General features: G+C 44.2%; 1 protein-coding gene and 2 long non-coding RNA genes across 5 annotated transcripts; 1 reads left to right on the plus strand and 2 right to left on the minus strand.

Annotated features, from left to right (window-relative positions):
• Nucleotides 1-7,246: 7,246 nt before the first annotated feature.
• On the minus strand, nt 7,247-10,329 carry LOC124293628. The gene is made up of 3 exons (XR_006903502.1): nt 10,216-10,329; nt 9,696-9,810; nt 7,247-8,859 (listed from the first exon to the last, which is right to left on the minus strand). It is a non-coding gene; the product is annotated as an uncharacterized LOC124293628 (long non-coding RNA).
• On the plus strand, nt 9,604-39,197 carry LOC107217998 (mitochondrial pyruvate carrier 1). 3 transcript variants are annotated; one of them, XM_046735120.1, is made up of 4 exons: nt 9,604-9,936; nt 10,249-10,349; nt 19,863-20,001; nt 38,506-39,197. In XM_046735120.1, coding segments are annotated over exons 1-4 (303 nt in total). In that variant the 5' UTR covers nt 9,604-9,874; the 3' UTR covers nt 38,507-39,197. The 3 variants fall into 3 exon arrangements, with proteins under 3 accessions (XP_046591076.1, XP_046591075.1, XP_015511216.1); XM_046735119.1 differs by lacking the exon at nt 38,506-39,197 and having other exon boundaries at nt 19,863-20,177; XM_015655730.2 differs by lacking the exons at nt 19,863-20,001; nt 38,506-39,197 and adding an exon at nt 10,798-11,139 and having other exon boundaries at nt 9,622-9,936.
• Nucleotides 39,198-49,511: 10,314 nt separating this feature from the next.
• Nucleotides 49,512-53,240, minus strand: LOC124293257. The gene is made up of 2 exons (XR_006903169.1): nt 52,641-53,240; nt 49,512-52,273 (listed from the first exon to the last, which is right to left on the minus strand). It is a non-coding gene; the product is annotated as an uncharacterized LOC124293257 (long non-coding RNA).
• Nucleotides 53,241-60,948: the final 7,708 nt, after the last annotated feature.

Consider the following 60,948-nt stretch of genomic DNA (forward strand, 5'->3'; position numbering starts at 1 on the left):
CGGTATTCCTCACCCCTATACTTTCGTATACACATGCTCGCAGCACATGCACATTGGGAAATGACGTAGGGTCACACTTGCGCACGGGAAGCAGAGCAGGCGTCGGAAGGGCGGTCGGACGGACGTGTATACCAGTGACTGAGAGGATGCTTTATGACCCGTAACGTCGCAACCCGCGCCTCCGCCCTGACCACCTCTATAAACTGGATCCAATATATTAGGGTTAGCTTCAGCTCGGAAGTAACGGCCATTTTGAACGCGATTCGAGAACTCCAACTAGGAAAAGGATGAGTGTGTATTTATATCATACATGCAGGGAAAGAATATACGAAGAGATGAGAGAAATTCGTCGAGAAAAATAGTGCAAGCATTAGGCGAGTTGAACGAGAAATTCTGAAACTAGGATGTGGATGAAATAAGAATATTTAAAAGTACCGTACTTTACGTTGAGGCTATAGCATCCGATGCCGAAACCAAGTTAGGGTGTGGTTGCACTTCTCGCCGACAAATGTCTAATCAGAGAAACCGCCCGAAAGTGAAGGGTTTCCCTGGTCCAGTGTCGCTGGCCCTGCATCATCGTGCCGCGCCAAACTTCCATCAATCACCCGCAGTGACAGTTGTAGCATACCGATATCCCCGACAACCTCTTGTGGGACCTCACTGCATATCTCTCGCGAGGCTCTACACTCAACATTTGAGAAATTGCTTCTAGTAGCTCCATCTTTAATCATTTGGAACTGATTTCTGCGAAATACTTGATGAAATACGCCGACAATATAGTGACAGAATAACCGGCATCAGCGCAACTGGACTTGTTCGATGTTTTTTAGAATTTGTTCTTCATCTCTGGTACAGATAGTGGAACGAAGACTTGAGTTTTTCAAGGTGAGCTAAGGATACGTAGGTATATAACCCATGGACGTCAGTACGTCGGTCGTTTTATCTCCATTTCTTCTTCCAGCAAGACAACGGGGATCATTAGAACGAGCGAGTTTAATAATTTCCAAGACCTCGACAACAAGGTTCGTTGGTTCACTCTGGATGCTGTATACGTTCGCCAGCTCACTCCTGTCAGCGTCTGGCCGAGTTTTCCGCAATCATCTTTCCTCGTTCTTCTTTGTATCTTTCTTACTGACTTCTATTTTGTGCTACCTCGTCCAATTTAATCGGCGAACGATTGCTAGTTTGCTGTTCAATTCCGCGTTACGAATGCTTTTCGCCTATCCATATAAGGTATCGCCAATAATGCGCATGCATCATAATGTACACGAATCATAAGTATACTCATATGCGTTAGTTAGGGGAAAACTGATGTATTCTGCGCGTAGCTACATTCCTACACTTACCATGAAAAACGATGGGAAGCGACTGTTTTTCTCGCTCTGGTTCCGTATCCCTCGTCGAGGATTACGGAACCGTCATCCTGTCACGAGGAATGTCACATCCAAAAATCCTCTATCCGTAAGGGTGCAACCCTGGCCTCTTTCAGGGCTGATCTCAGAACATGGACGGTCTAGATTTTCTAGCATGCTCCATGTGCACCTATCGGTTAAGCTCGATAATTCGATATGATTCGCACGAGGAACAGTTCATTTCAAGATAAAGAAGTTACTCATCAGACTATTACCCGCGTCTTCCAAAGCTCTATTATCGAGTTCCGCTTATCGGTCGGCAAATATCGAGTATCACCGAATTTTGGGAATGAGAAAAACTGAAGCTGGTAAAAAATTTAGCTGTTCGTCCCTTCCAGCAGAGAGACGGGGGTAGGATAACGGCACTCACCGTGAAAAAGCTCGACATTAAAAAATCATAAGGGAGATAACTGTCGCGTCATTCCTGCACCCTACCGACTTTTTTATTCGCTTAAGGTTTGCACGTGGTGCCACAGCGGGAGGTTTCGGATCTATTGGTCTGATCAACAGGCCGATGTATTCTTCTGCGGTGGTGGAGGGCTGTCATACTATCCTATAGCCATCCCCTGCTACAGACACGATTTATACTCATTCTCGTCGTCTCACCTATTGACGAAAAAATACTGATTTGCTCATTTTCGACGAAGTCATTTTTTGATATTTCACAGTCAACGAACTCTGTCAACGTGATCTGTAAACAAAACTTTGATAAGAAACTATGCAGAGGCACATATATGGCATTCCGGACTGAAGGCTAGAAATGATTCACGTTAGAGTTACATGTACGCGTGATGTGAGGATTGGCGACTGTACTGCCGGTACGTTTGGTAGCGGAGTTAGACTTTCCATTGGAACGATAAATGGCACCGAGAAATTCCCTTGGGAGGCTGCGAGCGTTTCTAAAGTAGTAGGAATCATCTTTTTTTCCGAATAATCAAAATGTATGTGCGCCTGGGGTGACGAAGCCAGTGGGGCCAGCGCTCCCCTCCAATCTGCCTCCGGTTTCTCATATTTTCTTTTTCCCTTACGACGTAGGTATACATCTGTGCGAGATTTGTTTACACAAAAACTGAAAACCGGAACAAATCGTTGAACTGAAACAACATTTACTCAATTTTGTAAGCACTGCGCCTCTTGTCAGCTCTTTACTATAAGAAATTTGATCCAACCTAGTTACAGGTACCATTTTGAGGACCTATATAAGAGCAAGTACTTGGCGCTATATGTTTCAAATGTTTTTGCTTACCGTCACATATCATTTCACTACGAATGGGAATTGAAGAATGGGAATTTCCATTTTTCAATTGCTACGCCACAGTCTATTTTGGCTTTCCTTTTGAAAATCATATTGATGCTCGCAGATTGAACACAACTTGTAATACCGGGGTGTAATTTCGTTTAAAATATCTCGTGAAGTTTATCAAGCAAGTTCATTGGGCGGGTTTGAAATGGGTGCGTTTCAGAAGGGTGACACCCTTCGCTGACCTTTGCGAACCTTCTTGGGGTATGTGTGCAGTGGGTCCTTCTCCGCTCCCCTAAAAAATGGACTACGCAAGTTTAAATTACGTCCAGGGCTCGTGATGCCCGTGTAAAGTGCTCGTGTGAATTCTACCCTAGGCCCGAATAGCGATGAATGTAATGCATACGATACAAAACTAGCACCAGTCTCTCTTGAGTGAACCGATACACCCACGGCCTCAAGTGTTGCAAAAATCCGTAGCAAATCCCGCTACGAATCGATATTCGTTCACGCGAATTGAAGGGTGTGAAAACCTGGAATTTTCACGCCACTACGCCATCATCTAGCTTAAAAATATATCATCCTTTAGTCGTGAACAAACTGTAGATAGTGTTAGATTTTTTGTAAATTTAGGAAGTACCGGAATTCAGTAACATATTATTCATAAATTAGATTAAATTCACTTTTCCATACATAAATATATGTATACATAATGAATGGTGTGTTTTGCGACTGATGTGATTCGGAAAGTGCGCCACAAACGCGCATATACATATATAACCTGCAGTAGCGAACATACACAAGAAAGTTGGGAGCTCAGTCGTAGACCGATATATGAGCGTCATAGGTTCGTGTTCGTTCAATTTGGAATTCAAACGCATCGATCCATCTTAGCACCCCAGAATTCAATCACTGCCATTTGTTTGGGAAATCAGTCCCACAGGAGTAGTATCCCGGACAAGCTGCAGTGCCGGTAAACACTCATATTATGCATGAGTTCTTTGTGTTTGCCCGGCTTCGTGCTGCAGCTTAATGCAATTTTTGCAACATGCGACGAGATTAAAAGGAAGGAGAATATCGATTATACTAAATGTAGCGATAAATTTCTTGTAAGTGAATATTTGGTCGCTTGTAATTTGAATCCCTTATTGAAGTGAGGTGTACCTACATGGTCAGACCTTGAGTCAGAAGCCAGACTCGGGTTACTATTCATCTCGCGCGTTATCGTGCTTTTCGACTCTAAATGCAATTGCAATTAGTTTGAGAAGATTTTCCTTCATGCTGCGATAGTTAACGTCGTGCCTATTATTGAATAGTCAAAGAAGAAAAGAATAAAAATAAAGAAAAGAAGGCGGTGACACATTTTTAGCGACGATGTATACTACATGTACTGCACGCGCGCGTTGACACGCTGACACGTTATAAAAATACGAGGATAGTCGAGACTCGGATATAGTGAGTATCAGGGGGGTAGAGCGACCGTAATCCCCCATACAATAATATTTCTCTTTTCCGTTTTGTACTTTGTGAGTCAATTTGAAACATGAATCGTATAATAATTCGGTAAACCCGAGGAAAATACGACACAGACGTCGCGCATTCGGAAAAGCGCGTTAACGGCCTCCTTCCCTCTTTTCTACCATCAAGGTCTCACACCGTTAGACGTTACATATTCGCGTATATCGTTCTGCATAATGATTACAGCTAAAGAACCTGAGAAAATCATAATCAGCGTTATCCTGACGTTAAATTCAGTGCGAAAGCATTCGTAATTTGGCTTATTTTCACATAGTAAATACATTCCATAAATAATAAAAATTTAAAAGCTGACCATTATACTCACGTATTGGATATCCTTTTTTCATTTCATAATACAGCGCGAGCTTATACAACGGGTGGTTAAATTTATTCATGCGGGTAAGTCCACCCTGAGCCTAAATCTCGCGTAGCAGAGCCATGGCGGAGCTCCCTGGTTGAGAACGGAGACAGAACTCGTTGCAATTCCGATGAGTCCCGCCTGATCCGTGCTTCATACATATTGTGATTGCCATTACTTTCCGGTGAGAGCTCTGTACCTGTATATTCGTGCACATCGTAGCTATGCTTCGTGGACTTACACACGCGATATTTATATTTAGTCGGTACTTGGGTACACACCTACATACATATGCACGGGTATATGTACGTCGGAGTCCATATTATATTTTACTTACACGAACGAATACGCGATGCGATGGAGAATAGATGAATTACCGTTCAAACAGTTAACTTTTCGATTTCGGTCGGTCATACTTGATGGAAATATATTTTTTTTATTGAAGTAAAGATCGGATACGCGACTGACGAACAAAATGTATGTGGAATATTCCTTTGATTACGGTAATAATATTTTCCCTGACTTTCGAGCAATACCGTAAAACCCAACTCGGAATTTTCAGCTTCTGCTTCAATCGTGTGACGAACTGTCCCGTGATCGGTACGGCGGGGGGTTTATCCGGACAATATTAATTATGCACATACCATGTGCGGATCTGGTCCCGACGCGGCTGCCGTAGGGCGTTTGTCACAGGGCGCCTTGGAGTGCCGCAAGCGTGTCCGATACATGCTAAGTAGAATATAAGAATGAATCGCTTTATCGAGTGGAATAATGTCAGAGTGGAGCCTGGCTCGCTTTATTCCTTCCGTCCTATTAGATTTTCAGACGATCCTGGTCCGACTCCCACTCCCTGAAACTGCAGCTGCTCATTGTACATTTGGATATTTGTCTGTGCGCATGTAATTTTGCGAATTGCTTTGATGTTGTGATGCAAAGCTCCGAGAAAGCGACGTTATCCGGGTAAGGATTTTCGCGGAGTGAAATTCTGCAGCTCGTATACAGGCCGAGGGGCGAGAATCCATGGATGTATCCGTCTCGACTGTATCTCATCCACCCCCGGTCCGCATGCCACAACCGAGAGCAACCCCTTGTCCCGACGCTTCTTTATGCCTGGGTCCGGGAGAGTAGCACTCTCAAAGTGTTATTTTATTTCATATATTTTGAAAGGGCGAGCGGAAAGTGCTCGGAAATTGAGTGTGCCTCCAGAATGGCGGCGTCGGGACCTACGTACGTTGCTGGTTCTTCGAGAGAAGAAGAATGACCCGGAAGCTGGCTGCAGGCCGATGAAAACGGTGGGAAGAGTAAAGGGGGTGAAACAGCAGGGGATAAAATTACCCCCTCTTTCCACCGCTGCTTGAAAGAAATTTGAGAGAGAAACAGAGAGTTCAAGATCTAACGCTCGATCGCCTCTGTAAATCCACCTTTTTTCCTAATTCCCTCCACACGACGCACCCACGTCCTCTCCACCAACGTGCGTCGTTCTATGTATGCCGATACGAATTCCACCGTTCGCGGCCGACGAATGCGGGGGACCAGTGAGAGGAGAAAAGAAAACAGATCGAGGAGCTCCGAGGAGGCTTGGTAGGTATAAAGAGAAGCTGCGCTACAGCGACAGATCCTTCTTGGCGGCAGGCATCAAGGGGGTCCGTCTTGTCTCTCGTCCCAGCAGCGAACAATTACTCGAGCGTGAGTGCATAAATAAGGCCCCCCTTTCCCCTCCTGCCCCGGAGAAACTGGATTTGCATTTGCGTGAGGTCAAGGAACGCGTGGGGCCTCTCAGGCGTGGTGGAGGTGGTGGAGGTGAGGGAGGGGCATAAGGGGGGAGCTGGTGAGGAGAATAGCGGCGTTATCAACGCGTCTGAACGAAGCGAAGCATTCGCCGATGGTTCTACATGTATCTGCGTGCAGGGTAGAGGTACGTCTTTGATGTTGCAGAAGGAACTGAACGACTGATAGAGTGGAAGCCGGGAAGACGAGAAGTCGGATCGAGCTCGATGCAGGGGAGTCTTCTTTCGTCGAGCCGAACCCCAAAGAACCAAGCTGATCTGAATGCAACGCGCGTATTTCACTCCCCTCAGCCGAAGAGCGACCCGTCAATAAGGCAGCAACGCAACAAGCCCCGAAATAAAAAGTCACGCGTTTGCAAAAACTCGATTCGCTTGAGGGACCAGCGGGGACCCGGGTCCACCCGCCCTATAACCACCCGACGATATACGTGCCTTTGAGAACAAGATGAATGAAATTGTAAACCCGGGACCTTGCGACCTTTCTTTTTTCTGCTTCTATTCCCTTCTCTTCTTCTTTATCACTAACATTTTTTTCCTTTTCTGTTTCATTTTTATCCTCGTGTTGGTTTTCATCATCATCCTTACCCTCGTCCTCGTCCTCATCCTCATCCTCATCCTCACCGTCACCTTCATCGTTACCGTCATTTTTATCATCATCTTCATCTTCCTCTTCTTCTTCTTCTTTTAGATTTGGCCCCTTAAGTTACAGCCATCTTCTTGCATGGTGGTCACTATTAAAAGTGGAAAAAATTTTCTGACGTTTCTCTGACTATTCGAGCGTGAACTGTTAGTGCCAATTCGATCATCTAATAAATGAAGCTGCGAATCGAAGGGTATTCAAAAACGTGTTGACTATTCATTCAATGGTCACTGGATCAAACATGCGACGAAAAAATTAGACATAGAGGTTTGCTTCTTCATGGGTAAAGCTTTAATCTCTCTCGGTCTCCCCCGCCAAAAAATTCCATGACTAATTAAAAGATGATTTTTCCAAGTCCTTACAGTCCGTCTCTAAATTCCCGGTTTTTCATAACCAGTGGTAACCGTATCTTAAACATATATGGCTTACAAGTGACTATATACATTGAAAACCCTCAAAGACATTTCCCAGTAATTTTTATTGCCGTATTTAAGTAAACACGTGTAAATTGCTTTTGCAATTACCCGCTCTTACACCGGGATGATTCCTTGAGGGTTAACGATGGGAATGATGGCTCGCTGGCAGATAGGCAACTTAACTTACACATAACATGCAGTAAGTACGCCAGATATAATTTCAGTTGCCGACCCGCCGGGAGAGCGTCGTTCATATCGTTAACCTTTAAGGAATCCTCCCAGTATACAACAAGATGGCAGAAAAAATTGTCGTGTTCCTGCACGCAGGTGGAAAGAACAGAGTCGCAAAGGACCGTGGTCGGCGAGAGTGAAATGCTCGACGCCAAGTCCCTGGCGACGAGAGTCGAAATAGAAAACAGTGGCAATACCCTTGAGTGGTCCGTCGGGGGTGCGAAGGGTATTTGGTTTCTGAAGGGGACAACGCCTCGCTCTAGTCGCGAATGCATATTCAGGGGCCGGTCGGCCATCCACCCAACCAATGGTACCGTTCCTTTTTCTCCTGCCGCTGCCACCGCTGCTGCATCTTTGCCAGGAGCGTAGGAGGTAAAGATTGCCGAACGATGTTTGCAATCATCTTTACTTTCACCAATTATATTAATTTTCACACTCGTTGTGCTTGACTTCTCCATTATCAATCTTACTCATTGCAGGACTTTTGGCATATTTGTTCATGACGTTTTTACTTTCGCGCATTACAACTGTGTTTGTTAATTAACGCGTCATGTAAACGATATGTACCACGATTATTTCAATCATTCGTCGGTAACAAATATACCATTGCCATGCAGACGATTTTGAAATGGAACAACGATCATATCTTCGTCCATCTCGGATTACCGAAATGTTCACCAAATAAACACGGGCGGAGTGTGAAATGTGACTTTCTCATGCTGAGGTACCTTACATCAGTATAGGTGAGAATAATATGCGTCTTTGCTGACTTTTGCACGAAGTATGTCATAGTTCTCAAAGAGTCGACGGAAGAGTCGCTGCTCGTAGAGTTCCACGGCAAAGTTGAGACTGGTGATTATCGGATCACCGACCGTGTTGGCTGTCTCAATTTTGAAGTGAGCGCAGGCAGATCAGAGAAAAGTTCTGTATTTCCTCGAGTCCATTGGCACGGCCCTGAATTCTGAGCGGGGTCCACGACAGTGGAAGGGCTCGCTGGATCAATAACAGAGAGCAGCTTTCGCGCATGCACCCCCAGGCACCCGCAGGCATCCTCGAAGCCCCGTGTTCGTCTTGCTACCCTCACCACCTCCCCCGCTGCTCTCCTTTCCATCTCCTTGGGACGCCTCGTACCCCCATGCAACATTCATGACGCCATCAATATTACACGCGCGAAATAATAACCCATGCATTTATTACGTACGGGGACAGTCGTCAGAAGAGGAAAAATAAGGAGAAGATCGCCGCTTCCCAGACAATCTATAATAAGGGCAAGTTATCCTTTAAATTTGATTCATTTTTACTGTTATATGTTCTACGGACAATAATTGATTCACAATGACCATGAAAATTGATTTACTAGGAACGAAACGTATCCTTGGTGATCCTTTTCGGACTATAATTTATTGCAAATCGCGATGACTATTCTAGTCGCCTCCTCTGAAAAGTTATTCATTCTGACATTCGTTGAAAAACTTTGTTAATTGTTAACGTAAATAGTTTCGAATACCATTGAAATAATATAAAAATTCCGGTATATGGAGTTTCTATTCTGAGTTTATAGTCTTGTCTGGATTTTGCTTTATCTTAGACTTACTAATCATTGAGATCGGATGGCATAAAAAAAAAAAAACTGCATTAGTTTTTGATTGCCTCGTAGATTTTAATAACTACCGAAACTATTTTCTTGAAACAAAGATTGATTTTTAGGATTGAAAAATTAGTTTGTGATGCCACGACGATGCCGAGGATAGACGCGGTAGTTTACTGCCGTCTGTTGCAATACGGTTTACAGCTTGTGATAGCATCGACTGATATCGAGTGAGTGAAGAACACCGAAACGGTTTACTGGTTTGCCATAACAAACTCCTAGTTGGCAATGACCTCTTCGCGATACGAGCTGACCGACACAATCTCGCGATTATCTCGTAGCGCGTTAAATCCACTAGTCTATATTATCGCGAATGTATCTAAACAGCTGATAATGTGAAATACACATTGCGCAGTATTGCAATACACAGTTGAAATTCACCAATAAACGACTCGGGCAAGGCTTAAGACAATTGCAGAAAGATACCTACACTTGAATTACTCACCGTAGTGAATAAGTATAGCGACAGTGTGGTTGATTTACTCTCAGTGTTGATGTCACATCACGAGATATAACTGCTCTTGGTTCACGATTCTGTTATTGACGCACGAATGACGGAGCTGTGAATAGAATCAAAGATATAAAAATAAAATTTTAGGTCGATAGTAGGTTACTTCTGCCACCATGTCAAGATACCGTATCAAGATTCCAATTTTCAACGAGGAATGGCGCAATTATTTTCTCAGGTTCGTAGTCCTAATTCTATAATCACGATCAATGCTTTTGAGAACAGTTCTTATGAGACCTTTACTTTAGTTATTTCACACCGTTTCCGATAGTTGCAAATAACTGTCAAATAATAACGGAACAATGACAAGTGATGGATTTGTGTAACGTCATCCGTTGAACGATTCTGATTCATATCAACCTGATTACGACATTTGTAACTTAAATTTCAATTATTCAAATAGGAACGTCAAGTCTTATTGGTTATATAGGGAAATCGGTGATCGATGAAATATTACCAATGGGATTAAATTCACTCGTTTACGTTGCAGCACACATTTCTTGGCTCCAGCGTTAAATTGGGCCATACCGATTTCTTCAATTCTTGACATGACAAAGGATCCAAAATACATTAGCGGTAATATGACAGTAGGTAAGTAACGGTTCTGAATGCAACTGGTTTTCACATAATTTCCATCACACTTATACCGTCGTTGCTCATTGAATGATAGAATGAATACACTTCTCATTGCCTGAATAGTGAATACACTTACCATTTGACTGCGATGTGCGGAATGACATACGTTATTCCGTTGCTTATCATCAGCTCTGCTTATCACTAATGTCAAGTTAATTAGAATTGATGCTGTAACTAACCTCGATCAAATGGTTCGCAAGCTTCGTTTCCTGTCCTCTTGGCTCTTACTGCGTATCAGAACACTATCGTCGCTAGTTATTAGATAACGTTGACTGCACTTACTACTACTTGTAGGTGAACCAATTTACGTTCAAAATCCCCCCGAATGTCACAGTACTTAAATCTGAAATTTCCTGTTTGTGTATTCGAATTTTGTCGATAATTTGTAAACTAACAATTTCAGCATTGAGTTTCTATTCGTTGATGTCGATGAGGTTTGCACTGAGAGTGAATCCGCGTAACATGTTGTTGTTCGCCTGTCACATTGTAAATATGAACGCTCAGCTGGTGCAGGGCTTTCGTTACCTGCGGTATCACAATAAACTCAGCTTTCTTCCGGGCCCAATGATTGACCAGAATATCCAATCCAACAGCGAGGACAACGCCAACTGTCAAAGAAAGTAAAGGGAGTGCAGAAGAGAAGAAAGAAAGAATGAAATAATAGTGAAATTCGAAAGTTAAGGGTGTATTCAACATTTACTTTGTAGAAATTATGTCCTGATATAAATTATTATTATAATTGTTATACTTTGTAATGTACACGTAATTAATTCATAGCACACATTTACTAAATTACCTACGAAAGGAATATCAGTCATTGGGCATATCTTGCAATATATAATATCCATAATCCATGTCTACGACAGAAACTTATTATTTTTCGGTAGCTGATCGCGGTTACCATTTAACACTACTGTTGGCGACGAATGGCTGTAAATAATACTCCAGGTGTGAAAAAAGCAAAGCTTTAGCTTTTCCTCCACTTGAGGTATAAGTAGTGAAGTACGGCCGGTTCTAGATACAGATTCCAGTACCTACATTTTACCGACATTTTGAACCGCTTCACAGCTCGGATAAAAATCCTTTTTTCTTGGTTGGGGGTTATCCCTACTCTGGTTAACCATCCCACCCCGGAAAAAAGATGCTGCGGGTTTTTTTCGATGAACAAGAAATTTAACCGGAGTGAGGATAACCCCCAACCGTAAAAAAAGGATTTGTGTCTGAGATGTGAAGCGGTCAAAAATGTTAGTAAAATATCGATATCGGGTTCTGCGTCCAGAACTAGTCTTACTTTTCTATTGATATAATCTAATATTATACCGATAAAAATGTATGCTCAAAAAATTTATTCCACTTCCGAGTTTTGCTCATAAAGTATCGAAAGAAACTAAATGTTATTTTGTTTTTTTTTTTTAATTTGTCCTAGACCATTTCAAGTCTTACAAGCTGCATTTATAGTGGTGAGACATTTTTCAAAGCAGACATGAGATACCGTTTAACTAGCCGAACGTTGCCTAGTAATACACCTATAGGTATAACGACTGTCAGGAATCGAGGAAATTGCAGTGGGAATGACGTCACGCATGACGGTCACCTCGATCAGATGCAAGTATGCTAGAGCGAAAAAAAGTCGATTTACGAGAAATGGCAGGAGTAGAAAAGGAAAAAAAAAGTAACGAAAAAAACGGGGCAAAAACGCTAATACGGTCATATATATTTATTCTCGGAGAGAGGCTGGTGAAGTTTTCGTTATACACCCCTACGCATACTTGCGCTTAACGCGTATACGTGTATGATAAAGGCAGGCACGCAATTTATATATATGCGGCGGCCGGGCAATGATGGCTGCGACACCAGAGTGGCTTAGCATTTGTTATATAGCCAGAGTCCCCATAAAATGTGACCCCAAACGGACTAGCATCGGGGAAAAATAAGTTATTACTTCGTTCATATATTCACGTAGTCGAGGATCGGGGGTGGCGAATAATTTAGCTATCGGCGCTGGCATAGCAGCCTCGAACTCCCACCCCCACCCCCGTCACTAGTTACGACGTACGTAGAGGGTGATTCAGGTAGAGCCGATCTAATTCTAATGGAAGTTCCTGTGACTCAAATTTCTTCGAAGAAACTTCCAAGGGCTGACTAGAGGTAATTCGAGACGTGGAATCTTAGAGACGAATGTAAAAGGTCGCTTCAGGTGTGTGAATCGTCAAACGATCCCAACAGATTACACAAGTTTAATATTCTTATTGTTCTGCATTCATTAAAAAGAAAACTGAATTTCCCGACTATAAAACTGGTCATGAAAAACGATCGTGTAGCTGGTTTCGAAAAAAGACGTAATCAATCAGCGAGTTACGTTGTCTGTCAGCTTTCTAATTTCACCGCCATTATCTTGGGAGATATTAATCAAAACAATCCGTTTACAAGGGGCTTCGACAAGTTGGCTGTAAATGCAGGCTGGACAGCCGTTACCGGTAGTGTCGATCGTCGATTTATATTACAGCAACAAGATCCGCGCGTTTCAAGATCGGCTCTCCAATTCCTAGATGTCGGCAACTGATCAGGCATTCCGGGGATGCGGGGATGGAGGATAGAGGATCGCTGGGGCAGGCGAGGGATGACGAGGGGGAGACGGAGGACGAGCTAGCGCCCGTCTTTGAGCCGAAGTAGGTATAAGGCGCTATCTCCGTAGCGCAGGCTCCCCGCGAACCCTCGCGTGGGTCCCGAGGAGGAGCTCGGTACGGCGGAGGCAACCGCACGCTTCGCAGATCACAGGGAATACATGCGAGATCAGTCGCTGCTCCGGCTGATCGGCTTCCCGAAACAAACGAATCGCCCCGTTCCGTAGAACCAATAAAAATACCCGGCATTCCCCAGGGCGAACGGGCGCTCCCTCGGTCTGCGTCTCCGTCTCCGTCTTCCTGTCCGCCTGCAGCTCCGATCCCCGCTGACGTATCCGCCGCGTCTTCGTCCTCGTCCACCGCTTGCCCATCAAAGACTAACTAAATATTTGCCGAGGTCTTCGCCAAGACTTCCACCCTCCTCATACTACTGCACCGATCCTTATATCCCTTCGCTCTTCTCATCGGCCCGCGAAGAGATTTGGACTCCAGCCAACCGGACTAGGACCACCCGGAAGTTTAAACTCTACTCACCCCGACTCCAATCTTCGGTCCTTAGAATTTCTGGGATATCACCCTGGGTTGATAAGGGGACCTCGCGCTATACCCGCTAAGGTTGATTGGCGAATGGACGGTGGTGGCAGCATCGCCAATTTGGCTTATTTCATTTACGACCATTGGCGTGTTATTGGGACAACCGCAACGCAAAGAGTCTCTTAGCTAGGTTTGACCCTTCAAGGGATGTCACAGCTTGGAAAAAAGTCTCTTCTTTCCGTTTGGCTGCCAGTATTTTTGGAGATGCATTCTTACCTCGATAGATTCCAGGAGATCCTCTCGTCGCGTCGCAGGGATTCTGCATTAGCATGACTTCTATATGCAAAGTGTTATGTCACCCCATCGCCCCTCACCCAGACGAACCTTTCTATTTCCTTTGTCCTTGGCCGAATAACGTTTTTTTGTACATCATATGTTGCTCCTCTGCTTCTTCTTGTGTCTCGTTCTTTTCTTTTTTTTTTCATCATCCCACGGCGGACAAACGACATTCTTATTCCACGCATTCTCGGTATTCTCGTGGGCGAGTGTTCTCCCATCGGTCCGTCCGTCCCACCCGCTCGCCTGTCCATTCGCCCGTCCGTGCAACTTGGCGAAGGTCCGGCTCGGCCCTCCATCCCTTTAATTAACAAGGAATCAATCAACGGTAAGAAGAAGCTGAAGAATCACAAAGAAAATGGCAAAGTCCGCCGTGATTCGCAACAAGTTTCGAACGAGAAGGGATGACGATCCTCTGCTTCACCGCTTCTGTACGTCTGCCTTGTAATTCAATTTGTGTGTCTTCGATTTCACCAATTTCTGCATATCGTACGTTTCACCCATTTAAAATCAGTGTAAAGTGAGAAGCCTTGGGATGACTGACAATCCGACATAGTTTACAAATCTCGTAGAGATTTATCCGCGCCGGGACTTTTGGTCAACATTCAAATTTTACCATCGGATAAAAGATATGGATTTGCGAAGCCGGTAGTGACGGCAGATTCGCCAATTTCTTTATTTGCCTGTACGGATGCCTACGCAGAGAAATAAAAATACGACAGATTTTTAACCACTTCGTTGCTGCGAAGAAGCGGGTGCTAATTTTTTGCATACAAATAAATGCCTGCATAGGACGCAAGGTACGTGAGCATACGCGAAGCGAGTACAATAAGGTGGTAGAAGCGTCGAGGCACGTCGGCATATCTTCGCGTAAGCGGCGTATCTGCGGCGGCGAATACTTCAGTGATTTGATCACGTCAAGAAGACGCGTTTCGTTTCGATCGGAGGAGCCAGCCAGCGCGCTGATAAATAAATCAATTAAAATTTAAATTCTCTCCAAGAGTTAAATCGCTAATTGCACTCGGACAAATACGTGGTCAGATTTGCAATGCAATCGCAGTCCTACGGTTCTATTGGCGTTCGCTCCAAAGAACCGCGAGAGTTCCATGGAGGGGGGGCAGAAGGAAGCCCGCGGACGAACACCGATAACGCGAGTCGAATATTAATTAATCCCTTCATGCGCGGTGGTCACTGCCGCGTACAGCCAATAATTATTCTCCTTGTATTCTTCATTTCCTACTCTACACTCGGATACAATAAGCATGCGGTAATCTTGACGCAGCATTTTAATCAATGAAGTGATATTTAGACAGGTCCGCATGGGAGGTCTCTTTCGAAAACCGTCATCCGAAGATCATTTTTCGGACGGGTCTGTAATGGCAATACTCGTGTCTGGGAATAACATCCGCGAACGTTGAATCAAGTCGTTTCTGCCTGTTACGAATCAATTTCGCTTCTGACAATGAGTTGGAATTAGATTTCGTACAAGTATAAACTGACAAGTAACGCGGCATAGCAGCCGCCGGCGTCCGGGATTGTGGGAGGCCTCGAAACTGTTATTCATCTGCCCGGTCGACAAACCGCAGTGACGAGGAAGGAGGTAATTAAAACTAACAACGATCGCAATCACCTCGACCTTACCTTGAGCACTTTATTCGTTGGACATCACTCACAAGGAATTAATTATTCATCTTTTCACCGGACTATTAGTCCATTAAAAATCATTATCAAGCATGTGTGACGTTGAACACATACCGCTCCGTTTTAGCCAGGGTCAAACCCCCGACTCCATTTCCTATTGCGGTTCTACTTTTTTTAATTCTATTCAGACGCCATCTGAAGAGATGCTATCACATTTATTTCGACCCGTTCACCTGTGACCAGAATGTAATTTTAATCGAATATCTTTACATTGATTGCAGAACGGAATTGGACACATGAGTGTATAATATATTCGAGATTTTGGGCCATTTAAAAGCAAGCATCCACGAATACGACGATCGCCAGTCTTACGTGGAAATTCTGTAGCTTGAAAAAAAAAAAAAAAAAACAAACGAAGAGAAATCTCATTTCGCAGGTTAGTTCCGGGCACATATGTATTGATCTGGATCTGCAATTGTAAACCGGGTTCTACAACCTACCGTTTATAATTCTCGTAACAACGTTACGCATAACATGTAGTGTATGGGCATACCAACCGTTGCTTATCTTTCTATTTTGGGAGTGATTGAATCATCTTCCCCTGAAATATGTATCCGAAGAGGCGGGCCGGTCCTGTGGATTTGTCCTGTACCCGATTCCGGGGTTAACTGATTTTCCCTTTACGCAGTTTATCCGTAACAACATTTTCAACCGCTTTTAGATAATCCCAGTTTCTGAGCCAGCCAGCCGGGGCTTTTGCTTTTAAAAGAGTCCTCCCCTCATTCCATTCAATCTTCAATTCCTTACAATTCACCCGACTACCACCCTGCCCCCGCGTCCTTCCGTCCGTCCGTCCGTTCGGCATCGACTTCCACCTATACGTATACGTGTTTTGCACACAGAGTCGAATAGAAACGTAATTTCTGTCGTTTTTCGTCCTTTCCGCTTTCCACCGTCACGTTCAGCTTCAGATTCATTCCCCTTCCTCGCAGGCACCGTTCTATGGCAGGCTTGAGGAAAAGCTAATTGTGGATCACGGAATTACTTCAAAAGATTTCATTCTTGTCTAATTACAGTTTGTCTATTCGACTCAGGTGTCCCGTGTCACCATGGTTTTAATGTTTCTCAAGTAAATATCTTCAGAGTAAACAAACGAGACACATCTGGCTGAAATTCGGGTGAATCATTCGTGTCGAAATTAGCATCAACTTCCAATGATTGGCAATACCACGATGTCTTGGATTACCGAGATACCGAATGAGCTTCCGTTTGAAATTGTAGAAGCTCGGTTAAACGTGCCGCCAACAGATGAGCACCTCGCGATCGAAATATCGCATCGCTGATTCGCCTAGCAACCTAGTTTTAAATTCAGAACGAGGAACAACCGCGGGTCCGGGCGTTGCAGGATTCGCAGATGACCGCGTCTTGTGAAAAGTGTGCCGGCGTCTTGCGCATGGTCAACTCGTCCGAGTATAAATACGTAGGTTGGTATATGGAGGAACGTGCGCGATCCGGCTAAATTACGGGTCTCCGATAATGAGGCTAGGGCGATGGGGAGAGATCAGCCACCCAACGCTCGGCTAATCACGGAAGCTCGTTAGCCAATTGAATGCGCCCACAACGAGGGATCTGAACCTTCCGTCTGACCAACGGCTAAGGGCCACCGTATCGGTGTCTGGTTAGCCGGCCACCATGCATCCACGACGACCGGCACGCAAAAATTAAGACAATGGGTCGTTTGATTATAAAAGGAAGAACCGAGATTCGCTCAAGCGGCAACAGCCGTTCGAGTCTCCAATCTTTACTCTCTTGCAACAATCGTCGCGTCAGAGCATAACAACTGCAGTTTCGGACCTTCCGTTCGTTTTAGGATTAGCGCAGCTACAGCTATAATCAAGGGAGCGATTATAGCGGCAGCACTTTGATGGCAATTTGTGGAAGTTCGACAAGTTAACATTTGCTTGTTGCTTACTTTTCAAAGATCAGTTGTACCCCGATTAAGGTCCTACCCCCCGAGAATATCGATGTGTTTCGCTGTCGATTAAATCAATCCATCCATCCATTTCAATCCAAGCCAGTCGACTCAGGCACTGGCCATTACGAAAATGTATATTTCGCATTGATTTTTATATTGATGTAGTTTATGTACCACTGAAAATTGGAAAATCGTTATTTGTCTAGAAATGAGGAACGTGGAAGAGCGTAAGAAATTTCTATAAATAATTCAACTTCTACGACATTATGAATTGAAATTCCCGTGCGCCTACTATGGGTAATTTTTCGTTGTGTAATACAACGGTTTGCATATACGCATACGGTTATACTTATTTTCGTGCATAGTTTGCTATTTCTTAACTATTGTATAAGACGATTCTCGTTGTTAGTTACCCGAGCGAGTGGTGTGGAGTGGAAAACTGAAAACCATCGCGTTTGTTCCTTATCGCCTACTTTACCCGCTTCTATTCTAGACGCCCGTGACGCGGAATGCGTGTAAACCCTACAGAAATACGGAAACAGTGTTACGTGCTGAAGGTTTTATAGTACAAGTATAATATCGTAGACTAGACGACAGCCAGAACCTCGCGATAGTACGGCAAATTCGGAAAACCGACATGCGGCGAACGGCGGGACGAGGGGGAAGAAGGGGACGCGTGATATCGCGCAAGCAGAGCAACGGTTAGGCTTAAGGTATAACGTGTATAAGGAAAGGTATACGACGCTAGCCTTTCGCGTTATCTCCGACGTCTCAACGTAATTTCCAATTTCCTTTAATATCGTATCTGTTCGAATTGGCATTACGATGTCAATATCAAGTTTAGCCGAGGAATCGAGCAGCTCGACGTCTTGTGGGTGAAAGCGGTGAGGGAAAGAGAAGGAAGGACCAGCCCTGGCGGGCACTGATAACGCGTGGCCGCCGGCGTTGTTACGTCTCGACGGGTCACCACCCCCCTCGCCCGCCTGAGGGGGTGGAGACAGAGAAGGATGCATGCGGCCAAGGGCGTAGTAGAGTTCCAGAATAGAGGAAAAAAGCGAGAAGGCTACAGCGAGCACTCGCGAGGGTTGCGTTGTACCTATAGCGAGCCGAGCCACGGGGGTGGGGGACAGTTTAATTAAAAGAAACCTCGTTTACGGTAGTGGCAACGGGTGGGGGATGGGCCGCTTTTATGACAGAGCCCGCACACACGGCCCGTTCCTTTCCTTGCCCAACCGCCCCTCGTCCTCCATCCACACACTGCGCGAAATAGAGAGGTACGTACATCTGTGTTCGCGAGATAGGCCTAAAAGCTTGGGCATTATTAAACAGCTTTGGACAGCCAGACGACCCGATCCACCGCGTGCCCTCCGCATTTCGGCTCATCCAAATTATGAATCACCACCGGACAAACGCGAACCAACTTTCGTACGAAGATTCCACACACCCTCGGCTCTCGTGTCGCTGCTGGGCTGAGGGCTTGAAACGTGAGATACCAAGACGAGATTAATTGACGCCCCTTATTCCTGGCTCTGCACCTCCCCTCGACCTCCTCCCGTCATTCACGCTGAAACTTTAAGCGTTGGAACATTATCCGGGGGTCGTGCGGAAGGTAATTGTTTAAAGAGATTATATTATATATAAAACGTGGAATAATTTGTTCATAGAGGTGAGGGTGAGGTTATAAAAATATACTTCTTGAATGTTACTCGGCTAGGTATACTGATGAAATACTAATCGCAAAATAAAATCTGAAAATATTCAAGGTGAATCTGATTTTCGATCAGACATTACGTTTCATTTTTCTTTTTTTTCGGCCATAGAAAGTTTGCTCGAATACTTTTTTCCATCCTCCGTATAATTAAGGGTACCAGCTGTGCTTGACCGTATATGTTACAGTGTTTGCCGAGCATGGTGTAAGAATCACCCATAATTAATGTATTATTGCTGCTCGCGCGCAAGACCCGCAACCTTGCGTGCGCGGGAAACTACATAGAAAAGCTCTGTAAACTGTAAACTACGTAGAAAAGCCAGTAAACCTGACTGGGCTCCGAAAAGTAAATTCCGGGGAAATAGTTTCTCTCAATCATTTCCAGATCATAAAATTTGGCAAAAAGCAGAATAAAGAAAGAAAAAAGAACAACCATTCGGGAAAAATATGTATAATGTATAAGTATAACATGTAGTAAAATAGAATTAGCGAGATACCATCTCGTATCTCCTTGGTAATTGCTGGATAGTTTTACATCCCTGAGACGATATAAGAAGCGATTCAAAAGCGTGCAAGAGATATATACGAAAAGATTGGAAAAGTTTTCCTGAAACTGTCGTCAATATATGATTTTTCTATTGTTTGCGCAGGCGGCCGGCCCCCTAGCTGCTCCACGGATGATGGGCTCCTATTATGGATTCCGAAGAAACACGCAAACAACGCGCAGCTGGGGATATTTATTCCCAGTCTCATTCCCCCTTCTGCACTTTTACCCTATGCCCTGAAATGGTGAGCAAAATTCTCGAAGGCTCGGTCTCTCGATCCCTGATATTTCGTACGCATTGTATTTTCAAATGGAAATATATAAAATCAAGTGGCCCTGTGATTGTAAAATCGAATTGATTGGAAAAATTGTATTTAAACTTTCAAAGCGTTTTTCTTACTATTATTTGCGAAAAATCTGTAAGCTGCATGATAGCAATAACATACGAACTTTTTGATGTGTTTCTAAATAAGAAAGCACCCTTGCTAACAATGTGTCGAGGACATAGTTATCATTGGTTTCGGGAAAAATTCTCTCTTGCGATGTGTTATGTTTAGATTTCTGGAAATTGAATCTCCCGATTACAAAACTTGAACACCTTTTGAAGAGATTGGTACAAGGTTAGAACATATTGTCACAGCATAGTATAATGTGACGATACAAATGAATGAGTATTTCAGCGAATTATTGAATTACTGTGCTTGAATCGTGATGTAAATTGAAGTACAGACGGTTGCATTGTCGGCCTGTTGGTTTTCGCAGTGGTGAAATTTGATCGATGCAAAGTCCAGAAGAGGGAAGACATTAGCGGAAAGGGAAAGTGGTGGTGCGATGTTCTAACTTATACAGCGGGACGAACAGAATAGCTGGGGGTGCCGGGGTGCGGAGGGGTATTCGTACGAAAATAGCAAAGCTGGTCATTCGGTTGATGCAAACGATAGAGATAAATGTTGGCCCACGCAAAAGCGAACGCTGCCGGTCGAGACATTTGCGGACCGAGGGGCCCCCGTGTCGCGTAGAAAGGAGAGGATGAGAGGACCAAGGAAATGGGGAAAGAGTGAGAGAGAGAGAGAGAGAGAGAGAGAGAGAGAGAGAGAACGAAAAGGGAAAGCCCAGACTCGGGGCGAGGTCGAGTGCGGGGGTCAATCTATAATAAAGCCTGCGCGCTATCTTTGCGAAGCGAGAACCAGGGCGCCGTAAAAAAAGAGGGCGCTGCTTAAGAACGGATTACAGGGGTGAAATAGCAGGACTGATGGTCCATCCCGATTGTTCCCTCGCCCTGGCTCTGGCCCTGGTCGCCCAGCAGCCAAGGCTTCGCGAGAGGATTCTGGTGCCCTTCAGCCATCAGCTCCCAGGACACAAATCTGCTGCCACTTATTCAAATTTTGCCCCTACATGCAAATTTCACCTGTCTTTATCTCGCCTATATGTACATCCTCTTGACTTGAAGACCGAAGATACCTCCTTGGTACCCTGGTTTCTCCGAATTTTATATTAATTCAAGTTATTTTCTCTTATTCACTTGTCATTGATCTGTACTACCCTTCTCAATTGCTGGAACTGTCTGATCATATCCGCTTCAATTTAATTATTTCTCTCTTTACTCTCGGTATTCTGCACAGCAAAGTGTGTTCGTTCAATTTGACCGACTTTATCGTACCATGGGACTCGGGTTAAGAGTAAGCTACTTTGTATTTACCTATAATTTGTTGCATTCCATGTAGGCAACTATCGTATTATATATTTTATTCGTTACCCGTGTCATTTTCTTTCATTTCTCCAGCACTCGCTCTCAGGGCTACACACCAGGTCTTTAATACATAACTATACACAGGTACTTATGTATATCTTTCATCCGGGCTGACCTTAATCATGATTTTATGCCTGAGGATTCGACATGTTTGAAGTCGTCGTTGGCGGTCGACACTTTTGCTGTTCACTTCTAAATCACTCGTTTACTTGTGATCAATACTGTATGACTGTGTTTCGGCAAAGATCAGTGCTGTAGAGTGTCCAATTTTGTCAGGGACTCGATACCATCACCAGATGTAGGAAACGACGAAGTCGACAGGTAGTGACAGGTACTGGCAGATAGCGAAGTTCAGCCACCTTCGACGGGGGAGCTTATTCCGCATGGTCTCGCAACGATTTGAATTCAGGCCGAATAAATTCCATCGGTTAAACCACTCATCATTTTTACAGCAATAAGCGGGACGACCCCGTCCAAAGGGCATTGTGCTAACTGACGTTAAAGGTTTCAATTCAATATGGGGCCCCAAATAGGTACAGAACTGTCAAGTGTTTTATACTTGCGATTATTAATGATCCCAGAGTGGCCCGTTAAAATTGGTTTACTCTGTACGCTACAGGATTTAACCTATAGTATCAAACACATGATAGAATGGATTCCTTGCAGCTGAAAGTTAATTTTTCGTCTGAAATAATTTTCCATTAAAAACCAAACAGCGTAAACGGTTAAAAGATAATCGAAGAATGTAGAGGGGTTCAAATAATCTGCTAAACTTATTCAGTGCTGCAGTCCAATTCTCTCTATTCATAGTAAATCGTCAAATGAACATAAGAAGTTCTTAAACACAGAGTGTTCTGTGCAAGATTTGTGATGAGAAAAAAAAAGAAACAATACAGAAACCGAAAAAGAAAATTGTAAGTGACCGGAAACGAGGACGCCGTGCTAACAATGCGTGGTAGGCGGAAGTGGTTGGGTGAGAAGGGGCAGCGGGATCTCCTGAAGGGGAAGTAGGCATTCGGAGACCGAGGTTGGGGCAGCTCTCGGCAATCAATGCCGTTGAATTAACGCCTCGCTGCCCGTTTGCGGGAAAAGCAAGATTACAAGAAAGAAAAGAACAGACGCCGGCCTGGGCAACGCACAGCCTGTGGGGAAGCTGGACCAACCGGTGACTCACTCTTGTGCCTACATACTGCGCGTTTCCCTTCATGCACCATGTTCGGCATCAACTTGAGATACACATTTTAAGCTACTTATGCAAAACTCACGACTGGCACTACGGTAATTTAGATTCATCAAAAGTGGCTTGGTCTTGCTTTTGCAGTATCAATATTTTCCAGATATTTGAGATATCAAGAAACGAGAAGTGTGTCGCTTGGCGTTTTTCTATCTCGTGTGACGGATCAGTTTTTCTCCATTTCATTACGATAATGGCACGCAACTCTGCGCTTATGCGATACGAACTTTACAAACAAGATTCATTTCTACGGGATTTTCTTTTTGTCGGCACATTTTTTGCAAACAATGTGATTATTGACGTCTGACAATGAATTATTGAAGCATTTCTGGATCAACCAAAAGACCAAAACCCTTCGTCTTTGGCGCGTGACTTTTTTTTCAACGACAATAATCATGCCCTTGAGTCGAGACATTGTACTTTATTCGTCCATTTTTGCTGTTTTTATGTCAACCATGGTTCTCCTCTTATTGAGACAAAATTTTTATTTTCCTTCTCACTTGTAAAAATAGTCCAAACTTGCGAAGGTTACGTAAATGAATGCAGATTTCTCTAGTACATCGTACGATTGCGTAGCTATACTATCTCATTCATCGGGTAAAATGTGGGTACGCGCACGTTATATTCTTTGATGTATTGACTGATATGTCTCCTCGGTTCTCGACACAGGACGAGCATGTATTTTGTGACAATGGAGGAGGGGCCGGTTCCATTACAGGAATCGTAAGGTTTCAAAGGTGTGTAAAAAGTTTGGAGGGGTTGAAACTGGACAGACAAAGGTTGCGATTGCGCGAGCGCTTGCGCGGGGTGTATGCAAAGCGTGCGGGGAGCCAGAATGTGAAGCCCTTGGCCAATCGGGGCCCTTTAAACTCGATTCACGACCCTCCTCCAAGGCCACCCCTTCCTGGGATTCCTCGTCGAGACCCTCGTCGAAATTGTATAGGGTCTAGCCGACGAGAAGTTAAAAAATGAAGTATTGCCTCCGCCAATCCGCCTCCTCCGGTACCTCGAGGGCGTGAGGCGATCGGCTCGACTTGGTTGACTGAGAGAGAAAGATACGGAGGGTTGGGGGTGGCCGAGGCGGGGGAGTCCGCGACGGAGGGGGAGCGGAGGGATGGCTCGAGGAGGGAGAAGCGAATATTTCACCCCAACCTCTGGCTCAACTTCTCCCCGAGCTTTGCGCCCTGCGCCGCACGTCCTGCGTCCTGCACCCTTGCACCCTTCTTGCAGGCATTGGCGTTAATTCCACGAACCGCTGATTGCCGCGGTCTTATACACAGTTACCATAGCTACCGACGAATTAGAGGGGAGAGGCCTTGCAGACGGGGCTTCCGTCCCGCGCAACCCCAATAAGAGAAACCTTGGTGCGCTCGGGACTCTTGGATTTTGTCTATAACTCGTAGTTAGTTACAATTGACACGTGGCATTGGAACTAATTATGTAAGGTCTGTGGGAGGGTCGGTAAAAGTTATGGACGACGCTGTTAACAATTATCATTTATTCACCATGAAATTAAATCCAGGTGACCGCGTGAGAATTTTATACTTGAACGTTCCCAACAGCAACGATTACGATCAATTTTTTTTTAAGTTATTGAAGATTGAACTTTTCGAATTGACGTTGGTAATTTTAATTATTAATCATTTTCTATTTCATCGAATGAGGTTTCAATTTGCTAAAGTTTGACAAATACGATGAATTTGTCCAAAAATCAGTGAGATTATAAGAAAATGTATGAATATTTAAAGACGAAACGCATGTCTGAGCAATAAGGAGAAATTTTTGTTCATTGGCAGGGGGTGTGTTCTCTCAAAAAGAATTGTGGCAATTGAGATTTTGCCTATCGCATAGAGATGTTCGAGATATCTGCACGATTTTTTTGTACAAGTCTATCCGTAATTTTTCTTATACATATTGGAGTTATTTTGAACGAATGTTTACTTTGTATGAACTAAACCATATAGTCTATCGATACCCATACATGCCGGTACCAAAAAATTATAAACTTATGTTTTGTCGAAGAGTTCGCCGTTTCTTAATTATTTATATTTGTAATCGGAGATATTTGGAGGGCAAGCAGAAGGTTTTGGCGGCAAGCCGACCACCTAACTAAGGTTCGCGTGTGGAGCCTGAGCCTCGGCGGGGGAGGGGGTGTCTGTGTGTGAGACTCGCATCAATTCCAAGAGACGCCGGGGGTGCTGGTGGTAACTGGGAGATTGCGTGAGTTCGTCAGCCCTTACGGCTTCGCGAGGGGTCGAACGAGAGAAATTATACAAACGTGGGCATGCATAAGTTTGCGGATACGTTATTTACCGCCTCTGTCCACGTACACCAGCTTACGTTTCTATGTACCACGCGTATGTATACGCCTATAAGCGCACACGCATATGTTGAGGGTGGACAGCCAGCTTCCCAGCAGGGGTGAGGGATCTAGCGCTCACTAGGAAAATCGACAGTACTACATTTTCACGTAAACTTCACTCGCAATGCTACGATCGAAGCCGTGGCTATGCTTGCGTCGGTCAGGAACGTAGGACTATTGATCAGCAGCTCTAAAAAAGGTTCACAACAATATACTGATTTCAAAAACTTTCCAATATCTCGAATCAAAATTCACTGATCAATTTGCGCGTCATGTCGACTAGTGCGAGTACTGATTAACGTTAAACAATAGAGTAAATTATGGAAATAAGAATAAAAACATGATATCTCTCAAATTGAATGAAGTACGTCGCGAGCTGTTTTAAAGTTCTTCGAAATCGACATATTCCTAAATTCAACCGAAAAGTACGGCAAAGAGCTTACTCATTGCCAATTGCAATCTCGATTTGCATTTCAGTGTGAGTTGATATCAATTTTAAATTTACTGTCGAACGAAATGCGATAGCTGGCTCGGCAAAACTAAAATTTACTCCATTCATCTCCGGTAAGGTACCAGTGATATTCTCTCGTGATAAGTGATAGTTTTTAAAGTGAATAGCCTTCATTTTCATTCTCTATTTCTATTTACTGTTATCATGAAAATGCGTAGATGTAAGAATGATATGTGAAGATGTAGATAATTCGGAAGCGTAACTAGAGAATGCGTTAATTTCATTCTCTATTGTGGCTTATGAATATTGTTTTCCTATAAACTTATAAATTGATAGCGTAATTAAAAGAAACCAATTAGTTCAGCCGGTGCAGTAAATATAAAGGACTGGTACCATCTGTAATTACCCTGGTTTATTAACCAGTATGCATGATTATTATCCCTCGCACATGGAACGGTTTACGTGAAATTTCACCTCAGCCGTAACGAATGTCCCCGGTAAGCATGCTACTTTATTCCTGCAAAGATTTCGATCAAACGAATTTCAATATCCCGTTGGAGAAGTAGTATGTTCTACCTATAATACAGATCGTCGTTGCGATTATCATCGACGAATACATCTGCCAAGTATTTAACATAATACATGTGTCTGGGGTAAATTCCAAATCCGAGGGAACTGGCGTGTGAAATCAGAGCAGGTCACTTTTTTCCTGCAAGTACCTAGTCATCGTACGCACGTGCAGTGCGGACGAACGTCACTTCGCTACGTGGCAGCTACGATTTTCGTATACGCGGAAGTATTGAGAAGTCGTTAGCAGGACACGTGACAAGGAATCGGGACTTATGATTTGTAGCTCGTTTATATGCGTAATACTGAAATTTGGCATGAGCGCGTAATCAGCCAATCTACCGTTGTTTTTTCATCTGCCGATCCGTTGTCTCTTATGTTTTTTCTTTGATCCGCATGAGTACTTGCAACGCGCATTTTGATGCGCACAGGAGATGCTGTTATACGGAACAAATAAGGTCACGTATTATAGTTATACGGTGTACGATGCGGTATATCGAATACTTTCGCAGCAGCCATCGAGGCAAGCAGATGGCAGAATAGTTCATGATTAGAGCTACACGGTCATCCTTCCTGGGTTCGTCGTCGCCCCTTTCTCCTTATTTCTTCTTGTTTATTTCTCCGTTTCTCTACATTGTTTCATGCGGACTTTTCGGCTGCGGTCTTCCGCATCGCAAGCTCGGCTCTCTCACCCTGGACAAGTCAGTTCCGAAAGTAGTAATTTCATGTCAGTTTCTCAAACTTTTGTTACACTTGTTACACCTGCGCCTACTTCGCTGGGCCAACAGTTTTCGAAAAACCGCTGCCCACATTCGTCTGTCGATATCCGCACACATACCGTGACTTTGATATAAAGCAATGGGTATAGGTATAGGTGGTAAGAACTGCAGGGAAGAACGGAAGAAGAAAAAGGAAGAGAAGTAAGTAAGAGAAAAGAAAAAGAAACTTGCCGCAGCAGGAAAGAAGACAGAGAAAGAGAAAAGAGGAACTTTGTGGGGCGATTCGTCGCGACGGTATATGAGAATGAAAAAGTAACGAAAGCGTGGGAGGTTCAGGAGCTGGGATGACGAGAGGAGGGTGAAGAGGAGAGAAAGAAAGGTTGAGAAACGCAGCAGGGGGAACGTTTTTAGCACGCGTAGTAGGTGACGCGCCCCCCCACCCCCATGGACGGTGGCTGTCTGGATGCCGCGGCATCGATCCGATACATCACAGAGGCATTTACATCTTCCCCTACCCGCGGCCCTTCTACGCCCCCAGGGTGCTTATGCTGCCACTTTTCCTACGCGCGCTGGCGCAGGCGCCCCTTCGAACCTGCGTCCCTGCGCCCCCGACACCCCGTCGCGCTTCGCGCTCTACAGGGACTTGACCCCCTCCCCCCCCCCCCCCCGCCATCCCACCCCCGGTCTACCATCCACCCCATCACCCTGACGACCCCGCGACCCCGGCCCCGCCGCCCCGCAGCCAGCGAAACGGCCATTGTCTAAGCGTCAAATCTCGCCCCCGATATCAAAACCTACCCGAGGTATAAGATAGACGCGGAGCGAACGGATCATTCTTTTCAGATAAGGAGGATTCGCTCGCGATCATCTCAATTCCCGTTCTCTTTATATCAGGTGAAGATCGATATGTCTGCGTCAATCCTATCAACACCTGCAGCACCGTCTTTCTTTTTTTGTATTTCGCGAGAGAATCTGCCTCGTACAGCTCCGTATTCAGATAATTCTTGTAACAGTAGTGAGATCGCTTAGGATCGCAGTTTATGGGTATGAAATGTAATGTTCGGAAATTACGAGACTGTATTCTGTTCAACGACGCTATCGCGACTACGTTCGATTCCTCTATCCATAATTCCGAGGCTCTGCCTCCACCTGAATATCTGCTCTTTTAACGCAGTTCTTGGATTAAACCACTTGACTGACATTGAGCCTCTGCTTACAGACTCGTTCTAGCTGGTCGACCATAGTCTTCGAAGTAAGGTGACTTTGACCGACGCAACGAGTCGCAGGTGTGGCATAAAATTTTACATTACTATTATTTATAGAGCCTCTAGCTGAGAATAATAAAAACACAATCAGAGCAGAGGGTTACGGTAGGCAAGGGAAAAAGGACAGGGTTCATTGATCTGTGGCGATTCGCGCCTCGGAAATCAACGTAGTGAGATTGCAGTGAATCAGATATTTCCTTTTTCTCAGCGTAGGTCCCCTGCACGATAGTAATCGACGGGTGTCGGCGAAATATAATGAATCCAAGAGGGCGAGGGAGGGGGATGAGTTTCTCCGCGGGGTTAGATAAAGGAAGGCTTTCCAGGATGACGGGTTAACCAAGCGACTCGCAGCCGAGTTCTTTGTCTCCTGGTTCCGGGGATCGTGGTCCGGGTGAGCGAGGGTGACGACGAAGACGAGGACGAGGCGGAGGCGGAGGCGGAGGCGGATTCGAGAGATAAAGGCTAATTCCGAGTCACGCTGCTCCGTGGAAGCGGGAAGAAAGAGGAATAAGGTCTCCCTCGCGGAATGTAGGATCGTCTCCCTCGATCGGCTCTACCTACTTTGATGTTCCTAATTTGATTGAAGAAAGGAAGGGCGGGCTACGCGACTCCCGGCCGACTCGCGACTTCGCCTCCTCCGTGTCTCCTCCGTCCCATAGATACGTATTTGACTAGGTGTGCGTGTGTATCCACGGACGAAGAATCAACGTATTGCCTCAACGCATCGGTTTTGGCAAAGATCAGCTATCCGACTTCTCTCTATTTTGCCGTTATTTTCACCATTGGTTAGAAATAGCGCCGTCAACAAGTAGTAACGACAAAAAATACCGTATCGACTCACGAAGCTCACAGCTTTCATCTCAACATCATTATTGCTCGACTGCAGTTGCAATTTGTAGCTAACTCACGGTACTTAACTCAAACATTTGGATCTACGTACTCATTTCGCCGACGCAGGTTCGAACAATATCTTGTTCTTCATTTCACAGGTCAATTCATCTCGAGACACCCTTTTACAATTTTTCAGGGATATTAACCTATGTTTATTCGCACGAGGTCATTGACACATTTTGACACGGTAGATGCAAAAAGACATATATTATATGTCGGTGAAAATCACCTTTGAACTTGAAACAATATTTCGTGTACAAATACGAATAGGACAGTAAATTTTAAAAAATTCCCCCAATCTCTAGTAAGCTCAACGCACTAATGTTATCAATATTGGTATCCTTGGAAATGACGAGTACCTAATTTTTTAATCTTTGTACGATCCGAATCCATCCATCTGGCAGTTCGCCACGATGTTCGCGGCAAGTGTATTTTTTCACCGGCGTTCGTCTTGTTTCACTCGGTCTAATAATTAGTCAAATTTTTTTTTCTTCGCATCCTTCTTTGCACATTCTACGCGCGTTGCCGATCCGAGGAACATTTACGAGGCGATTAGATGTCGCGGCGGGGTGGCTGCCGGGTGAAAATCCATCCTCCTTAGTCCTTCGACCCTAGATGCTCCGTCGTCGAGGGTGGTGTAAGGTATGTAACTGTGTATAGCGGGACAAGAATAGCGTATGATTGAGTGACCGCCGCCAGGGATTTTCCGGCGCGCTGTGTATAACTGTATAAGGAAGAGGAGGCTGTGGCTCCTCTCTCGCCTCTCCTCGCCTCACCCCCGAGGGCTCTTCTTCGTCCCCTCACATCCTCGCCACCCTGTCGCGGACTCTTGTAAACGGCTATACGAGGTCCCGGGACAATTGCCTGGCTGCAGGGCGAAACGAAACGCTGTCAAACGTCGCCCCTGGCCGAAGGCTTTTCCCCCGCGTTGCGTTCTTCAAAGTCGTCGAGTCTTGCGCCTGAATCAAGTTCGCATACACTCTGGTAAATGGCGGCAGGTTCGGTCTCCCGATATGCGGGGGCGTGCGCCCACCCCTGAGATGCGATTTTGATCCACGATTTAACCCCCAAGCCAAACCGACCCCCGTTCTGGAAATCGAATTCTCGAGCCTGCCACGTTTTGACAACTTCCTTACGCCCCTGCGGTTGTCCCTCTGTTTCTCTCCGTGTATCGCCTACGCTGTACCTACATGATACATCGAAATGTCTCCCTTGTGCAGTGGCGACTTCGTGCCCTGCAGGACGACTTGGGGAAATCGATTATAAATAAACGTTGCAGAAATGTATTACAAAAACGGTGGTTACATCATTACTGCCTTTGGTACTATTACTTTGGCCTCGTGCAATTTATGCCATAGCCACCGTTCCGTTCTGCACTACAGGCTAGGCCTTTCACCTACCTTAACTTACTCTGCGTTTTCTCGTTTTGATCCTGTTCGGTCGTTCTCTAATCTCTCTCCTGTCTTACTTTCAGCACCTTTCTCTTTGTCTTTGTTCTCTCCTTTTGTTTTTTCTTTTCTCTGTTAGTTAGTCTATAAGTAGCCTTAAGTGTACTCTGTAACTCTCTTGTATTTGTCCACCATTGTCATGGAGATAATAAATTACTATTCTATTCTATTCTATTTGCCGGTCCGACCCTTCACAAATACCGATGATTATAGATCTGCACGAGACGATTTGCATTAAAAAAATTCCAAAGTACGCCTACCTATAATTCCAGGTGGTTATCGATCTGCAAAAGAGTCTTTCGGTGGTGGCACAGGTGCAGCGTAAGGGCTCGACACGTAGAGGGTGCCGAAGACACAGCTATACGTTATACGGCGTCGTCGCCCCGTTTCGCCTTCACGCATCGCGATATTAAGAAATAGGTCGGTCTCGTTTTAGCGTTCGCAGATATAGAGCCACGGCCGGGGAGACTATTCGTCTGCGACAGGAAGAAGGTGCTGTCTATGCACGGCACGCCGGACCAACTCCTATAAATAATATCTTCCCATGGGATGAGCGGAACTCTTGCGGGATACCACGCTTCGCGGTTGAGATATTTATTTCCAAAGCGTGATTCTATGCGCTGCCCTGTACATGTATTTTGTGTGTGGGCGCGTTTCTGTGATATGACGTACGGACGAATGTGTGTGACGTGCGTATTTATAACTAACGCTCGTCGGGGAAGAAATTATTTTTCAAACCATCATTCAGCATCAAGAACAATCAAACGGAGCTAGATTTTCTACGAATGCGGCATAAGTTGCTGGTCGTGAGTGTAACATCTTAATTCAAGCTGAATGGCGAATGGTGTTGTCCTTACGCTGTATTAAATTTAATTTTGTAAAACTTTGTGATCGGTATGCAGGTAAAAGTATAGTTTTCACTAGTCCGTCCAGGGTGGGTAACGGGTATGGAGTTAAATCTAAACGGGAATAGAAACTAAGCCTTAGCGACATTATGCAGGGGATTCGGAAAAGCCAAGAAAAACCAGCTTGGGGTCAAAACTTGGAAGGGTCAATATTTCGAATGGCCGATTCATCGAAATTTCAAACATGCGAAAATAAAATAACGTAAGATGAATTGTTCGAAATCTTTATTTGCGAAAGTGTCATCGGTTGGAATGACTACTAATTAGTTAGGCTTTCGCTGATCAAGATTCCGAACGATTTATCTTTCGTTATTTTATTTTCACGTGTTTGAAATTTCGATATATCGGCCATTCGAAACATGGACCCTTTCAAGTTTCGGCCCCCACCTAAACAACCGAATGCCAATTAGCCGTAATTAACTCGCCCTGCACCGTGCTGATAAGGATGACGAAGACCTTGGATGCGAAGAGCATACCCTGCCCGCAACTTCCTGCCTGACCGAAGGCAGCTCGTGTCCACGGCGTGACCGCCCTCCTGGTCGCAGGCTGGCGTGACTCCACGATTCCACGAACTTACTCCCGGTTCGGTTCCTCGATAAAAAATCACAGTCAATTAACGATCACTGTCAAATGGAACTTTGAATGGATTCAAATGTATTTTAATTTCGTGTAACTTTCGGGCTGTGATGTCGAGACCAGGCCACGTCGCCCTGCGTGGTCAAAACACTTTCTCACGCCCAAGGACCGCGTCGAATTCATTCAAGTGGGAAATTAGCCCAGATAGAAATAGCCAGCCCTCGATTAATTAACGCTAGTTGGTTGCCGCGCCCGGTCTGAAAATCTTCTGATAATGTCCAACTCTTTGGCCCTCCGCTTCTCTCGCTTCGTTCCGGTATCTCCGATACGAGGAAAAGGCCGCGAGGGGACTCGCCGATTTCCTGTTCAGAAGATGTCGAGTCTTTCGTCAAGAAGGTTGGACGGCTATCTCAACGGAGGAATCTACGATCCCGACTTCATTGTACGCAGGATTGAAAATGCTCTACATCGAAAAATGACACTTAGAAAAAAACTAGGTGACATGAATCGACGCGTAGTCTGTGATTCCTCGGACAATATTTTGGGTAACGACAGCTCAATGGAAATATCCGGGGCTTTAGGAAGTTACGTGGGTCTTGAACTTTCAAAAAATCCATTTATTCTATAATTTATTCTAAAATATAATAAAAGAATTATTTTAATCAAACTTAAAGTCCTTATATGAGAGAACAATATTCGTACTGTATTTCGTAAAATTTTTATTCAAAAATGTTGAAAATACAGTCGTTCCGAACTGGTTTTCGGAGACACAGTATTTTCACGGTGGACACGATAATTCTTGCGCGCTTCATCCGAAATCAAAAAACCAAATATTTTCTATTGGTAGGCGAGTATAGCTAGCGAATAAACGAGGGCTTTTTCAAAAAAATTAAAATTTGAATTCTTGGCACAGCTTTTTGTAAAAAACTACAAGCTTCGGTGCACTTTACACCATGATGTATTGTCTTGTAAAATAAGTTGTAATCAAAGACAAGAAAATCCTTCGTTCATCCACTAGCTATACTCACTAACTAACAGAAAATATTTGATTTTTTTCACTTCAGATGAAGCTAGCAGGACTTATCGTGTACACTGCAGAAATACCGAGTCTCCGATAACGAGTTCGGAACGACTTGATTTTCAACATTTTTGGATAAAAATTTTATGAAACATAGCTCAAATATTGTCCTCTAATATAACTCGTAAGTTTGATTAAAATAATTCTTTTATTACATTAGAAAAAAAAAAAAAAAAATAGAAAAAATGGATTCTTTGAAAGTTCAAGACCCACGTAACCCTTTAATGGAAAAATGAATTTCAAAGTTCTTCATCATATTTCAGTGTCATGCAATTCTTGACCGGCTCGTTAAGTGTTGCGAAAAACGGTTTAGAATGTCTTACACGAAAGAAGTAAATGCAGAGGATAAACGATCGTGCGACGGGCGAAGCGAGGTCAGACTCTCCGTGAGTTCGCTTTAGATTCCCCATCGCGACTTTTCGGGGATATCCCTAACCACGAGAATTGGCGAGGGTTGGGATTTCGGCTGGGAAGAGCAAACTTAGAGAAGACTTTCTTCATATTCATCGGGGGGTTATAGTCCGACGCAACCTAACAAATTCCCACCCTCGCCCTTTCCTCGGTTCACTGAGCATTTAAATCTCCGAATTCGGATTCGGTTTCCGTCGTCAGTATGACCCTCGTGGACCCCGCACCGCGACTACCATCCGGGGAGCCATTCTCCCACGCACAATTTACAATTTCACATTTCCACCACCGCAACCCTCCCTTCGTGTCCTTTCAGCTCCCTACCTCTCAGTCAATTTTACGTTCTGGTCGAGTTTGCAGGACTTATTTTTCTTCCCTTCGTGCTTTTTGAGCTTTGTATTCTGGCTTCGTATTACCTTCAGAGCACGTTTCTTTGTTTTTTCTATGAGCATTTTTCTAACTCATTAACTTTCGCCCATAAATTTACAATGTGAACCCTTTTTACTAACTACTCATTCACTAGTGACAGGGATTACAAGTCTGTGATTTATTCAATGTAACCATAACGATCCACAAAAATATTATCTATAGTCGACCGAAATTCTTATTATCAAATGTAACGAGGCTTGTTTTATAAAATGCAAGTTGCGAGGAGTTACCAGATAACTGACTGATTAACCGTCTGGATTTAATCTCGAAATGGCTGTGTGCCAGTAACAATTTTCAAGGTCACGATTAATTGCGTGATTTCTTAAACTGCTTCTCCCAGACTTTGCTCGATTATTTTTCAAATCTCTTGTATATTTTAAGACTCGCTCGACGGGCTTTACTCAGTATCTCACAAGATTTCCAAATAGACATAAAGAAGCTGAATCGAGTTGGATATCAAGTCCCGGAGAGAGGAATTCCCGGGTACCAAGAATTGTCGAGAAAATAACAAGAACGACGCGGGGGGATGCCCTGTGCTTGTATTGTTGAACTCGCGGTAGAAAAAAGTAGGAAAATATGATGAAAAAGTGATGGGAGGTGTGAACAGGGAGGAGTATCAGGTATACCTACCTACCGAGTTGTAGAGTGCACGTATTCGGTGGTGCTGTACGCGTCTAGGTAAGCAATCATTTGGGATTAGCGTCGGCAGTGGGTCGTGGGTAAAAACATGGTTGAAAAGGTTCCCCGTCCTCGTCCTCTTCCCTCTTCTCTCTTCTTCTCGTCGCGAGGGCGTGATTAATTCTTTGGATGCGCCGTGACAGGAGAACGAAAGAACTACGTTCTTAGGTGTGTTACGCGCGCGTTAAAGTTTCGGATACGGAACCGAGGATCTCCGTCATGGATCGGGGTGGTCCAACCTGGATCGCGACCTCCGCGATTCTGCTCGGGAGTTCCCCAACGGGAGAATCAGTCAAACCAAGTGGCAAATGTACTTCAAATTCTTGAAGCAGACTCAAAAGCCGAATGCCCTTCAAACCGCGCTCAGCTGGCGTATGCATTATGGAATATAATTTTCGCATACGTCACAATGTCTCGTATAACGAGAAGTCGATCCTCGAATAAGGACAGTTTCTATCAACTTGACAGTCGATGTTTATCCCAAATCATGTGAAATACTCGGAACGATACAACAGGAATTAATTGTGAACTTCCACAGAATGAAACAATGGCAACAGATTTCTTATCCATTCAAATTTTGCAGCTTCGTTTTGCCAGTCAAATAAAATAAAATATTATTGAGCACTGCGATAAGAGTTATTGTACCGGCGTGGTGCCGCTGAGAGTGCAGAACTCTCACGATAAAAATTTAATATTCTAAAAAATAATAACTTCCAAAGGATCAAGACAACGAATCGCTCGAGGTTTTATAGGGTACTTAATTGGATATATCTATACTTTGTCATATTGCATCAAGTATAAAATTTTCACGTAATAAGTATTGCACCTGAGCTGGAACCATGTTTTTTGTAAATTACGAATGACATAATCATATATGACAGGTAGGTTCTCTATGTGATACACCGATACTCCTTGCTGACTGGTTACACTTTATTTCATTCATGCTAATTTTTACAACACTTTGGTTCAACGCACCATATTAAAATTTTAAAAACGTTCACAAAATACGTCCACTTCACGAGAACAAAGAAAATGCTTAGCAATTTTTAAATCATTCAATCATATTTTCGGGTTTCATCATTCAACACTAGATGCGAGAGTGTCGAATGAATACAGTTTCCAAGCGTACACTCGGACAAATTTAGTCGACCTAATGATGAAATACGAGTGAAAACTCACTGATTCGTCAGCGTATATGCATTAGTTTTTTCCAGCGGTATGCTTATAACTAGGAATCAGTGAATTTTCATTGATTCAGATGTAGAGAGCATCACTCGCAATTATTCACAATTCCAGTGCAAGTAATGGCTGTGAGGACTCTGATGAATGCCGCTTTATTGACATCACGGCAATTATTTCAAGTATGGAGGTTCTCTCGAAAATCGTCGAACCTCTCCAAATTTTAATTATGAGTACCTTTTCGGAAGAATGATAGAAGCAGGTGAAAAGATTGAGGGACTGAAAGAATTGATTACTTACCGTGGTCGTTGTCACCGTAGCACTACTGCTTTGAGACGGATCTTTCCGCTCGTTATTGTCGACGTTAATGGACCCGGTTAAAATTGCTCCACGAGGATGACGAGGCAGACACGAGCCCGGACACCGGTCAGCCAGGCGAGACGGCGAGAGCCGCGCGCATGTTAATCGACTCGATATGCTTCCCATTCAGCCCCGACATCTGTAGCCGAGAACGTTTTGTCATCAACGTAAATTTTCGATTGTTGGACTTCCAGACGAATCTTTTTCTATTTCCTATGCACTATGACCATGCTCAGATAGGTAGGTCTATGCTTTGTTTACCTCGGTTCCACGGAATCAGAAACTAATTTGGCAGTATTCACTTTGCTTTTGAGGGGAGTATGGAGTTTCTTGTCATGATACGACGGATCGACTGCAGATTTAGCAATGATGTCGCTCGAGCTGGGTCGCTACTAATTTCCAAACGCTTTGGAATTGGCGAAATGCAAGGATTCTCAGTCCCATAACGATTTTTGAAATAAATTTATAATCTTTATGGAAAATTGGTATTATCGTAATAGTATAATATTGATTACCACGGAGTTGAAGAATCGTATACCTCAATTGATATGGAAAGGAATGCTGTCATTGATTTTTACATCTAATCGTCCGAAGGAATACGATTGAACATTTGATGTTCGACTATATACACCACACACCTGCACTGGATACGCGGAATGTTGATTGATCGAATCTAAAGAGTGCTGTGACGTCATTTAGTATTCGGATGCTCCTCTGAAGATTGGAAGATATATACGCAGTGGAAAAGTAGAGTGAATTCTCTTACCTAGTCACGATTCCAATTCGATTTAGAATAACCGATGTACCGATAAAGACAATTGACGTGCAATAATTAATCAGCGTCCTCTTGAGCGTCGAGTCAATTTGCAATGGTCCGAGGCTTGCGCCTGCCACGGTTCTCCTGCGGATTCGCATCGGATCACGTCGACGAATTGCGTGAGATCACTATCGGCCCTCAGATCTGTCTGCCTTGTGATGTACACACGCGTCCCCTACAGACGGACCACCGCGAGATTGCCTCAACCACGTTCGTTCTTTATACTCGATGCCTCATACCTGGTAGGTACAAGGTGGACGGTCTAAGTTTCGTTTGGGCTACCAACGGTCTCGATAGTCTCAAGTTCGTTAAGCTGCCGACCTCCTACCAATCTTAACCTACGTTGCAGCGTAGTTAGTCTAAACGAATAAACAAGTCATATTTAACGCCATAGAAACTGGTAATTTGTGTGTACCTCGTTCATTTTCAAATTAATTCTCAGTAAGAATAGGAAAAGTTAACATTCATATGGTGAATAATAGGGTGATTCCGGTTGAGATGGCCATAGGTAAGAGATGGCCTGCGGTATAGTTTCTTACGTACTTTGCTTTATTGGACTATGTTGCGGGCCATCTCTTACCTTTTACCCATCTAATCTGGAATAACCCTATTGAAAAAATAGTAGCTTTTCCTATTCTCCCCACAAAATGTCGTCAAAATGTACGAGGTGTCCAGAGATTACCAGTCAGTATGGGAATTATTGTTAGGAAAAATTTTTCCGCGTGTCCTTTACATGTATTCTATTCCCGTTTCTTCAGCGTCCAAGTTTTTTTTTTTTTACCTTGCTGTGTCTTCCAATAAGTTGACGATACGTCAAACCTTGAGGGCCACGGAGCTGAGGAGGTGGATTTGAGCGAGGAACCGCGACGAGGGAGGCGGTGAACCGGTAAAGAGATACCGCGGCGAATTCTCGGTATTTCAATACGTCCGATTCCCACAACGAGACGCGTCTCGCCCGTGCCTCGTGTTCCACCACGCGCCGTGGTTTCCCGGGTATTGAATGGACCGCTGGATGAGACATCGGTATTCTCAGAACTGAACTCGCCTTTCGACGAAGTTTCTTCGAACGTTCCGTAGACCCGGCAATTCCTTAACTCATCGTCGCGTCGCCACGGTATTCTCGCCGTCAGTTAAATTCAACGTTGCACAGATGTTTCCAGTTTACAATGTTCTGGGCATTTTCCTGTATCGTTTTGGAAAAGGGAACATTCGGTTTTCAATCCAGTTTGAGAAAATTGCAGGAACAGGTGCGAGAGGTCAAGGAAATCCAACCCACACGATGACAGCCTTATCAAATTACCACAATTATTTAACCACATGATTAGAATTATTTCATAAACAGATTAATCGCACTACTTCGAAGAGGTTGGTACTACGACAAATGACCTCATAGCAAGTTTTAGACACGTACAGTACAAAAAAAGAGAAATAAAAGTGTGTTGAAAATATGTGTAATTTCTGACGATGTTTTGCAACAAGTTCAGGCAACAGAGATTACCACTGTTGATTTAGAAAAGCTTATGCTCGTGATTTGAAAATTCATTCAGGAAAAATTTTGTTCTATCAGTCACTTGTACTCTTAGGTGAATTCTTTGCGACACGCGGTTGACAATTCGCGATTTTTGATTGCAGATGAAGAAGGAGAAGTTGGCGGTTGCAACGAGGACGAGGGATCATCGGATCACCGTCAACCGGCGTTACCGAGAGCCAAATGACGCGCCTTGAGAAGAAACGTGGGCCCGACACCAGCGGGAGGGACACAGTGACGAAGCCCGAAACTCGTCCGGAGACGTCTCCTCTACAGCAGAGTGTGTCGAATCCATTGTCAGTTGTGATTAAAATAGTTTAGAATCTAATTTTTGGTGAACAAGCGACTGGCCAGGGTCACTTCGGGTCTTTCGTCACATCGTTATTATTGTTATGATTATTTTTATTATTCTCATTACTGGCTAGGTACTGCCATCATTCAGACTTAAAATTTTTTATCAACTCAAGTACTACGACGCATGAAATTATCCCGTAAACCTAACTTCACGCATTTTTCACCTTATACATACACATAGTCGCCTTCCGCTCAATTCAATGGCTCAAAATTAAATTTTCCACTCGAATTAGACCTTTCGGCTCCTCTATTCCGACGTCACGTTGCTGCACGTACCACCCGTTACTGCGACAAACAGTATTTAGGGTTCACTGGCCCTTTCGCGTCTTTTCATGGCCAAGGGAAGGGCTCTCCGAAGTTGCCATAGGCGCAAACTTGGGTAATTTGTACATACTTCACGTCACGCGTATTCGTGCTGAAATTTTTGTGCATCACAAAATAAAGATAAACACTTTTTCTCCCTTTTCCAAACCCGACAGTCATCTAAAGTAGTGACTTTAGCCTTACGAAGGAGCCACGGGTGATTCGGATCACAGAGGTAAGTCAACCTGAATCTGTTACTATAAGAAATGAATTTTGTAAGCAAAGTCTTTGATGCTCGAAGAAAATAATTCGGTGCGTTGAAAAATACTTCGTGGTAGAAGTTAGGACTGATTGCATTCGGGAGGGAGCCAGTAGATTTTTTTCTTGATAGTTTCGAATTTATTGCCTCATTTTTAGAGCAGGCTGCGAAAAAGCAGTTTATCAAACGCTTGTTGTTACCTCGCGTGATCATAGAGTTCTTGAACACAAGTTACAGGTCGAAGTGGAACCTAGGGGTTCGCCTGCTAAGGTAAGAGTACGACTTGATGGGGAGAAACGAGCGTGCGTGTAGCACAGCGAGGAATTTGCATGTCCGGCGAAGCCTTGCGTTGTCTGCTTCCGGACAAGAGGCGTGAAGATAAGTTAATTAGCACATTTTTCTTAGCTCGTAAAGTAATTGGGACGTGGAAGAGATTGAATATCCAGTTATAATATCAAGAAATACGCTTAGCTGGGCTCCGCTCCATTATATTAGCAATGCAGATGATCGTCATTGGTATATTTCAATTCTCCTACAGGTATTCAGTTTTTAATTAAACCTACGAGATTCGCAAGCAATTAAATATACGAAAGATATACACCGTATTTATTACCACGTGTAAAGCACTACGAGTGCGCGTTCCAGTCTCGGCGCCTATTCGATTACTTGTGGATATTCTTTGCGTAAGGATTTAATTCTCGACGGATCTTCATCTATCTTCACCCTAACTACAACACATTTTTCATCGCTGCCGTAAAAATTAATGAAAAAATAGCGTTCGATGTTTTCGTACAGGATGTAAGTAAGATTCTTCTCCTCAGACATAGGCCATGTTTTACTTTAGCAGATCATTAGAATTTACTATCGGTAAGTAGAGATTTTCGCTGCCTAGAGCAGCTTATAGTCGCAGCGTAAGGACAGAGGTGCACCCTTCCTGGGAATTGTGAAAGGCGGAGGTCGAGTTTCACGTAAGAACACAAGGCAGTACGCCGGGTAAACAGCATTACATTAGGAGCGCTGCTTGCCAAACACCTCGCGTCCTACCCTGTCGCGGGACGATGACGCGGCGTTGACTTCCGGCTGCCTCGTCATCCGCTCGCTCATGTGCGCAAGGTTCGGGGCTCTCCTACTGAGAAATATTACTTTGAAAATCAGACAAGTCTTGTCGGTATATTTCAGGGCACTTTAGAAAAGGCACAAGCATTCATTCTCATGCTTTGAATATATGTGTAGTAGTAAATCCGCAAGATTCATATTTCTATCCCTCTCGTCCCCTGAGCCCTGTGTTCGTGAGTTAATCAAACTACATCTCGCTTGATTGGTACGAAACTTTGTTTTTCAATCTAGTATATACATGGGTCATTATCTCATTTTTTTACATAAGCTTCGCAATGCCCGATTGCATACGTAAACTATATTCGTTCAAACTCAATGCACCTTATTTTTAGATTTACCTTCAGATCTATCGACGACCGACGTCGGGATGATTTCTGTATAATACTAAAACCAAAGGATGAAAATAATTTTAACGATAATCAAGTATTTTCCACGGTAATGTAGCTGTGCAAGTCCGGTACGCCTTTCTCAAATATTAAACCATCGCCACACATGGTACACAGAAGGTGAGCGGGGAGGCAGAGGGAGACGACACTGATGCGATAATCTAGCTGTACCCACGAACGTCAGGCGCGGTGTTGGGTCAAGTATCGTTTCTTGATGTCAATAAATATTTGACTGTCTGGAAAGCGGGCGGATGGTACCCTATAATTACGAGAGAACACATGGCCACTGGCCACGAAGGGCCACGCGTCTGGCGTCAGAGAATACCTTGCGTTGAATGTTTGTTGACACGGCAAACTGCCATTGCGAGAACCTCAAACGGTGAATTATTAACACCTCATCCTAAGTACCCACCTACCTTCCCGAGTTCTCGCATCACGTTTGTATTATAGTTATACTTTCGATTTTATGCAATATGGACACTCCGGGGCTTCTCCCTCCTTTTCGCAACACGTACAAACTCACGGTTCACTCCGCAGTGGCACGATGCGTGTATAGTCCGACAAATCATTTTGTACATAATTGTAATGACGATCCAGCAGTCGAGTGCACGAGAGATTAGGCTACGACTACTTTGCTCCGGTTTATCACAGGCTAATTACCACGTTTGACAGAGCTATCGAGTAATTGTTCTACATACTCGTAATATAGCTATGATAATGTCATCGGGAGGTTTTTCTGCGGCTGGTTGAACAAGTTCATGTTCATTGAACTGATACCTGACGGATAGTTGGGTCGTCGCGCAAGATGACGGTCACCAATTGTCGACGTCGAATCACTCGGAATTCACCTTAACGACCACATGCAGCGCAGAACGTATCGGGGGTCCGCCACCGCGCTCTTGCTCAGGCCATCGGCTACCCTGAAGTTCCGCAGGGGTTTCAAGCGACGGATTTCCGGTTTAACGCTTCAGATCTCGCTCGCAATCAAAAGACGCTCAGACTTTTTTCGAGTAGCCTCGCGCTGCCCTGTTTTTGTTCCCCGTGAGTTTCTCATGGTTCTCGCGGTTCTCGCGCCACGGATTGGTCACGGACACGCCCGAGCTTGGACCTCTCCCACTTTCTACATTCATGCCGCAAGGCACGTGACATCGTAAACGCTGCGAGTTACAGGTGTTTGTTCATCCGTACGGTGACAGACCATTGCCATTGCCATTCCCATTCGCATTGCTATTGCTTTTGCTACGATACCGTCTCTGCTGACCGATCGACCATCATCGGCTTTGCCGTACCGCAATCGCAGTTGCGATTGCCTTGTGACGTGTACTTTTTACCATCCAACGTGACGAGCGAGTATCCGTCGGATCGTCCTACGCCATCTCCATGTTCAGTTGTTCATGGATATTAGAATGTGAAGTTGTATATAATATGAGGCCTCCGGTTTTCGAGGACACGCTGACTCAAACGAACTTATAAGTGTCCGTGATTGTAGATTGCTCGAGGTTCGTAGAGTTAAGTTACTTCAGTCCTAATGGGTTAAAATATTATGCATCGTACTCCTACCCCAAGACTGGATTTGGTTATAAAGATAATCATCCAGTATCAAATGTAGCACAACTTACTGCGATGGAAAGAACATTGTTAATCCTAGAAACAGACTGGAGCATTTTCATCCGTGTTTAATCTCTAATTGTAAGTTTCGACGCGGAACGAACATGTCACACTGAAATCGTCTTCTCGTTTATTTCCGGTGGTAACTCGATGACAAAACTAAAGTCTTAAATCCAAACAAAACAACGAGTACATATGTAATCCAATACAAGGCGAGGAAAATGGATGTACAGTTTACATCATCTGTCGGGTCTATTCTTGTGAGCAACTAAAAGTTAATTTTAGCGTACTGTCTACTAATTGTGAGTTACAACCGCGGGAGACATTCATAAGGGGCGGGGTTCAAGTCCGGAATTTGAAAAATTCCGAAAGCGTCTAATTCCAAATTATTTGGTGGCGAAACTTGAAGTAAAGAAATCAAACTTTTACGAAACAACGAAGTTTAGAATGGTCGGAAACCCGATGGCTCAAGGTTTCGAAATGCAAGATTTCGCAAATTCAAGTTACGATAGAGCAAAGTTACAAAAAATAAAGTTTTGGTGGGATAAAATTCCGAAAATTAAAATATACTCATACAGCGTGGTTTACTCAAAGAGTGGGTGTAAAAAATCAGAAGAAGCAAAAATCAGAACGACCAGGATATCGAACATAAAAATATCGTAAATCCAAAACAAAGAAAGTTCGAGGGGAAGAAGTTTCATCAAGGCAGAATTTTACAGAACGCAAAATCTTCGATCGTTCGGAATTTCCATTTTGCAGATTTTTAAATTTTCTCGTTATCGCACTCGAAACTTTGACTCATCGAAGTTACGCTCTTTCGGAATTTTATACTTTCGGCACTTTGAGTGACGGGTTTCGAACCATTCGAAACTTTGGCGTTTCGTAAAAGTTTGATATCCTTACTTTAAGTTTCGCCACCAGAAAATGCGGAATTTGGCGCTTGCGGAACTTTTCAAATTCAAAATTTCAACCCCGCCCGCTTTATAAGTTAAACAGTCGCGGGAAACTCTCTGTCCCATTTTCACGATCATACAGGTACGTGATGCGGATTCTTCCTCGATCGTATCCTACGCTTATCGTCATGCTCTCCTCGTTCTTATTCTTCTCCACCTTCTCCTTTCGTTTACAACATTATCGTGCGAAGCAACTCGGCATTATGGAGAACGGAAGCTGTTCCCAGTCGGACTGGAGAAGGCTACGGGGCAGCAAGCCGAGCTCGGTAGTGTAGCAAGGAGCAGCAGTCGCCGCGGGGGTCCGGTTCGCACCTCGTCTCCTTCCGCCCTTCCGCCCTTCCGCCGAGCGGCGGCGCTTCGTGGTCTGCCCCTCGGTCAGGAGCATCGCTTAAGAATCAGTCACGGCTCGCGAGCACTCGACTGCACCTGTTTCCAATTACCTTCTCAGCTACCCTGAACAACATGTAAATCTCCGGCCTCCGGCTACGGTATACACACGCCTGCGTCTTGGTCCAGCTCTGACGCATCATGAGCGATGACTCTATTGCGTTTTAAGATTTCACCATTCGACTCGGACCCAGAAATCGGTAATCACGTCATCCCAGCGCTTTGTTTACGCGCCGCCTCCTGTCTTCGGCACCTATATACGACTATGAATTCTCTCCTAATCGACTTCCCCCGCCTATTCCTCGTAATCGTCATCCTTATTCGAATTCCTATGATGATGCCGAAATGAGAGAGGCGGTCCAATTAGTCACCGTCACTCAAAAATTGGCGCTATATTACCTTTGGGAGAATAAAACTTTCACTCCCGTTACTCGTAACCTTTCCTACAATTGGTATAATATTGAACGAAAGTAATGCTTCCTGAACACTTGAAAATGATCGTTTACAATCTTTTCAGGATGCATGTGACAATTTGGAGTATTGAAATTCCTGATTTTCATTCTCTTATTTCGATACACTCCTACTCTTGATACATCTACGTCACACTTTTGTCGAATGAAGTGTGATCGGGACGAAGGGACTTTAAGGAAAATCCCTGAAATTTATCAACCGATGTTTTCTGTACCGTACCTACTCAATTAGGTAGAATTTAAATTTACACGCGGAGAATAATAACCTCGAAGTACTTCGGGGTTATCGGTAGAAGGGAAATATCGAGCAACTGCTCCAAGAGAAAAAAATTGCCTCACTAAAACAATCGAAATGCGATCGTTTGCGAGTTAACCGAGGGGGCGAGTAGCCCCAGTTGCTCTAGCGTCTTCGTTAGTTCGCCGAACCGTGATTCAGATAAACTCTCTCGACTCATTCCAGTCTCCGAGATCCTCTGGGGACCCGACGTCTTCGCAGCCTTCGTCAACTTTTCCTCACCCCGGTCTATCGTCAACTCTTATACGTGCGTATCTGCGCCTCAAATGATGGAGCCCTGCAATGACATCCCCGTAATAATATTACTTCCGTTTCATTTACAAAACTTCACATGGTGAATATCACTTGCGAACGATTTGTAGGTATGGGGGCATCCCATTAATTACTTGAGTTCAAAGTGTGGGGCAGGGATCAGGAAAAATCTTACCAAATATTATTCAAAGAGGGCGGGCAATGAAAATCTTGCATCGATTTTTTAATTCGGATAATATACATTATTAACAAATAAAATTTTGTATTATAAAAATTTGTATTATAAAATTAATCCCCGGCGTTGACTGTAATGATATGTAATTATTTCCAAATTATAGGGTGAATATAACGTGACGGGTGGGGGGGTCCGATTAAAAAAAAAAAAAAAAAAAACACCTCACGTAATTAATGGATGCCCCCTAGGGATCTACGTGTAGACTGAAACAGGGTGAAAACGATTCCTTGTGTGAGTATGAAATTGCACTTAGGCTGTACCCGAGTCCAGTTTATCAGTCTATTCAATTGTTGTCAGATAATAACAATAACAACAACAACAACAACAATAACAACAACAGCAACAATAATAATAAAATCCGTCACCGTGAGTCGATGGCGTAACGTTTATTCACGGACCCCAGCTCCATACCAAAACGTGGAGTCTCCGTATTCCCTTCGAGCATTTTCTTCGAGGTTCGAGTACGGGGGGTAGGTTTTCGCGTAGCTTCGGCCTCGCACCCTCTCGGCAGGGCGGCTCGCTGTCCCGTGAGGTTCACGTGTTCTCCGGCGAGCGTGGGGCATATATCACGCAGTTATTGCGGATGGTACGAAACCAGTCATAATTCTCCAAGAGTTGTTTTGTTTCTGGCGAGCGGCTGCCGCCGAGGCCGAGGATGGGGCCGTCCGAAGAGCGGAAGGAGACGAAGCTTCTTCGGCCTGGTTGCGCGACGGTCAAGCGCAACGGAGGAAGAAGGGGCGCCGACTGCAGAGAGGATGTTTGGCGGCGGAAACAGCGGGATGATAGCGCATTTAACTCACCCCCGCCACGCTCACCTCCATCTTTGTCTTCTTCACCTCCGCTCGTCTCACCCTCGGGGAACGTCTAGCTCTGATCCCGAGAGCGAGCTTCACCCGCGACTCCACCTCCCACGCACCGCCACCCTGTCCAAAGTTACAGATGGGATTGTCGGGGAGCACTTAGTCTTCGCTTACAAAATGACGCCGGTGTTCCATCCGTCGCAGGACTCCGATATCCTGACGACAGGGAGCGACCTACGCTTACACGCATGCAGAAGCAGGTGTACGTGTGTGTAAGATTAGAGAGTGAACTTTGTTGACACATTTCAAATGCTGCAGGTAAATCTGGTGCAAGCCAAGGTGTTGAAAAATTAGAGGGTTTTTGTGAAGAGCTCTTGTCTTGGATATAGAGAAAACTCTCAATCTGTGAACATGCGGTGGGTTATAGATCCCACCGTGCATAGGAGATTGAAAAATTAGATACAAGGTCGAGAATACTGTACCTGCTTTCTTACTCCACATGTTTTATCTATTATATTTTCGCCGAATTTTCTGTGCATACCATCAAGGGTACGCAATTTTGTGAAATCGCTTCCTACGAGATTATGATGGGCTGGCTAGTCAGGTCTCCATACTGCATTTTAACGACGCACGGTACCCTCGATGGTTAACAAAGATTAAATTACGCCTGCTGTGCAGCCGCGGTACGCGCAAGGCTTCGTCATTACCAATTCGACTTCATCAGCAGTACAAATTGTAGATAAATTTTATTTATGTAAACTGTGTAGAAATTATGATGAACGCAGCGAACACAACCGCGGTTGATTGTATGCTTTTGCGTACGCGCGCATGTGTCTATGGCAAAATACTTGAAACTTCCCGTTTTTAGAACGGACGAATGACCACCCACCGAGTATGACCCTCCATATGCATGGCGCCAGTAAGTCTGTATGAGCATGACGGAGCTTTTATACATGGGATTCAAACCGAGATTATATCTTTGCGCACGCACCTAGTTTGCACCGCGAACAGCGCCATAAATAGCATCGAATCGACACCGTGAAATGTGTTCAAGAAATAATTAATGTGCAACCGTGTGTTCGCTCATTTGTACTCATATTTACGTACAAGCGTGATTATTGTACTCGTATACACCTGAATATGACTCTTGCAATAATCAGTATCGTCTTTTGATACCCTAATTGTATTTACAACTTCAAAAACGGGCTTCAAGTGTCTTGATTAGTATTACATATACCTCTTCACTGATACATGTTTAAAGAAAATGATAGACTCAAAGAACACAACAGGAACAAAGTATACTGATACGCCTGGCTAAATTTGTATTTATAGCAGGCACTAAGGTTAGCTCACACTTTGCATTTTAGAAAATTATACGAAAGTCTAAAATCGATTGAAAACTGCAGACATGTGTTCAAAATAACAAAGCGTCGAAATTTGAAGACCATGCAGCTGTGAAGTACACAAACACGGGGTGTAGCTGTACCCGTAGCTTGCAACTGTACTATGAAGAACAGTTTCTCACAATCAGATGCGAAACGAAAGATACATCTGAATGACGAATTTTCAAAGAGGATGACATAATCAGTCTTTATCAGTCGAGAAAAATGTCATCTGCAATTATGCATGTAGTAATGTAATTACTGGAAAATATTTCTTGATACCATTGTTGCGTAAAACAGAACTTTGTTCAGATAATTGTATTCGGTATTGCGCGTAGAATTTCGCTGGCTGCGATATTTTCACATCAGTGATGCGTGGGCTTTGATAACAGTGAAAATAAGTGTCATGTAACGTAAGTCGCATCGGTAAAGATTTACTACAGCATTCTCTTAACGTAGAAACTTGTCATGAAGCGTACCTTTCGATCGCAGGTTATGAAAAGCGAGACCCCGCTAAATGAATAAATTTATCCTCTACTTTTTATATTTATAGGTAATAGAAATTGATGTACCCGTGAAAGATTTTTACTTAGTATACGTAGAACAAGGCCGGCACTCACGCGCCATACCGCCTCCTTACTGATAAGCGTTTCTTGAACTGGTTATCAAGGATTTAGCAACACGGTGATCGGTTGAGCGACGGATATCTATCGTGCTTTGTCCGTGTTCCTCTTTTTCGTCCTCAGCTCCTCCACTTCGCTCCACTCCAATCCTCTCCGACCACGACCACGACCACCTCCTCCACTCCCCCCCTCTGGATCAACATCTTTTCCTTCTCCTGCTGCTCCTCGCCCCCTCCCTCCAACTCTTCCATCAGCTTCTCCTCTGGATCGTCCTTCCAGAACCGGCAACCGAGCAAGCAGTTTTCTTGGACGGCACTCGAGGACGCTTTTTTGCTGTTTGGTAACCAGGTTCGTTGATATGCGGGAAGCGTACCTTGCTCGCACGGGATCTCGTAATCATAAGTAACTACGCGAGTAAGTACTAAGCGTATATATATATATATATATATATACATGATCGTAACAAAGTATTGAGCAAGGGATTTTCCTATTGGCTACGGCAAATATGTATGTATACGAGTATACCCACCGCGCGATTTACCATCGTTAAAAACTGGTTATTATACCTCACATTAGGTATAACAATGCGACGAAGACCGCGGCAAGCGTCTGGGGCTGAATTAAAAGAAAAAAATGCAGATCATTCAATAAATACAATTTCAAAAATTCAATCATACCTATATGACAGCACAAGTTTTCATTCTCGATGGAATGCATGACCATGCCAGGAATTATTCTTCTTATCAAAACTCTTCAACACTGCCGCAGGCGTCTGTGAAGCCGCTCGCGATACTTCAGGTTCGTGAACAGTGAAATCAAAATAATTGGGCAATGTAAAAACTTGCAGCACACGAGAATGATGCAGATATAACGCACGCGTGATTATACCTTCACAAGTATTTAGATATGATCGTAAGGTGTCCGCTTATCGATTCGAGTAATATCAGAATCGGTAAATAAGTACCGAATTAGATATGCACTTCGTCTAGATTACGGGGAAAAACTGCGATAACGAACTTGATAATCATCCGACTTTTCAAAGGCGTGAACCGAGAGTCTGGTTGGATCGTTTCATTTGCCGCATTCGTTACTCTTCTATTATTCTCTGTAAGTCATAAGTATTATAAACAATTTATATCGAAGGTGAGTAATGCAGCGCGACAAATCACACCGAAAAGTTGATTTGGCAATAGATTTGTCAAGCCACTCAGTGATGCGCAAAATTGAAATTCTGTGGCATACCAAGTGATTGGTCCGCGTCTTCCTGCTGCTGTGAAATTTCGTATCTAGATACGGTTCGTGTTAAAATCTCGAGCTCCCAGGAGTCGTAATCGTCGAATCGGGTCGAGCTATGAACAATGATTTCAATGCGGTGGGCGAAAGTTGGAAATGCTCGAGGTTGTTCGTATAAACAACAGATTTACCGACAAGAGTTCATCGCCTGGCTCGTTCATCAACGCTCGTTTGCATCGCATTGCTCAATTATCAAACGAGTTATCTCTTATTCGCATTCTCCGCTCATATTTCTTTTCTATCATAATAATTTCTCTACCGCTTTCATTATTATTATATAGCATGTGAGTAGGTTTTAAGTATATGTCTAGCTATCCGCGAGCAGGTGGGCTACTCAGATAAGATCACGTTGTGATAATTCTTCCGCCTTTCGTTAATATGTAACGACGAAACCTGGCTTGGGGTAATTATTTATTTTCGTAATTACACGAATACATCGTTACTCACCCAGTATGCGTAACTTGGCGTTTACAGGCATTCGAATACGCACGTAATTGTGAAGGAATCAATCCTAGGTTTTTGACAAACTTGATACGTACAATGTTAAAAATATACTTTTGTTCTGTACCCATTTATAGCTAACTAACTGCATTTCTACTCAATTCTTTCAATTTTTAATATTTAAACGTTTCATACAATGGATAACGGAGGTATAAGTAAACAGATCTTGGAAAGATAATTAAAGTCTCGGTTGGTTTAACATTATCATCGCTTTAATCGCATCTGCAGCTCTTTGCATAGGTAATTATAACTGCTCTGAATAATCACACGGATGTTTTATATACCGCGAACTTGGAATGCCTTACCAATTAACTAAACGGCAACGAACCGACGATCTTGAGAGTCATGCGCGATCGCGATATGGAGTATTAATGCGATGCGCATGATTCTCTGGCTTTTAATTATACTGACCTATACAGGTGCACTAAACTTCTGGTCATGGTCTTCTCACCTACCCAGGACAACCATTTTACTCGGGGCTTCGGCTTCATTTTTCCCGTAGGCATAACACTTGGCGCAAAGCCTCTTTATCTTCTTGCCCTCACTTACGTTTTACCCCTGTTGATGCTGACAGACACGGAATTGTCTCTATCCTCTTGTAACGGGTGGCGTAGAACTTTCGTCAGTTTTCTGCTTGGAAGATGGATGGGTGAATATAGAAGATAAAGAAGAAAACGAAGATATAGAAGGAAAGGCGAAGAGGGGTGCTCACATTACAGACACGGTACCTCGGATATATATTTGAAATACCTCGGCGTGATGCATGATTTCACAGAAATGTGCTGCGGGAGGCTGGTCATAACGCTGGGTAACAACAACGCCATGCTGGTTTACCTGGAGTACGTACGTTGGTCGTACCTCGTGTGGGAAACCTGGGTAATCTACCAACCCGATGCATTATGTATTTATGGCTGAGCTTAGTTGGGAATTACTCTCTTGGCGTAATGATTTCTAGCGAATAGTACCTCGGGAATGTTACACATGTACCCACGTTTGATTTATTATTAATGGCAGCCATTTTCTTCAACATTATGTCTCTTTACACTTTCTGCGCAAATACGATGGTTCGTCTTTCTGTCTCGAAGGAACTTCTTGAGGCAATGGCTACCCTTAGTCATTCAAAATTTTACCAGAAAAAAACGAATAGAAAGTTGCAGCCTAATTCCTTACTCAGCAATTTCATTCAAGGAGAATAATGCTAGTTCACTTCGGAAGGTCCTAATTATTCTTTATATAAGTTACCGCGTTGGCTTTCTAAATCATAGTTTAGCGAGTTGGGCATCAGCATCGTGATTACACCCACAGGCCATATCACACGCGCGTTATACGTTATACTATTAAAATGCATACGATTATATTTCGAATTCATGTATACGATCTAATATACTATACGTGATACAGATACCAGAATGGTTTCTGACTTTGAGCTGATGTTTCCTACCGATGGCACAACTTTGACACATGGACAAATTACACACAGAGTCGGTCATTCATTTGAAACCGTTATTCATCCAAGATTCATGGAGGATTGTTGAGAGTGTTGTAAGGTGTGTGCCTCGAAGACTATTGTCTACTCAACGTAAGAATATGCCTTGATAGCATGATGTGGCTTCAAAACGCAAAGTGCGCAAACCCCGAAGCGCGGGTTTTTTCTCCACCATGGTTCCGTTTCTCCTTTTAGGATCTCTCGAGGATCCCTTCCCTTTCCTCTCACCCTTGTCCCGGGTAGACGGCGATGCTGGGTAATAAGCAGTTCGTTCCCCGCGGAACAATTCGATTAATTCAAGAGAGGTCCGTTCGGAGACCGATGGAACCGCAACTTCGAGGCCGGCTGCTCGGCGTTGCCGAGCATTACCGGCGCGTATAGGTAATGACAGTGTTTGGTCCCATTGCCTGAACGTGACTTCGATACGGTGATCATGCCTCGACGACGGGCTAGGTTGGTATAAGGCACCCGCCACGAAACGAATATATTTACCTGCGGATCCTCGTTTCACAGCTACGCTCTCTCTATCCTCGGCATCTTTTCACACGAGCAGAAGTCCTACGCACCTGCCTTGGTTAGGTACATACGCGTAGGTCCATACATGCGTCTACACAACAACGGCGTCAATTCAGGCTTCTGCAGAAGTGTAACGGAGGTCACTCTTACCATCTCTGTTCTCTTTTCACCTCGATTTGACTTCTGGTTATTTTAGTTTTTCAACAGTAAGAAACGCCTTGACATTCAGCCTATTGGTAATTGCGATCCTACGGTCATCGCACATAATGTCAATATATTGGCAGCAAGTAACCCAGATATCGTTATAAAATGTGGACTAGACGAATAGCAACAGTCACTTGAATGAGAATATGAAGATGTGAAATCATCTTTTTGGTAATCGTCTGCATGTTACGCTCACACTCAAGGAAGTAGGCCTCTTTGAGTAGGGGGGATGTCAGGCTGAAGGGGGTTCCTGTAATCCGAGAATGTTTCTCATCTCCTTTTTCTTCTCGCTCTCGCTCTTCCGCTTTATCTGCCTCTCCTACTCCTCTTTCTCCAGGATGAAATCGTCTGCGTGTGATCTCTGGCAGTTCAAACCGTGCGACGCGATGCCCATCCCCCAGTTTCTTTGACAAAGCCGACATCCCTGAGAACGACGTCAACGACCCATGCTAAGGTATGGGGTACATGCCAGAATCAAAACACAAACATATGGGTAAATAACAGTTGGTGAAAGCGATTAGGTACCGAAACTTGGTAGAAATAGAAGACAACTATTGCTTGAAGAAATCAATCCCGGATCTTCCGAACACATTTGTCAATGGTCAAGGTTTAAAGATTCAAACAGTGTTCAAATTGGGCGTTGCGTATAAATGAAGAGGTAGAAAAATCTTATAACCGTACAAAGTCCACCTTCTTCGGTCCAAACAAAATGATCCTTTGTCTCTTGGTATTAACAAGTACAACAGCAACGACTCCTAAAATTATACCCAAGTAGGTATACTTAGTATAGAACCATGAGTATATCACATTGCACACCTTGTGCCGTATCTGTTGATTCACAATCAGCGTTGGCTCTCAGCGATTGCACGACTTTAAATCAGGTTGAAGCGGCCGATTGGTATTGACACCGGTGATTAAAGTCTCGCACTGCGTTTGTAGCTTGACCGTATGATGATGGTGAAGAGAAGAGTTGTTTGCTCGGTGCAGAGCACGCGAGTATAAGCTAGTCATGCGGTCGCAAAGCTGTAATTTAATTGATCATATTTAAATGCAACTTTTTAATGTCTGTCTTCCCAGCTGGAATTAGCGTCAAGCCTCAGGGGCCCCCGGTGTTGTAGCGCTGGCAATAGTGGCGATGATGGCTGCTGGGAACCCATCCAAGTCCGGTGGGCCTCTCATCGATAGGGCCGAAACGTTATTTCATCTTGAAACTCAGCACTCTCCGAGTGATTAATCGGATCCCTCGAGAAACTCTTTAACTTTAGCTCGAAGCTGCAGATGCTCAAAGTATCTCGTCCCCACTTGCCAGCCCGCCGACTTACAGTTTTGTGAAACGTGCTCGCTTGATTGCCGTCGAGAACAAACAGATATCTGCGCTGCGATCCTTCTCTTCATTGGACTGCCAATTTGTATATTTTCAGCGAAATTATTTGAAATACAAGACGTAGGGAATCGGGGAAATTCAGGAACGTTTGGAATGAAAATTTTTCCAAAATTTCAATCTTGTCTCGACTTATTAACAAGTATCATTTTCATAAATGGTCTTTTTCGGTTTTAAATTAAATCAGGTTATTGAGCTTTGAAATCAGAACTCAGAATTGGCGGAATCGATCGCAGTTGAAAATGTACTGAACTATCCATGTCCAGTCCCTGTTTAAAAAGATTACGGGTGACATTGAATCAAATGTATTTGGAGTACGGACATATAAATTTCCAAATGTTTTAATGTATTGTATGTTTGTCTGAACTTGTTGACTTAATTTCATATACATTTAGTTAGATCGTATCGTATCATACATATGCATAGTATTATCATGCTTGCACTGGCAGATGTAGTTAATAAGAAGCCAAGTGGTTAAAGTATTATTGAACACTGCCTTCTTAAAGTTTCGCGGCTTACGTTAGTTACGCCTATGGCGCTATCATAAGAGCTTATAAAGACTGACGTGAACAAGACTTGGAAGGACAAATTGATTAAATGTAAGACGTTGGAAACTTATAGTTATAATTTACCTTCGTGGTTATTGTAATTATCTATAATTTGTCGGTATTATTTTATCGAAATTTTTTTCGAAATCGATAATACATAATAGAAGTCATGGTAATTTCCCATTTTATCATTTCGTACTCGTTGACAAAATTAGCTGATGATTCATCGGTTATCATTCAAAGTAAACAATATTCAAAGTATGGCGACATCGTAACGATTTCTACCTCGTTCTGAAACGGTTAAACTTATAACAGTGGAAATAATTCCTCGATGGCTGGGAAAGATGAGGGATCAACTTCAAGGCCAGATGTGTTTTCTTGCGATAGTGTCGGTAGATGAAAGTAACGGATGGAGACGAAAACTACTACAAAAGTAATACCTTCAGCATCGACGAATCAGATAAGGAAACGAGGAATGGGAAAGGAAAGCGTTTACTAGACACAGTAGTAGTAGTAGTTGTTGTAGTGGAGCAGAGAATATGCAGGAAAGAAAGGATGGAGAGTTCCGAAAAATTATTTGCAAATACACCTATAAATGTATGTAAACATACAAGTTGGAAAACGTAAACGATTTTAAATGTAACATTTGAAATTGTGAATTTATTTTTAAACTACAGGTTTCGTTAAAAATCACGCCAAATGCTGATCAAAGGAAATGATACAACAGTATCGAAATCGTAGTATAAAACTGCAAAGCTGTAAGCCTCGATTTATCATACCTGAATGCAACCTCATTTTATTTTGCTGTAGTAACCCTTCTTGCGTCTACAAGCAGTTGCACACATTAATTATTTTCGAGCAGGTTTCAATCGGATTTTCTTGAAATATGTCGTACATTATTGGTGATTTCGTACAAGTTAGCCATTTTTGTTAGCTTAGAGATGATAATGAGGTGCCGCATGCAATGGCATGAACCTGAATTTGGTTTCAACAGCCACGGTTCATGACCCGTCGTAAGAACTGCAAACTCTGCTATACCGTGTTCACGGAGTGCCTCGGCATTCAGATTCATACCGGTCTTATTACTCACGATAATCTGAGGTATATTATATAAGTGGAAGGGATCGGAGTCTTGATTTAGCCTTAATTAGAGCAGGCTTTGCCTCACCTCAGCTTACCGTGCTTCGAGAGAGTGAGAGAGAAAGATAGAGAGAGAGAGAGAGAGAGAGAGAGCAAGTGGGCCGGGGGGGGGGGGGGTAGGGGGGAAGATACCGAATGAGTTCTGTTCAAAGTGTAATCACGCGAGGTCCATTGCGGTGCTTGGACTTCGGTTTCATTGTTCGTGAGTAGTGAATCTGCTTGGTTGCAGGTTGCCGCTTAGACTGTCGGTCGGTTGGTCGGTCGCCTCGCAGAGATTCCCGTTTGGAGCAAACAACGCAAAAACTACCGGCTCCGCGCATTGTCCTCAGTTCGCGACGGCAACAGCAGCGGCAGTAGATGCAGCAGCTTCAGCTCCTCGCATGCATACCGCCGCAGGCCGATTTGATTTTTAAATGCAAACAAATCTACATTGTCGCAAAAGCGCCGCCACCCGTCACTCAACCCCTTGACTCACTTGATCCACTATTCTTCTCTCTTACCCATCGTTCGTCACTGCGGCCTTCGGTATTGGGAACTGGCTCCACGGATTTTTTTCAATCATCGAACCAGCCCAACTCTCCGCTGCAAGACCGACATCTCCCAGCACTAACCGTGGACTCCCAAGTGGCAGTGCCCTCGATGACTCTGCCTTCGTCCTGCCACTACCGTAGATTTCCCTTTGAATCTTAACTTTCTTTTGGATTCAAAAAATGACCCGTCAATAGTGGCCGAAGGTTTATTTTCAAAGCTTATCGCAATAGCAAGAAATCTGAAATTGAACTATCTTCAATTGATCTGCATTCCTTTTACTACTCTGCACTTTCAAAAAGAATGCGAACTCTTCGCCCCCCTCTTTTCTTCCTCATCCTCCGTTTATTTCTTAAACTCCGTGTGTGGTGAAAACTTCGCTAGAGGAAAATGGCTGTATTAACGCATCAATCGTGAATACACCTTTCACAGCCAATAGCCGTAGAGTAGAAGCGGAGAATAATTGAAAGAAGACGGTACGATTTAAGACCCGCGGAGCTGGCGGAGCTTGTTTGTCCACCGTCATTATCATCAAGCATTAGGCTATACGTCGCTTATGTCTTCTGATCTTGTAATTGTTCCTCTTCTTTCCTTCCTTTTTACCAGCCTTCCGTACATTCTTTTATACCTTTTGGCTCGTATCATCGGAATGCTTCTTCAGAAGCTGTCTAGTTTTTCGTATACGCCATGCAGCATACATATCGTACCTTGATCTGGCTTCTGGGTTACATTATTTCATTTTTTTCCCCCTCCAATTGTACACAATAAATTTATCTACGATTCTACACGTTTGCTTACGGTTTCTTCTCGCGACTTCAAAGCTACGCTGGCTCTCTAAAGTTATAATATTCTGTGAGCAGGCCATCACTGACTCATTCCTGAATTCACGTAGGAATTTGAGTAATGAAAAATTCAATTTCACTACTGCGACATCTTTGTATGTTCTGATTTTTCAGAAAACAGTATAAGGTATTCAATTAACCTTCAGTCGGTGGTGGTGATCAAGGCGTGTCAGGATCCGTTACCTTTCCGGCACTGCGGTTAAACGGTATCGAAGGGATTCCGTTAGAGTGTCATGCCGGAAATGACAGTGGGTTCGATCGCTGGGATTGAATCCCGTAGACGCCGATACGCGCACCCGTGATTATGGTTCTAGGTTTATGCTTTTTTTCGCAATAGCTAGGTACAGATTAGGTACCGTGGTACAAATTCCGATTGTTAGACGATTACGATTGAGGTTAGTATAACGCAGGAGGATGTAATTTCGCCCTTAGATTCTCCGCGAGATGTAATTTTCGATAGAAGCTGCGGTGTAATTGCCCCGGGGACACATAACTGCATGCCCGCGACGATGCTCGAGGACTGCAGCTTGTCTTCTTCTGCAGCAGGAGCTGGAGAAGGTGAATCGCGGACGAGGAACCCTCATAACTTATGAAACAAAGCTGAGCGCTGACGAGTAATTGCCTTGGATTAATGAGACGGCATAATTGCACGATAATAGTCGATCGTTTTATTAGGCGCGTCGCCACAGAGCCGCCGACCCGGTACGCCGCCGTACTCCACAGCATTATACGTGCTTCGAAGACGCCCGAGTATGTTTGGCTGTTCAAATATGACGATTGCGGATGTTCAACATCCACGAACGTCGCTTCAACGACTTCGGTATCAATGTTGAAAGTACGAGATCAAATAAGACCGTCAGCGTTCTCAAATCTCATAATGAAAATCCGTTGAGAGTGAGCCAACGAACAGGCTTGCACGATTCTCTGTTACCAAGTATCACGAAGAGTCATTATCCTTGCACTTACGGTATCCGTGCAGTAAAACGTGTGTTTGAAATTGCGATGTGAAAACGCCAACATTGTAAGTCGTCTCAAAATTTCCCAACGATATCACGACGAATGTCAACGGCACTGATACATGCGATTTTCATTCATACTTATAAAGCGACATCAATGATATAGTGCACTCCGATTGACGGTGCTGTTGAAATTTTAAAATCAAGACGATCATGTTGAAATTCGAAGTCCGGATTATTGGCGATGCGCCAGCGTAATTCTCTCGTTCTCAATGTGATCGAATGACGTATAATTCATAAAAGTAATATATAAGATACAGACAAGAGCTGTCGTCAGCCGGTGCTCATAAGTAGAAACGAAATTGATGCGTTTCGCACGTTTCAGAAACAACGACGGAATTACTCTGCGAGCCGCGTTCAAATATCATTCAGCCACCTACTACCTGCATCCTACCGACCCACCTGCCCACCTGTAATCGCATCCACTATGTACGTACAGCCAGCGGGGACAGAATGGACGCGGTGACGTCCGCTGACGCTCTTGCGGCGTTTGATCTCACCGCCACTGTCGGCATCTGATTAGCATCCTCTCCCTCCCCCCTCCCCCCTACCTTTGAGGGTGGCTCAAGGAGGGCCGAGGGGAGAGAGTCGCGATGTCACCGCTGACGAGAGCCCGTCTGAGTTATTCTGCTCGGCGACATCATTTAAATGTCCCTTTGCGGAGCAGTTGAGTTTTTAGTCGTCATCTCCGAGAAGGCAAGCAAGCCGTCGCGTCGCAGTGCTTCTCGTTCAGTCTCCTGTATTCTCATCCTTATATTCTTCTCTCTAACCCACGTGGATCGGCGGGGTGTAGGGGGGGAGTTGCAGCTCGCTGAGATTGCGCTGGTATGCGACGAGACGAACCGACGACGGTTGGGTTGCGAATGCTATACAGTTTCAGACCACCGCGAGGGGGCATTTTCCACTTGCGAGGAAAGAACTCCCGGTAGTCCGATCCTCTTTTCATAGAACTGAGAACTGTCGAACGAGGAGTAATTACCTAAGAACACTTTATACGACTGCTTATTATTCAACTGACATGTATAATTTACTTACAAATTATTTTAACTTGAATTTGAATCCGGATGAACAATTGGCGCGTATAACAAGTTTGTGCAGTGTTTTTATTCTCATTCTTTCTGCTCTGAAATGAAATGAGAAGTTGAAGAAAAAATGAAATCACTTTAGCTTCGAAATATATTCGATACGAAATTTTCAATACTTCAGAATAATATGAAAATGTGCAGCAATTTTTGATACTCAAATGGCTCTCGTGATGTTCGAAAATTGCGAGAACTTGAAGTATTATTCATTAACTTTGCAAGCTTGACGACGAGTAATCGACTGTCGTATTATGTTGTACCACAACAATCAATCAATAATTCAGGCTTCTGTTGAGTCAACGAAGTATTCATATAATTAGCGTATGCAGAGAACTTGATCTTACCAACCACTCGTATTCGTCATACTTACTTACAGTGATATCTGGTTGATCAATCAGTATGCATCAAATGGCATAAATGATTACCTATTTCTGAATATTCATTAGAATTGAAGTTCTCGAGAAGAAATGGTAAATTGAATTAGCGCTCCACACGAGAAAGACTGATTGGAATAACTCACACCTACGAAACGATTTGAATCTGAAGGAAGCGATTGTACACCGAACGCCGATGACAAAGTTCATGTAGAATATGTAGGAGTCGGCTGCACCCCGAACGCTCACTTCTTGCACGAGGGAAGATTGAGACACACGGTGTTGCGAAACTCGCGGTTCGAGAGAGGAACCGAGTTTCGGAGCGTTGAGAGGCCATGAAGACGTACGGACACTCCGCGAGTAGAACGGTCTTCTCTGCACCGTTGAAAGGATGAGCCCCGGCCCATCGGTAAGAAGCGGTAGACCGCGAGGACTGCGAGATATCGCGATCACCGTACACCGTACGCTCAGATCTATTTGATACGATAAGCGGATCTTACGACCTGACGCTGTAGCTCCACTGGAGCGGCGAGGTTGATAGCGCGGAGCCACGGCTTACGACCGCGACGCGGCGCTGAGGTCGGTTTTCTCGCAGGCGCGGACAAAGCTCAGTCTTATCGAGAAACGCGTGCACCGCGACGTCGACACCGAACGTCGTGGCTAGACTACTTGCTTACTCGCTGGCTGCCGCACCGTGGCCTCTGCGTAAATTATACAACCGGTGTGTACTTACCCGAAGATTTACAGGCTGACCGGCGATTTCTTTGATTTACTATACCCGATGGAGCCTCGGGACTCTGCGAGCTCAGCGCGATTTGAAATATGCAACAGGATATGACGAGGAGTAAGAAGGGGAATCGCGCGGCGCGAGGATACTCGGGTCTAAACGGTTCATTGCTCTGCAAGTGTATCAGTGAATCGAGGTGAGTAAACGCTTTGCTTGAACTAAATTAAACCTATTGATTCATGCGTACGGCGATCAAGATATTCATTAACTCGCTATTAGCTGCAGGTAATTTACAATCTCCCACCGCCCTACCCTAGTTACTCATGACGATATACCCAGTTGCCAAATGCAAAAGTAGCAAACATTTTTCACGGAATTCGTCACGGTATCATGTTGAATAGTAAACCTCTATTATCTTGAAACTGCTGTTGGTGCTGAAAACTGGTGGTTTCAGGCAATGCTTGCGTCTTGTGACCAAAGCAGTAAATATTGCAACAAGAACTCCATGGTCATAGCAATGACGATGAATATTCTTTTCCAAAGAAGTTGTAGCAGCTTTCAAGACGGGAGACGATCTCGCAATATATTTGACCAGAACCTTGTGATTGTCCTCGTCTAATTGCAAGCCCGTGTTAGTCTAACGATGTTGGAACGTACTAAGAAGTTCTCGAATCACTTACGCTATTCTCGCTAAAATTCCACCTGCGTATCTAATATACGTCTATAGACAGCCGTATGCATGTACAAAGGCCATATTTCGTTTAGTACGACGTGGTACATATCACGGCTGTTCACACGAGATGTCGAACGCAGTATGGTGCCGTGGTAAGTTGGTCTTGTAATACGGCCAGTACGATGGAATCGGAGTGTAAACAAGTGCCAAAACGACGCACAGGAATGTCGGTATAGCGGAGTAAGTTAAGGGGGCACCCCGTTGCGACTAAACGTATGCAGCGTGTATACGAACATCAGGTATCAATATTTATCGCTCGTTTGCTGGATCGGCGGCGGGCGCGAAAGGTACAACGTCTCCCATCGGGGTCAGGGGTCGTCCTTCACCAGCCTCCGTCTCCGGCTCGAAGATACCTCTGCAATCGCGATTCACGCCGGGGTCCCGCATCCCTTTGGCTATCAGTCTCTTCGGCCCACCGACAGACGGACCCCGGCTGCTGGCTGCTGGCTGCTGGCTTCGTCGAACGGCGAACGGCGAACGATGGCAGTGGCGTAACGACTCTGCGGATCATTAGTTACTGCGGAACTACCAAAACCAATGCAATTATCGGCTGCGAAATTTATTCCTTTAATCTCAGCCGACCAGCACCCTACCATCCCGGCTTCCTCAAGATTGCCAATGGCTCACCACAGCCTTCGACAACCTCACCATCGACATCAGGCCAAGAGAACCCGTCCTCGATATAGCCGTTGTCGCCGCAACTGGAATACAACCGCCAACACAGTACAGATGCAACTAATTCTTTCCGCCCCC

The sequence above is a fragment of the Neodiprion lecontei genome, chromosome 3, assembly GCF_021901455.1.
Source record: "Neodiprion lecontei isolate iyNeoLeco1 chromosome 3, iyNeoLeco1.1, whole genome shotgun sequence".
Taxonomy (NCBI): Eukaryota; Metazoa; Arthropoda; class Insecta; order Hymenoptera; family Diprionidae; genus Neodiprion; species Neodiprion lecontei.

What these genes read in the sequence shown, in the direction of transcription:
- LOC107217998 (XM_015655730.2), top strand. Translation starts at nt 9,875, where the DNA reads ATGTCAAGATACCGTATCAAGATTCCAATTTTCAACGAGGAATGGCGC. An exon ending in TGGCGCAATTATTTTCTCAG is followed by an intron (nt 9,937 to 10,248) that starts GTTCGTAGTCCT and finishes TTTACGTTGCAG; the next exon opens with CACACATTTCTTGGCTCCAG. An exon ending in TAGCGGTAATATGACAGTAG is followed by an intron (nt 10,350 to 10,797) that starts GTAAGTAACGGT and finishes TAACAATTTCAG; the next exon opens with CATTGAGTTTCTATTCGTTG.